The sequence below is a fragment of the Mesoplodon bidens genome (genome assembly GCF_964165515.1).
Source record: "Mesoplodon bidens genome assembly, chromosome: 18".
NCBI lineage: Eukaryota > Metazoa > Chordata > Mammalia > Artiodactyla > Ziphiidae > Mesoplodon > Mesoplodon bidens.
This window is the reverse complement of record NC_138175.1, coordinates 54,968,396-55,029,343: the sequence shown is the minus strand read 5'-3', so window position 1 is coordinate 55,029,343 and position 60,948 is coordinate 54,968,396. Positions and strand designations below refer to the sequence as shown.

Here is a 60,948-nt window from a genome sequence, read left to right as displayed (position 1 = left end):
GGTGGGCGGTTATCTCTTTAAATGGCCACTAGAAAGGGGGTTCTGGAACTCCTGCTACCTCACAAAGACCCAGTCTCCCTTCCCCCACCCTCTGGGCTCTGTCTGAGAAGCCCTGGGAGCTGTGGGTGAGTCATTTAGGTGGGTGTGTGGTGGGGAAGGCAAGGGACAGGCCAAAGCCATGTCCACTGGGGGATGGACATCTCTGGTAAGGCAGAGGTTCCTAAGCAGTGATGCCTGAGGGGGCAGGTGCTCTTGGGTCTGGGAGGGGCCTGAGGGGGGTGATCCCAGAAGCAGGGGCACCAGGCAGGGGTGCAGGGGTAGCCATCTGGGATATGGAGGGACATGCAGGAGGGGGTCTCAGGGACGTGGGGGTGGGAGGAGGGTTGGCCAGTCCTGCATTTGTGGTCCTTGGCAGCAGCCTCCCTGGCATGGGGGTGAAGCGGAGCCTTCAAAGTGGGGGCACCTTGCTGGGCTCCTTTGCCAACATCCTCACCATTCTGTCCATGGCCACCAACTACTGGATCCGCTACTCTGGGGGCCACACTGGCCTGTGGCAGGAGTGTAGCAGGGGCACCTGCTCCAACATCCCCTGCCAGAGTGAGGCCCGGCCGCCCAGCTGTCAGACCCTCCCCCCACCCTACTGGACAGACAGCCCCCCAGCCCTGACCACAGCTGGCCCCGTCTCCTGACACCACAGCCCGGCACATCCTGCGGTGCCCCCGCCCCCAGCCCTTCCACTTCAGCCTGAGATCCGGCTGCCCCTCTGTGACCAGGCCACCAGGAACCCCAACTCGGGGACCTGCCTCCCTGTTGCAACCTTAACCGCCGCTCACGACGTAACTTCCAGGTCCCCATGCAGAACCCTGACTGCTCCCAGCTCGGAGCCGGCGGATGGGGGGTGGTGGCCAGGAGCGGCGCCAGCGGGGCTGATGCGGCCCGCTCTCCCCAGCCATGCCAGCGGTGACCGGGGCGTGCATGGTGCTGGCGGCGGGCTGCAGCATCGTGGGCTTGGTGATGGGGCTGCGGATTCTGTGCCAGGAGGGCGACTCGCGGGGCCGGACCACGAGTGCCATCTTCCTCCTCTGCGGTGAGATGGCATAGGGTGGGCCTGGTAGCTGGAGGAGGTAGGGGCCAAGGGGTCGCGCGCGACTAGAGGCACCAGGAAAAGAGCCAGAGACCCGGGGCGGGCGGGGGGAGGTTCGTGGGGGGACCAGGCCTCGAGGGGGAGGAGCTAAAGAAGCGGGGTCAGGGGCGGGGCCAGGGAGATGGGGTAGAGCAGGGACGGGAGTGCGGGCAAGAAGGGCGTGGTCTGGTGCGGTGGGCGCGGTCAGGGTGGGGCCTGGGTGCAGCCCGCTGGCCACCCTCACCTGGCGGGTGGGCGGGGTCCAGGTCTGCTGCTGCTGATCGCCATGACAGGCTACACAGTGAAGAATGCACGGAAAAACGACGTCTTCTTCTCCTGGTCCTATTTTTCGGGGTGGCTGGCTTTACCCTTCTCTGTTCTCGCGGGTAACCTGGATAACGGAAGAGGGTGGAGAGGAGACTGCCCCGAGGACCCCCCCCTCCCTGCAGAGACTCCTCAGCTGTCCTCCCAGGCAACCCCCCAGTGACCTCCCAGGGACTCCCGAACACACTCCACTCTGGGCTCCCGCGGACCCAACAGAAACGCCCTTGGAGCCCCAAACCCCAGTCCCCGGGGCCCTCCCGGCCATCCGCCCTAGGACTCACCCTCCTCCACCCGCCCTCCGTTCCCTTCCCGCCAGGCTTCTGCTTTCTGCTGGCGGACATGATCATGCAGAGCACGGATGCCATCAGTGGATTCCCCGTGTGCTTATGACCGCAGCTGCCTGGGGCAGAATAAAGGAACTGCTTCCATTGCCGCGGCTCCACGTGCCTTTCTGGGGGACCTGAGGACGCGGACACGGGGGTACCTGGAGGCTCAGGGAGGAAGTAAGGACACGAACCTATAGGGAACGTGGAGACATGGGGGGACACGGGAACGGAGATTCGGACATGGACAGGACAAGGGTTTTGATGGGAACAGGGACAGGGGGTAGTGGGGTCCCTGCTCGTGGAGAGGATGTAGGGACACAGACATGGAGGAAAAGTGGAGACAGGGACGGAGGAGGACGGATATGGGGGAACGTAGAGGCACGATCATAGAAGGGATGAGGAACACGGGCATGGAGAGAATGGGGGGACTCGGACACATAGGCACCGCGACTCGGAGAGGCGAGTAAGAGGTGGGGAACTAGAGGAGCGGGCTAATCCTATGGCACTGGGAAAAGCTTAGGACGACTGGTTGCAACTCCCCCCTGGCAGCGCTTCCCTCCCCCGCAAGACCTTTCCCCTAGTTCTCGGCCACGCCCCCTTCACAGAGCAGTTTTCCCCTTCCCCTCCGGGTTCCGCCTCCCTCCCCAGGATCCTCTCCCCATTGGCCTGCATCCGCCTGCCGCACCGCCCTCCCCTCTGGTCTCCTGATTGGTCCTCTGTCGGGGCGGGGAGGCGGGCACCGAAGCGGTTGACTGGCTGGTAGCGCGGGGCGCCGGCGCAGAGAAGGACAGAGGGCGGGGCGTCCGGGCCGTGAGGCCGACGGTGAGGACTGACCCGGCGGGTCGCCGCGGAGGGAAGATGGCGGAGCTGCGCGCGCTTGTGGCTGTCAAGAGGGTCATCGACTTCGCCGTGAAGGTGACCGGGCCCCCCTCTCCCTCCTCCCTGAGCCCCGCGGCCGTATACTTCTGGGGTCAAGAGCGCACACTGTATGAGGGTCTTCTGGTACCTCTGATCGCTGCAGCTCTTCCCTCAAACGTCAAAGTCACACCTGAGGGCAAAGATCAAGAACTGAGAGGTTCTGACGCCCGATCCCTCTTCATTCAAACCCAGCCCTTCTGGGTCATGACCCCGTTCCCCTTCCGCCAGTTCTGTACTCACTCTCTTGAGAATTGTGTGCAGGGCGAGTGACCTTCTATTTCTTACCTGCTGGAGGAGCCATGCTTCCTGTTTAACACACGCAGAAACTGAGGCACAGAGGGGTCACTCAGCTGGGAAGGGGCACAGCCGGGATTCCTATCCAGGTCCCTCTGACTCCTCATCCCAACTAGCGCTTTGCACACAATCCAGGCTTTCACCCACTCGGCTGCTTTGCACACTCAATTGACTGTTCAGCACAGAAAAAGTGCTGTTATGGAGGTCCTATGGGAACCCAGACGCAATCACAGCCCCAGGGCAAGTGAGGAGACTCTAGCTGGGAAGGGAGAAGTGTGTTTGCTAGAGATGAAAACCACTCTGACAAGTTGGTGGTATAGCTTACAACCTCCATGAGAGGGGTGGAGGGCAGGGTCTCTGAGGGCCTGACTTGTCCCCAGACAGAAGCTGGTCCAGACAGAGGTAAATCAGACACAGTCCCTCAAGCCACTTTGTCTCAATAGTTGGCCTAAACCAGACTGAAGGCAGTGACTGTCCATCCATGTATGTCCCCACCCCGCAATGCGCATCAGACTAGGAGTCCACCTCTGTGTCCCCAGCATTGCCCAGTACAGGGCCTGGAGGCCTGACCCTAGCATGAAAACTTAAGCAGTCATTAACAACTCACATTTAGTGGGTCCTTACTATGCACTAGGCAGCGTTCTGGGTCCTTGATGGAGATGAACCTATTCAGTCCTTTCAGTACCGTCTAGATTTTTTTTTTTTTTTTTTTTTTGGCCATGCTGCTTGCCTTGTGGGATCTTAGTTCCCCAACTAGAGATTGAATCCTGGCCAGGGCAGTGAAAGTGCAGAGTCTTAACGACTGGGAAAAAAACAGCCAGGGAATTCCCCTGTTTAGATATGATTAATCCTATTGGACAGGTGAGGACACAGGCCTGTGGAGGTTCTGTTAGCTGCCGGATCACCCGGCTAGGCAGCCGCAGTCAGGTCAAAATGCAACCACAGCCACTTGGCCTAATGACAGCTCTGGCAGCGTGTGGCAGGGGGGTTGCTTGTTTGGGGGACAAGCTCGTCTTGGGGTCCTGGGACCCGGTTCTTCTGGTTTCCTTCCCACTCTGACTGTCCCTTTGGGCTCCCATAGCCTCCCTCTGCCCCAGCCCTGGGCCCTGGCCTGAGATGTCTGGGGTCATGTCTGTCTCCCCCGGCAGACAGGCTCACATTAGACTCAGCTCTGGGTCCCAGCATTGCCCAGCCCAGGACCTGGCCCACGGGTGCCTCTGGCGTTTGTACCAAATGGGGAAGTGTGAACTCGTCCTTTTTTGCAGTGTTGGCAGGGCCTGCCCCTTCCACAGTGCCCCAGGGCATCTCCCTGGATGTGTCTGAAACAAGTGATTCAAACGCTGCTAACTACCTAATCACCACCCCGGGCGCCACCCCAGCCCTCCTTCCCTCGTCTCCCGCAGCCGGTGGTTTCTCAGCCCCGCCCCCCGCCCCCCCAGCCCTCTCCATCTCTCTGCCCTGCTCCCTCTTCGGCAGCAGTTCAGCCTTCATCTTCTTCTACCTGAACCCTCACCGCTGTCTCCTCCTCTTTCCCCAGTCTCTCCCCTCCAGTCCATCCCCTCCCAGCCTGCGTGGGGGGGGGCTTCCTGCCCCCAGGGCTGACCATGCCCCTCCCCTCATCCCGCCACTCCCAGCACCCTGAGGACAAAGTCCCAGCCCCTCCGCCAGGTGCTCGAGCCCCTTCGTGGTCCAGCCCTGGCCCCCTGGCCCTCCGTCACCCCTTCATGGCGCAGCCCTGGCGCCCTGGCCCTCCGTCACCCCTTCGCGGTCCAGCCCTGGCCCCTGGCCCTCCGTCACCCCTCTGTGCCTCCCAGCGGCTCATACTTGACTGACAGACCCGGCTGCTGCTTGCCTTGGGCCTTTGCCCCCGCTGTGCCCTCTGCCTGGGTGCCCTTCCAGATCCCCCTCCCCCCTCTGCTTCTCATCTCCTTTGTCCTGCCTGACTCTGATCCCACTGATTGTAATAGGGTGCAGGGATTCTCTGGCATCACCACGTCCAGGAAGCGCCCCCCCCCCGCCCCGCCCCATCCCATCCCCTCAGGCTACCCTGATGTGTCCTTGGGCGCTCCTGCAGCCCCCTGGGCTTGCGTCTCAGCCCTTCCCACACTGGATTGAGATCCTCTGTTTGCCCAGTTGTCACCCCCTGACCCAGACTGGCAGCTCCTTTCGGGTGGGGGGTGTGTGTGCAAGGTCTGACCCAACTCTGTGTTCCCAGGATTGCTTCCTCACTCCCTTCCAGACTTTCCTCAAAAGTCACCTTGTCGGGCTTCCCTGGTGGTCCAGTGGTTGAGGGTCCGCCTGCCGATGCAGGGGACATGGGTTCGTGCCCCGGTCCGGGAAGATCCCACATGCCGCGGAGCGGCTGGGCCCGTGAGCCATGGCCGCTGAGCCTGTGCGTCCGGAGCCTGTGCTCCGCAACGGGAGAGGCCGCAACAGTGAGAGGCCCGCGTACCGCAAAAAAAAAAAAAAAAAAGTCACCTTGTCTATGAGGCCTTCCATGGTCACCTGCTTGGTCTCTCTGTGCCTGAGTTGACCCATCTAGCAAATGAGGATGGCGGAGGCAGTAACCAACGTCCTGGGCTGTCCGGACGGTTAAATGAGTTAACGCCTATAAAGCCCTTGGAGGTTGCCTGCCTGCCTGTTTCTTTCTTTTCTTCTTTCATTTTTTCTTTTGGCAGTGCTGTGTGGCATGTGGCCAACCAGGGGTTGAACCCATGCTCCTCCACCCCCCAGCAGTAGAAGCACGGGGTCTTAACCACCAGGGAAGTCCCCTCTGGCTGTTTCTGTTGAGAGTTAATTTGTTACACCTTACAGAGAAAGCCTGGAAGCTTCACTGAATCATCTCCCTCAATTTATAAAACATCATTATTTAAAAAAAAAAAAGGTTCGTCACTGATTTTTCAGGCCAACCATAGTTTCCCGACTTATGTAATTTAACTAAACCGTGTTTCTGAAGCTTGAAATCAACTCAGGCTTCAAAGGTCTTCCACGGAGAAGGTGAGCTGGCACGGGTCCCTGGTGCTGGAGAGCTCGCATCCCTTCCTCCTTGGGGGTCAGGGTTCTGGGGCTGAGAGTCCTGCCAGGGCCGGAGCAGGCTTGAGGCCCTCTCTTGGGCCCCCTGGCTTCCCAGTGAGGGCTTATACTCATGGGCTGCTTTCCTATTTATAAAGGGGAAACTCCTATCTTGGATTTTATTTTTTTCATGAAAGACAGGACTTTGGCCTGTTAGTTTCCATGCTGTTTAGTAAGTGTTCGATGAACGGACAGGTGCAGGTTTTAATGCATTACTCTTGTGAGCAAATTCTCATTCATTCATCCGACAAATATTTCCAGTGCATCCACCACATGCCAGGCACCGTTCTAGGCCTTGGGGATATGGTGGTCATGACCAAAATGCCCCTAAATCCCTGTCCTCATGGAGTTGACGTTCTGCTGGGGAGAAGACAGCTAATCAGTACAGCATACGTCATATGGCAGGCGTGCTCCAGAAAGAAACAGAGTAAGGGGGTGGGGAGAGTTAGGAGGGATGCAGTTTGAGGAAGATGACCACCACGGAAGGAGGTGAGGGGTGGAGCCAGGGGCGTTTCTGGGAAATTCTGGGGAAATCCTGGGTGACATGCGCAGCCCAGGTTCTAGTGAAAAAAAAAAACAAACATGGACTCAGTGCATGGTGTTTGCTCCATGGCTTTTTCTGTAAAGTGCATTTATTAAGTTCTGGGGTTTGAGTCTTACTGTTGGTGCTAAGGTGACTTTTTCAAAATGAAGTAACAGTGATAGAAAGTGACAGTTGTCCTTTTCCTTTTTCTCCTCCTCCTTTTAATGTTACCGGTCCCTGAGGTACAGCCAGACTGGGGGACCCCTGCCTGAATCCCACAGTCCCATCTCAGTTCTGTCCCGTGGATGGGAGGAACAGCCACATCCTTCAGCCCCAGAGAAACAGGCGCAGGGAGATAGTCCCAGAGAGAGAGAGTCCCTGCTGTCAGCCCAGGTCTGCTCCGGCCAAGGAGAAGAAGGAGGTCAGGTCCTGAGCCAGACTGTGCAGGCTCCCAAGCCAGGCTTCTCTGACAATCTCTCTCTCAGGCTAGAGCCAAATTCAGCATCCTCCCCCACTGTACTGATGTACCCACCAGAAACCCACGCGTCCTGCTAGACTCTTCCCTCTCCTCCCGCAGCACCCTGTCCGTTTCACCTCCACGGACCTCTCCAGTCCACCCACTTCCACATGTGGATGGACTGTCCGAGTCACTGTCATCTCTTACTTCGGTGACCAACAGCTGCCCAGCTGTTTCCCCACTTCCACTCTTGCCATTTTTCCAGTTTTCTACACCAAGATACAGAACGACCCTGTACAAACTTCAGTTGGATCCACTCACCTCTTTACCTTTCCTTGTTGTTCTTTGGATCAAGACCCAGCTCCCCGGCATGGCCTGCTGGGCCCTGCACAGTTGAATTCGTTTCCTATTGCTGCTGTAACTAGTTACCATAAACTTAGTGGCTCACAACAACAGATTTATTCTCTTACAGTTCTGGAGGTCAGAAGTCTGAAATGAGTCCACTGGGCTAAGATCAAGGTGTCAGCAGGGCTGCATGGCTTCCGGAGGCTCAAGAAGAGAATCCGTTTCCTGGCCTTTTCCAGCTTCTGGAGGCCACCTGCGTCCCTTGGCTTGTGGCCCCTTCTTATGTCTTCGATCAGCAGTCTAGCGTTTGCTCTCTTGGACCTTGATGCTCTCTCACCTCCCTCTTTCACTTGTAAGGACCCTTGTGATTACTTTGGGCCCACCTGGATAATCCAGGATAATCTCCCTCTCTCAAAATCCTAAACTTAATCACTTTTGCAAAGCCCCTTTTGCCATGTAGGTGACAGTCACAGGTTCCAGGGATTAGGATGTGGGCACCCTGAGGATCTGTTATTGTGCCTGTCACCCCGGTTCAGCCCCTGCCAGCTTCTCTGACAGCACACTGTGTTCCCCTGGCCACACCAGCCTCCTGGGACTCCTCAAACCTCAGGGCTTTTGCACATGCTCCCCCCCACCCCCAGCACTTTCCCTCACACTTCACCTACTCGATGCCCGTTCCTCTTTCAGGTTCAGCTCAAGTGCCACTGCGTCAGGGAAGCCTTCCCTGATAGCCTCCAACATTAGACTGGGTCGGGCCCCGATCATGCTGTCTCACAGCTCCTGGACTCCCCTTCAGGAATTGTCAGGTGGTACAGCAGGGGACTCGAGTGCTTGGGGCACAGAGCACTGCTGACTGGCCGTGTGACTTTGGGACAGGTACTTCCGTTCGGAGCATCAGTTTCCTCGTCTGCCCACAGGGACAGCGACAGCTCCTCTTTCACGGGGCCGTTGCCAGGATCGATGAGTTAGGATGCGTGTGATTGCTTAGAACAGGGCTCCTGCGAGATGCTTCTGCAGTGGCCAATACTGTCATCCCTGTTTGCTACCAAGAGGATCGTGGGGGGAACAGTGGCCCCCCTGGGCTATGAAGTTCCTCATCCATGGAACCTGTGACTCTTACCTTCTTTGGAGATAGGGTCTTTGCAGATGCGATTGAGTTAAGGTTTTTTTTTTTTTTTTTTTTTTGGCTGCACCTTGTGGGTTGTGGGATCTTAGTTACCCAACCAGGGACCAAACCCAGGGCCCTGGCAGTGGAAGCGCGGAGTCCTAACCACTGCACCGCCAGGGAAGTCCCGACTGAGTTCAGGATCTTGAGATGGGGAGGTTCTCCTGGATTCCCCAGGTGGGCCCTAGATGCCATCTCAAGAGTCCTTATAAGAGAGGAGTCGAGTTTCATCACACACACACACACACACACACACACACACACACACACACACACACACACACACACACACACACACACACACACACACACACACACACACACACACACACACACACACACACACACACACACACACACACACACACACACACACACACACACACACACACACACACACACACACACACCCCTCCTCTGCACGAAGATGGAGCACAGAGCTGAGGGTGAGGTGATGCCACCCCAAGCAAGGAATGCTGGCAGCCCCTCCAAGTTGAAGAAGCCAAGGAATAGATTCTCCCCTTGAGCCTCCCGAGGGACCGCAGCCCTGCCGACACCTTGATTTCACAGCGAAACCTATTTTGGCCTTCTGGCCTCCAGAAGTGTGAGACGGTAAGCCACCAAGCTTGTGGTCATTTGTCACAGCAGCCTTGGGAAACCAACAGAAGCAGTAGTTAGTTGTTCCTGCCATGCCCCACTGTGCCAGACCAGGAGCTCCCGGGCCAGCAGACCTGTCTGCCTTGCACACGGTGGTGCCTAGGAATCCAGCGCAGGGCCAGTGTTCAGTGAAGACTCACCATGTGAGGAAGGGAATAGACGAGGTTTCCTTGCCCTTGACCTTAGCCTGTTTGGCAGAGAGAGGCTTTCAATGCTAGTGTTTTTCAGACTAGATCTTAACCATGTGTCGGTCAGGAAAACCATGTGGCAGGCTGGCATTTAAAAAAAAAGAACAGAAAATGTCAGGGTATGGTGTATAATGGAAGGGTTAGAATCGATCAGCGAACCTTACATTGCCTTGGTATTTACGTTTATGTATAAATGTGTGTTGTGCATTCATAATACACTTGGGGATATTGTAACATGTACCTCTCGCAGTGGGTTATGGTAAAGAAAAATTTGAGAAACACTCTTTCGGGCCCGAGGAGCAGCCACAGAGCAGGACGAGCATGGCAGACGTCCCTGGTGCTCAGCGAATGTCTGAGTGAGAAGGTGACCTCCACCCGTCTGTGAATTCTAACGCTCCCTGTCCCTGGAGCTGTGGGACCCTGGACAAGGCCCTGCCCCTTTCCAGATCCCTGTGGTCCCCGTCCAGCCTGCGCGAGGCTTGGTGTCTCGGCCACCGCCCCCCTCCCGACCCCCACCTTCTCGCCCGCTTCCCCCTGACCGTGCCACCTCCCCTCCTGGCTGAGCAGATCCGGGTGAAGTCCGACGGGACGGGTGTGGTCACGGATGGCGTGAAGCACTCCATGAACCCCTTCTGCGAGATCGCCGTGGAGGAGGCCGTACGGCTCAAGGAGAAGAAGCTGGTGAAGGAAGTCATTGCTGTCAGCTGCGGGCCTACCCAGTGCCAGGTGCTCGGGGGACTGGGGAGGGGCTGGGACCCCAAGTCCCGGGTCTAAGGGAAGAGGGACTGGGGCCTGGACTCCTGGGTCTGAGGGAGGAGGGCTGGAGACTGGGCTCCTGGGTCCCCCTAGGGCTAGAAGCCAAGTCAAGCCCCTTCTCTGCTCCGCAGGAGACCATCCGCACTGCTCTGGCCATGGGTGCAGACCGAGGCATCCACGTGGAGGTGCCGGCTGCAGAGGTGGATCGCCTGGGTCCCCTGCAGGTGGCCCGGGTCCTGGCCAAGCTGGCAGAGAAGGAGAAGGTGGACCTGGTGCTGCTGGGGAAGCAGGTAGGCGACAGAATCGTGACTCAAACTGGCTGAAGCCAAAAAGCAATCATCAGGTTATGTAACGAGCTTCAGGCACAGCTTGATCCAGTCCCACGTGCTCTACACTCCTCTCCTCTGTCTTGGCTTCACTCTGTGTATCTCCAGGCTCACATCCCACCAGCCTAACAAACCCAAGAGAAAGATAAGAACCTCTTTCCCAAGGGCTCCAGCAAAGCTTCTATAGCTGGTACTTCACTGGTCCAGCTGGAGTCATGTGCCCATCCCTGAACCAATCACTGGGGTCAGGGATAAAGCATTCTCATTGGCCCAGATGCCATTCATCTAGTTCCCTAGTGTGACTGGCATAGGGTTTGGCTAGAGGGAGGCCTCTGGAGTATTTAGACAGCGGGCAAAGATTTGGCATCTGGGATGCCAGGTGCCCTCATGTACTCCTGGACGAGTGACTGCCTATCCCGGGGCCCAAGTGAGGGGATGGGATCATTCTAGACCAGGAGTCAGCAAACTGTGGTCCATGGCCACCACTGATTTTATAAATAAAGTTTTATTGAAACGCTACTGCGTTTGTTTACATAGACACTTATTGTCTACGGCTGCTCGTGCACTGTAGCAGCAGAGCTGAGTGACTGTGACAGAGACCTTATGATATTTACTACCTGGCCCATTAGAGAAAACATTTGCCACCCTGCATTCTAGAGAAAGGCCCAAATGGTACGTGAGAAGCTCCATCATTGTACAGTCTTCTCTCTTTCCCCACTCAGGCCATCGATGATGATTGTAACCAGACAGGGCAGATGACAGCCGGATTTCTGGACTGGCCACAGGTGAGGCCGGAGTGGGGAGCATCTGCTGCAGGCCAGGCCTGGGGGCTCAGAACACAGCCACCCTGTCCTTGCCCTTCTGGAGGGAGGCAGGTGTAAAGCAGGATGGCTACTCCAGTGGGCAGGAAGGAGGGGCGCACAGCCAGGACACCAGGCCACATCTGGGCCTTCACATGCCGCTTCCCCAGCCTGCTGCTCCTCAACCACACCACTCAGCCCTGCCTCAGGGCCTTTGCACTGACTGTTCCCTCAGCCTGGAACAGGGTTCTCTCAGATCTCCTCAGGGCTTTTCACTCCCCACCAGGTCTCTCCTCAGATATCACCTCTTCAGAGAGGCCTGCCTTGCCCACTGTCTATGAAAGTACTCACGCCCCCTCCCCAACCCCACAGTTCCCATTCCAGTCCAATAGAAATGCAAGCGACATGGGTCATTTAAAGCTTTTCATAGCTACATTAAAAAAGTTAAAAAGGCCAAATTCATTTTAATCCTATATTATTTCACATAATATATCGATAATACTATTTCAACATGTCATCAACAGAAAAAAATATTGAGCTGGGAATTCCCTGGCAGTCCAGTGGTTAAGACTGTGCTTTCACTACCGAGGGCCCAGGTTCAATCCTGGTTGGGGAAATAAGATCCCACAAGCCGCGTGGTGTGGCCGAAAAAGAAAAAACGAAAAAAAAAATTGAGTTATTTTACATTCTTTTGGCTTTTGGTACGAGGTCACGAAAACCAGTGTGTATTTTATATTTACAGCACATCTCAATTCACATGCTCAATTTCCATAAGAAATACTTAGATTCCTAATACTCACTGTTGAAAAAGTAGATTCACGCGTCCAACTTGTTCCAAACAGACTTAAAACGTTTTCCAATAACTGCATCAAGTATCCTTTTTTGTTTGTTTTTTTAACAGCTTTATTGAGATAAAACTGACCTGTACAATAAACTGCACACGTGTAAAGTGTACAGTTAGGTAAGCTTTGACATGTGTTACACACCTATGAAACCATCACCACGATCATGATAATGGATCTTGCTTATTGGTTTTAAAATGTAAATTAATGAAATAAAATGAAAAATTCCGTCCCTCCCTCGATGGAACTAACCACATTTCACATGCTCAGAAGCCACATGTGGCTGGTGGCCACTGTGAATTTACTTGGTTACCAGTGGTCTTCATTGCAGGATAAATGCCCCCAAAAGCTGGGTCCTTGTCACTTGTGTTCATGGTGCATCCCCAGAGCCGGGCTCATGGGACATTCCAACTAAGACCTGAAAGATTTGTCCAGTGAATAAGTGAACGGAGAGAACAGGTTGGTTAGACAGAGAGGGTGTAGGTCACCTCAGGAAATGGTGGTTCAGGACAGAAGGGCAGAGGAGCCTTGGGCCAGAGGGTGGGTGCTGAGGGGGCCCCAGAGGATGTTTCGAGGATCAAGGTACACAGGAGGCTCTGTTGTTGGCTCAACAGAGGGACCTCAAAGGAAGCTCTTAGGGACAGAAAGGTGGGTAAGTGCCACCATGACATGGAGCCTGGAAGCAGGCTGGACACATTTTTGAGCCTCTCTCTGCCTCAGTTTTCCTCATCTGTAAAACGGGGATAATAGCACTTACCTCATAGAGTTCCTGTGAGGATCTGATGACTTAAAACAGTCGCTTAGGGCTTCCCTGGTGGCGCAGTGGTTGAGAGTCCGCCTGCCGGTGCAGGGGACGCGGGTTCGTTCCCCGGTCCGGGAGGATCCCACATGCCGTGGAGCGGCTGGGCCCGTGAACCGTGGCTGCTGAGCCTGTGCTCCGCAAGGGGAGAGGCCACAACAGTGAGAGGACCGCGTACCGCAAAAAAAAAAAAAAAAAAAAAAACCAACAGTCGCTTAGAACAGTGCCCCAAACTCCATACATGTTCATTATCATTAAGGAAGGGAGATCCAACGGGCAGGTTCAGGACATTAGGACCTACACCCTGGGTCCCTACACCCTGGGTCCCCCTGGATATTTGAGTTCCCTTCTTGTGGCTTCCTCCTGTTTTTGAGCTTGATGTCTGTAGGTCACCTTGCGGAACTCTCCCACTTCTGTTCTCCTTCATTGGCTCATCCGTGTTCTGTGCACTCAGCAGTGGCCTGCTCTGTGCCCGCACTGGGTTTAACCTCACCTGTGCTCCCCCAACGCTGTCCCTCCCCAGGGCACATTTGCCTCCCAGGTGACGATGGAAGGAGACAAGGTGAAAGTGGAGCGGGAGATCGATGGGGGCCTGGAGACCCTGCGCCTGAAGCTGCCTGCCGTGGTGACCGCTGACCTGCGGCTCAACGAACCCCGCTACGCCACGTTACCCAACATCATGGTGAGTGCTTGGCAGATGGGCCACTGGGGGCCCGGGGGTGGGTGAGTGCTGCAGGCCCAGTGCCTCCCTGGTGGTCAGGTGGGAGGAGAGAGGACCCAAGGGACGTCTCCTCCAAAGGAAGGGGTCACCCGGTCAGTTTGACCAACGGAGCGGGTTCACTGAATCATTTCTGCCAATAGTGAGGCTTCGGGGTTGGGGGGTGCGGGTGGCTGTTTTGGCGAACAGGGAGGTTTTGCCGGTTACCTCAGCCAATAGAAAGGCTTCACTGGACTCTAGGAAGGGTTCCCCTGTCACTCCAACCAATGGGAAAAGTTCACTGTGTGCTCTTAGCCAAATAAGGAGGATTCATTAAGTCATCTTGGTTTGTCAGGGAAGGTTCCCCCCGGTAGGAGGGCATCATTGAGGCCATCATGGCTAACAGGAAGAGTTCACTGTTCATCATGGCTCTAGAATGGGTTCATTGGGTCATCTCAGCCAATAGGAAGGATTCAATGTACCATCTCAGGCAATACGGAGGGTTTAGTGTGTCATCTCAGCCAACAGCGTTTAATGTGTCATCTCAGCCAATAGGGTGAGTTCAGTGTGTCATCTCAGCCAAAATGGAGAGTTCGGTGTGTCATCTCAACTGACAGGGGGCGTTCAGTATGTCATTTCATCCAACAAGGAGGGTTCATTGAGTCATCTCAGCCAATAGGTGAGTTCAAGTGAGTCATCTCAGCCAGTAGCAAGGTTTCAGTGTGTCATCCTAGGCAGTAGGGAGGGTTCAGTGAGTCATCATCTCAGCCAACAGGGAGAGTACAATTGGTCATCTTGGCCAAAAGTCTATTGAGTTATTATTGCCAGAAGAATGACTTTGCCAGTCCGCTCCAGCCAGTGAAGGACTTCCCACGGCGGTTGACTAAAGGTGGGCTCCCGCGATAGGAGGGCTCCCCAGGGCATCCCAGCCAGCAGGAATTCTCCACACCAGGTGTGGCCCTGTAAGAGGTCACGTGTGCCCTGGCCGGTAGGCAGGTCCAGAAGGGTTCAGCCAAATGGGAGTGGTTCTGCAGACATGGCACCCATGGAAGGGGGCTGCAGGAGTGTGGGCAGGGGCTTGGGCAGCCCTGTGAACCGTGGGCCTCCCATGTGCAGAAAGCCAAGAAGAAGAAGATCGAAGTCATCAAGGCTGGGGACCTGGGCGTGGACCTGACCTCCAAGCTCTCCGTGATTAGCGTGGAAGACCCACCCCAGCGCACGGCCGGTGTCAAGGTGGAGACCACAGAGGACCTGGTGGCCAAGCTGAAGGAGATTGGGCGCATTTGAGCCCTTTCCCTGAAACCCGGCAATAAAACCTTGACTCTTGCGGCGTCTGTCTTTGTTAACTCATTCCCCAGAAACCCATTCTTTGATTCATTCAACAAACATTTACTTAAGTCTCCTGTGTGCCAGGTCCTGTGCTGGGTGAGGCTGGGGAGCCAGGGGAGTCACATCCGGCCCCTGCCTGTGAGGAGCTTCCATGGTGAAGGGGGCACAGAGAGTGGTGCCAGGCCCTTGTTGAGACTTGGGACCCAAGAGGGAATGAGGCCGGAAGGTCTGGTCCTGGTTGGGGAGACAGACAAGCAGCAGACAATCAAAACCTAGTGTGAGGATGAAGAGCGGGGTCCTGGAGTCAGACATAGTGATTTTAGACCCTCACTCTCACACTTACCAGCTGTGAGATCTTGAGCGAGTTACTTCCCGTCTCTGATCTTCAGTTTCCTCATGTGGACGATCGAAATAGTAAGAACTTGGCGTAGTGGTTGGGGGCCTGGGGTCTAGAGCCCAAGGCCCTGGGTTCATCTCCCAGCCTGGCCAGTCGCTGGCTCTGAGAGGACCTTTGGCAGGTTCCTATTCTCTGAGCCTGGGTTTCTTCCTCCATCGGGTGGAGTTAGTAATAATACCCATTTTCTGGTTGTCTGTCATGGCATGACAGACCTCTCCACAACTTGGTGGCTTAAACCAAAAATCATTTATTTTGCTTGTACATCTGAAATTTGGACAGGGCTTGGCGAGGACAGCTTGCCTCTCTTCCATGTAGCATCAGTCTGGGTGGCTCAAATGGCGTGTCCAGGATGCCTCCGTCATGTGCCTGGCAAGCTGGCTGGGGATGTTGACTTGAGCTGGCTGTTGGCCAGGGACCATGATTGCTCTCCACTGGGATGACTGAGCTTCCTCACATCATGGCAGCTGGGTCCCAGCAGGGGTATCCTATAATGCGGGAAGTGGAGTATGCCAGTCTGTCAAGGCCTAGATGCAGAAACTAGCACAGGGCCACTTGTGCTGTGCTCTCTTGGTCTGACAGTCACAGAGCCGACCTAGATCCAAGGGAGGGGGAGATAGACCCTATTTCTTAGTAGGAGGAGGGTTGAATTTGTAACCTTTTTTTTTTTTGCGGTACGCGGGCCTCTCACTGCTGTGGCCTCTCCCGTTGCGGAGCACAGGCTCCAGACACGCAGGCTCAGCGGCCATGGCTCACGGGCCCAGCCGCTCCGCGGCATGTGGGATCCTCCCGGACCGGGGCACGAACCCATGTCCCCTGCATCGGCAGGCGGACTCTCAACCACTGCGCCACCAGGGAAGCCCTGTAACCATTTTTAAGCTATAAAGCCTACCCCATGGTTTTTTTTTTTTTTTTTTTTTAAATCTATTTATTTCTTTATTTGGCTGCGCCAGGTCTTAGTTGTGGCACACGGGATCTAGTTCCCTGACCAGGGATCGAACCTGGGCCCCCTGCACTGGGGGCACGGAGTCAACCACTGGACCACCAGGGAAGTCCTCCCATGGGGTTCTGAAGGGTAATTAATGTAGCATCTTCAGAACCATATCTGACATGCAGAAAATGCTTACTCTGTATTATAACCATTACTAGCATAGGGTGGTAGGGAAAGCTTTCAGGAGGAGTGAGCAGCCTGACCATTGTGGACCAAGCTCTTCCCTCTGGCTATGCAACCTCCAGCAGGTCCCTTGATGTCTCTGAGCTGTAGTATCCTTGTTTGTAAACACCCAGCTCAGAGCATTTGGAAGTGTTCAGCCTAATGCCCGGGAAGAATTTCGCACAGTTCCTGGACCACAGCAAATGGGTAATTATTATTTTGGTTCTTGATAAGGTGAGACTTGAAGGACAAGTTGTGGTTAAGCCAGGTTGGAGGTGGTGGGGGAGTGAGCCAGAGCTCTCAGGCAAAGGAGACTGTCCTGGCCAAGGCTGGGAGGGGAGAGATGGCCTAAGAATGGCAGGGTGTTCAAAGAGGAAGTGCTGGAGGGGGAAAGGAGTGGGTGGGTCTAGGCCATGCAGGGCCTGGAAGTTCTGATGAGGAACTTGGTTGTCTTCCAAGGCCAGGTGCTGGGGAGCCACGGGAGGGCTGTGAGGGATGAGGGGGCCGCTCTGGGGGTAGAAAGACTCAAGGACCATCTGGGGGGCCATGGACTGGAGGGAGGAGGCTAGGCAAGTGGACAGAGGAAGTCAAGGCCTGTGCTGGGGTCTGGCTGGTAGAAAGAGAAAGGCATGGAGCAGAGAGATTCAGGGGGCAGGAGGGGTGGGATCCAGAGACTGACAGCAGTGAGGGGAAGGAACAAGGGAGGAAGGCTCCCAGCATCCCTCTAGATGGCAGAGCCGCACTGGAGATGGAGAATGCAGGAGGGTGGGGTTAGAGGGAGGACTCTAAGTTTAGTGGGACATGGGGCATGTTAAGACCTGGGGGTTGAGGAGACACAGTTCTGGCTCTCAGGAGAGAGAACTGGGTGGAAGATAACCACTTGAGACTTGGCCCTGAGGGCAACAGGGGACCGTGGAGAGCAGAGGAGGAGCAGGGTCAGACATGGGTATTTGAAGATGTAGGCAGGACAGAGTGGACCAGATGCCAGGAGGCTGGCTGCGGGGCGGGGGTGGGGGGTGCTCACCTGACCCTCCTCCAGGAAGTCTTCCTGACTTCACCTCCCCACCCCGCTCCACAAGTTTGTTACTAAGTTTCCAGCTGGGACTCCAGTCTCACCATCTGCCCCCAGGGGGTGGGGAGCGCAGGGGTTAATGCTGGGCCTCCCCTCAGACGGGACTAGCTGATGAGGACAAGTGGGGTGGGTGGGGTGGGCGTCTCAGCCATACTATCTGGGTGGGGGAATCCTGGCACCTCCCACTGGATCTGGCTCCCTTCCCCGCCCAGGAAGCTATCCGTCCTGTTGGACTCGTCTAGCCCGGGAGGAACGGGTGCAGGCCCTGGGTCTTGCCCCGGTTTCCTCGCGGGTGCAGCTGGCACCATGGGCACCTCACGGGCTCTGCTGCTCTTCCTGCTGCTGGGTAAGCCCCCCACCCAGCCCCTTGCCCACCATTTCCCTTTTCTGCAGCCCAGCAACTCCCTCCCTTCCTTTTCCTCTGCAGCCTCGGGGGTACGGGTCCTCGCCTTCAAAGCCTCTTCTGGAATTCAGAGAACCAATCTCTCCTCCGACTCAGAAAGCTCTTCCCAGGGCCCGGGTTTGAAAGTTCCCTCCATCAAACCCCCCAGCTGGAAATTTCCAGATCAGTCTTCAGGTTCAAAAGCTGATATCCCTCATTCTGAATGGTCTCCTGAGGTGCTGAATTTGAAGGATGTGCCCGGGTCCTTCCGGTCCAGTGTTTCTGCTGAAAGCAAAAGGCTGAACCCCTTCTCTGGAATCCCTGGTTCCAAAGTAGTTCCTCATAACTCGGGTCCTCAAGTTCCTGCCCCAAACCTGAAGCCTTCCTCCTCTGTTAAGACCCCAGCTTCCAACAGGCAAGTCCCCAATACTAACGTCTCTGTGAAGACCCCAGTTTCAAAATTCTCCCCTGAGGATCAGGATCTTAAATTCTCTGCCCAGAGCCTGGATTCCAAAGTTCCCTCAGGGGCCCGGCCAAGCTTATCCCCGCAAGTGGGGAGCCCTCTTGAGGTGCTGGTGGGGACCAAAATCCAGCTCCCTCTGCTTCCAGTTCCTGGTCTTGGTCCCCCTTCCCCTCTGGTGGTTTGGCGCCAAGGTTCCAAGGTGCTGGCAACTGGGGGCCTGGGGCCAGGGGCCCCTCTGACCAGTCTGGACCCCTCGTACGGAGACCGCCTACGATTTGACCAGACCCGAGGGAGTCTGGAACTCTCCTCTGCCCAGCTACAGGATGCTGGGGTCTACACAGCTGAGGTCATCCGGGCCGGGATCTCCCAGCCGATTTGGGAGTTCATGGTGCGTGTATATGGTAAGTGGGCCCTGAGGTCCAGAGTGCTGGCTGCAGGGGCTGCTGTGGGCAGGTTACTGCTGTTCTGAGGATGTGTTTCCTGCCCCAGAGGAAAGGGTTCCTAGACAGGGGAGAGAGGACTTCTGGGCTGGAGGGAGGGAGAAGAGCTGGGGGGTCAAGACAGGTGCTTGAGGGAAATTGGACCTGGGGAGCCAAACTCCTGGGAGCCCGGACTCCCGAGCCCCAGAGAGGGGAGAGCTGGGGACTCGGACTCCTGGGGCTGTGAGAAGAAGAGGACTCTTGGGGCTAAGAGGGGGCCTCGGCTGGGGCGAAGTCCTGGGTGTAAGAGGTGGAGGGGGCTGGGGCTCCCTGGACCTAAGGGACGAGGGGGCTGAGAACCGAGTCCTGCGTCCGTTCCCCCTCTCCCAGAGCCCGTGTCCAAGCTGTCGGTGAAGCCTGAGGCCCCGGAGATCGAGGAGGGGGCGGCGGAGCTCCGGCTGCGCTGTGTGGGGTGGAGGCCGGGTCGCGGGGAGCTGAACTGGACCCGGGACGGACGCGCCCTGGAGGCAGCGGACCCTGCGGGAGTGGAGCCAACCCGGATCCGCGTAGAGGGCGACCAGCTGCTCATCAAGCGCCCTACGCGCAGCGACCACGCCCGGTATACCTGCAGCGTCCACAGCCCCTTCGGCCACGCGGAGGCCGCGACCAACGTCACTGTTTTCTGTGAGTACAGGGGTGTCTCCGATCGGTGACAAGGATCTGAGGGCTCAGGCTCCTGGAGTCCCTGGGGAGGAGAGGGCTGGAGGTCCAGTCTCCGGAAATCCTGGAGGAGTCCCAGTTGACCCCGACTCTCGCGGTTCCGACCCCCTTCCTCCGCCTAGACGGCCCGGATCTGCCGGTCATCACTGTCTCCTCGGACCGCGACGCCGACCCCACCCACTTTGTCAGCGCGGGCAGCAACGTGACCCTGCGCTGCACCGCCGCCTCGCGGCCACCGGCCGACATCACATGGAGCCTGGCCGACCCGGCCGAGGCCGCGGTGCCTGCCGGCCCGCGCCTCCTGCTGCCCGCGGTCCGGCCCGGCCACGGCGGCGCCTACGCCTGTCTCTCAGCGAACCCGCGCACCGGCCACCGCCGCCGCTCGCTGCTCAAACTCCTGGTGGCGGGTGAGAGCGGCGGGGTGGGATGGAAGGCGGGGGGTCAGCAAGGAAGGGCGGAGATGCCCGGGAGAAGGGGCGGAACCAGCAAGGGGCTGGGATACCCGTGGGCGGGTATGGGCGCGGGGGAAAGAGCGTGGTGGGGCGCGGCCGGCAGGGAGGGGCGGAGATCCCAGTAGAAGGAACGGGGGGGATGCACAAGAGAAGGGGAGGAGCGAGGAGAGGGGGCAGGGCCAGCACTGAGGGGGCGGAGCTTCCTGGGGATGAAGGAGCAGTCAAGGAAAGGGACTAAGTTGCTTGGGCCAGTAAGTGGGATCAGCAAGAGAAAGAAGTTACCTGGGAAAGGGGTTTGAGTCACGAGAGAAAGGGGTGGAATCATTCTAGAAAGGGGCAGAGTCGTCTTAGAAAGGGGGCAGGGCCCACTAGGAAGGGCAGGGATGTCCAGAAAAGGGGAGGGTTCAGTAGGAAGAGGCGACTCGTGGAGTAATCAAAGAGGCGGGGGGGGGGGGCAGGGGCAGGGCTTCCCTGGTGGCGCAATGGTTGAGAGTCCGCCTGCCGATGCAGGGGACACGGGTTCGTGCCCCGGTCCGGGAAGATCCCACATGCCGCGGAGCGGCTGGGCCCGTGAGCCATGGCCGCTGAGCCTGCGCGTCCGGAGCCTGTGCTCCGCAACGGGAGAGGCCACAACAGTGAGAAGCCCGCGTACCGCTAAAAAAAAAAAAAAAAAAAAAAACAAAAAACCAAGAGGGAGGCCAAAGTTACCTGGTAGAAGGGGTGGAGCTAGAAAAAAGGGTGGGAAGGACAGGGATCAGTGTGGGAGGATGAAGTTTCCTTCGGAAAGGGGGGCAGTCAGTGGGGCTGCGACTGCCCACTTAGCCCAGGAGTTGCCGGGGAAAGGGAGCGGGGTCTGCAAGAGAACGGGGCGGGGTCAGTGCCTACAGGGCGGGACCAGGTGAAGAAGGGGTGGAGTGAACGCGCAAGAGGCGGGGCTAGAGGGGAGCTGGGAGAGAGCTGACTGACCCCTTAAGCTCTCCCTCCCCTCCACAGAACTGCCCCCCGGGTCCCCACAGTGCTCAGTCGAAGGGGGTCCTGGGGATCGCATCCTCCGCTTCCGCTGCTCGTGGCCCGGCGGGGTCCCTGCCGCCTCCCTGCAGTTCCAGGGTCTCCCCAAAGGCTTCCAGGCGCAAGTGGTGTCCTCTGTGCTCCTGGAGGCTGTCCCCGCCCACCCCCGGCTCAGCGGCGTCCCCGTCACCTGCCTTGCTCGCCACCTGATGACCACGCGCACCTGCACTATCACGCCGGGTGAGAGCTTCTTTCCTGTTTCCCGAGGAGGAGGGGCTATTTCTTTGCTCCTTTAGAACTTGAGAAAAGGGGACTTCCTAACTACAGGAAGAGAGATTTCCTCTATCTTTAACCCTACAGAAGGTCGGAGGTTTTCCCTATACCTCAAGCAGGGGCGGGGCCAAAATTTCTTTCCTGGACCCAGGAAGCGGGCTGACACTTTCCCACGTGTTCAGAACAATACATGGTTGAGAATAATATGAGTTTCCCAGGCCAGGACCTGGCCTGTCTTACGTACTTCCTAAGTTCTTGTTAAGGAAATCAGATGAATGAATGAGGGAGTGAGTGAAAGGGCAGATCTTCCTCTTTTGGCTAAGGTGCCCTATTAGATTCACCGAAGGGCACGGGACTTGTTCTCTTTCTTGATTGGGTTTCTTCCACCCACAGAGGCCCCTCGAGAGGTGCTGTTGCATCCGATAGTCGAGGAGACACGGTCAGGGAAGGTGGAGGTGGCGCTGCAGGCCTCTGGCTGTACCCCCCCTTCTCGAGCATCTTGGGCCCGGGAAAGGCAGCCCCTGGCCTTTGGAGGCCAGGGGCGCCTGCGGCTCAGCCAGGATGGGCAGAGGCTCCTCATCCACGACTTCAGCCTGGACTTGGACCTGGGAAATTACTCCGTGCTGTGCAGTGGGGCGCTGGGTGCTGGGGCCGACGAGATCACCCTCACGGGTGAGCCCCATCCTTTCCTGGAACCCAGGGCCTCCAGCCCTCTCTTCTCTCAAACCCAGGAGACTGGGATTCCAGCCTGTTCCTCCCTCAGACCAAGGAGTCCAGGCCCTCAGTTCCCTCCTCCCTCGGACACAGAAATCTTGATCCCCGGCCTCCGCCGACCCCAGACCCTAGAACTCCCACCCCCAGATCCCTGACCCATCAGGGAATCCTGGACCCTAGTCACTTTTTCCATGAAGCCCTCAGACCCAAGAGTTTGGGCCCCCAGTTCCTTCCTTTCTTAGACCCAGGAGTTGGGGTCTCCAGACCCTCTGCCCCTGGGACCTAGGAGTCCAGGCCCGTGGCCCCCTTTCCTCTTCCTGCTAGGACCCATGAATCCAACCCCCACCTTGATTCCACCCCCGCCCCCTCCCCAGGACCTTCTATCTCCTCATGGAGGCTGCAGAGAACCTGGGATGCAGCAGTGCTGACTTGGGACTTGGAGCGAGGGGCCCTGATTAGCAGTTTCCAGATCCAGGCACAGGTAGAGAGCCCTGACCTGAGCAGAGCCACCGCGTCCAAGGACTGGATCTCCCTGCTCACCCTCGGACCTCAGGATCGCTCAGCTGTGGTGCCCCTCCTTCCTCAGAAGCCCCAGGTCTGGGTCTTTCGTATCCTGCCCTTTCTGGGGCTCCAGCCAGGGACCCCATCCCAAAGCCAGGTCTACCGCGCCGGTGAGTTGGAGCTGCTGGGCTTCCTCCTGGGCTGAGAAGCCCTTCTCCTGGGCTTCCTCCTGTCACTCTGTTTTGTTGGATCTTCCTTCTTTCTCTGTGTTAGTTTCCTGGGGTTGCTGTAATAAGGTACCATGAACTGTGTGGCTGGAAACAACAGAAGTGTATTCTCTCCTAACTCTGGAGGCCAGGAGTCTGAAATCAGGGTGTCTGCAGGGCCATGCTTTCTCCGAGACTCTGCGTAGACTTCTTACTTGCCTCCTTCTAGCTTCTGATGGTGAGGGTCAATCCTTGGCACCTCTCCAATCTCTGCCTTCAGCTTCCCGCAGCCTCCTCCTCCTGTCCGTGTGTGCCTCTGTCTTTTTTTTTATATATAAATTTATTTATTTATTTGTTTTTATTTTTGGCTGTATTGGGTCTTCATCGCGGTGCACGGGCTTCTCATTGTGGTGGCTTCTCTTGTTGTGGAGCACGGGCTCTAGGCACCAGGGCTTCAGTAGTTGTGGCGCACGGGCTTAGTTGCTCCGCGGCATGTGGCATCCTCCTGGCCCAGGGCTTGAACTCGTGTCCCCTGCATTGGCAGGAGGATTCTTAACCACTGTGCCACTAGGGAAGCCCCGCCTCTGTCTTCTTGTAAGGACACAAGTCATATCAGATTAGGGCCCACCCTCCTGATCTCATCTCGACTTGATTGGTTGAATTGTGTCTCCCCCCAAAGATACTGTAGTTCCCTTTTATCCTCGGTTTTGATTTCTGAGGTTTCAGTTACCAGGGGTCAACCGTGGTCTGAAAATATTAAATGGAAAATTTCAGAAATAGGCGATTCATAAGTTTTAAACTGCGTGCCTGAGTAGCGTGATGAAACCTCGCGCTGGCCCCCTCCATCCCACCTGGGATGAGAGTCACACCTTTGTCCGGAGTATCCTGCCTGTTTGAAACTGTCTCAGTTATCAGCTCAACTGTCATGTTATGTCACTGCTTTCGTTCAGGTAACCCTTATTTTAGTAATGGCCCCAAAGCGCAAGAGTAGTGACGCTGGAAAAAGCATACAATACATAGGGTTTTGTACTTCCGTGTTTTCAGGCATCCACGAGGGTCTTGGAATGTATCCCCTGAAGATAAGGGCGGGGGAACTACTGTATACTGACGGCCTGACCCTCAGTACCCGTGAATGTGGCCTTCGGGAAAGAAGTCTCTGCACATTTTCTTGACTTGATCACATCTGCAAAGGCTCTATGTCCAAAGAAGGTCACATTCACGGGCACTGAGGGTTAGGATATCACTGTATCTTTTTTGGGGAGACACAGTTCAACCAGCAACACTGCCCAACTTCTAAGTATTGGATGTGTCAGTCCTCAGCCCTCTTCTCCACCTATATTTCTCCCCAGCGTGGCCTGTCCACTCTCATCACCTTAAATATCATGAAGACTCAGATGACTCTCAACTGTCTGATCTCCAGCCCAGACCTCTGAACTCTAGACTTGAAAAGCCACCTCCCTACTTGACATCTTCACTTTGGATGTCCAGCTGGCATTTCAGACTTTACATGTCCAGAATAGATCTCTTGAGGTTTTTTCTCCCAAACTACACCCTCCCCCCGACCCCCCACCAACTCTCCAGTCTTCCCATCCTGGGACACGGCACCACCCAAGTGCTGACGTCACCTCCAACATCCCAAAGACCAGCAGGGTCCCATCACTTCCTTCGGAAACGCCTTCCCAATCCATTACACTCTGCTCAGACACCACCATCCTCTCTTGCCTGGACTGCAGCAGCCATTTACCTGGTCTCTATATGCCCCCTCTCGCCCTCTTACTATCCATTCTCCAGGTAGAAGCCGAAGTTATGCAGATCCCATCACACTGTTGCTGCCTTGCTTAAAAGCCTTTCATGCCTAGGCTCTGGCCCCTGTGAATCCCTGTAACGTCATCTTTTACCTCTTCCACCTTCATTCCGTGTCCTCCACCCACAGTTTTCATTGAATGCAGAAAACTCTTTCCTACCTCTGAGTCTTTGCATGTTCTGTTCCCTCTGCTTGGAACACCCTTCCCCCTGTTTAGCATGCCCGGCTCCTCATTCCCCAGGTCTCTGCTCAAACGTTCCTCAAGGACCTTCCTTCACCAACTTTTCTAAATGTCACCCCCCCCTTCCATTATTTCTATCATAGCCCATTTATTTTTTTCTTCTGAGCACAGTCGGAAATTATGTGATTTATTTGCAATTTATTCGTTTCTGCTTTCCCTCCTAAAATTAACCCTCACGATAGCAGGTATCTTGGTTCGCTCACCAATGGATCTTCACCACCTGGCAGAATGCCAGGCACGCCCGCCACATTCACTAAGGAAATGTTAAATGAATTGAGAGTGCTGGGGTCCCAGATTCCTGGATTCTGAGGGGCGGGGCGCTGCTCAGGCAACAGGTGCAGATTTGTCTCCGGCTCTCCTTATCCTCCTCTTGGTCTCTTCCAGGCCACACCCTGAGCCCCGGGGCCATCGCTGGCATCGTCCTGGGCTCCCTACTGGGCATGGCGCTCCTGGCGGCACTTCTCACCCTGTGCATCTACTATCTGTGCCACTTTAAAGGTGAGTGAGTGACCAAGTGGTAGGTTCCCTACAAAGAGTCCCATTGGTTCAGCATCTGAACCAGTCAGCAGCAGCTACCTCATCCAACCTGCCTTCCTACCTCCATATCAGCCAATCAGAGTAAGGCTCCACCTCTCAGCCCAGCTTCCCCTGCCATTGACTGGGTGGGCATGTCAGAGCAGCCAATCAACTGTTTCTATTTCTCTTCCTCCTCCCTTTCCCAGGAGAGACTCGTAAGAGAAAGGAGCATACTCCCAGGTTGACCCCTGTATTCACCGTAGCGGAAAAGAAGATGCACAGCGTGACCCCAGAGCAGACCCCACAGCCTCTGCCCCTCGAAGTTCCTCTGGAGGACCCTAGCCCAACCAGGGCCCACCGAGTGAGTGTGGGTGGTACTTTTTGTGTTTTAGTCAGGCAGAGGAGATGGTTTGAATTCTCTTCCTCCAGCTTTTCTTACTGGTTTACAAAGTTGGTAGATTTTCCCTGTCTTTTTTTTTTTTTTCTAAATATATAAAAGCTGGCCAGGACTTCCCATCCAATTTTTATATATATTAAAAGAGGTGCGAAATTCCAATTCCCCCCCAAATGAAGGAAAACACCTTCATTCTTTTACATAAAAATTGGCAAAACTTCCATTTTCTCTCCGAAGTGGGATAGAACGTCTTCTTCCCCATAAAATTTGGGTTGTTGCATGTCTTATCTCTCCCCAGGGTGGCTAGACACTTTTTCCTCCTTGCAAACGGAGGGAACTCTGCTAATTTTGGAATGGTGCAAGCTAGCTCTAGAAAAGGGTGAGGTATGTCACATCCAGGGTAACCCCTGAATGTGTCTCCCATCCCTCCCTTCTCTTCCAGGCTTCTGGTCCCAGGACAGTCAGCTTTCCACGTGGGGACCCCAAGATTGCTCGGGTAGCCACGCAGTTGTGACCAGGGCTAGTGGCCTGCTCTGCGCAGGACTTTTGGGGGGGGGGGACTTCCTGTTTCACCCCAGCAGCAGTAGGGGACCTCCTGTCCTGCTGTGATTGAAGGTCGGACCCATAAAGTGGGACTTCCTGTCTCCCTCTCTCAGCGCAGAAGACTCGCCTTGTATTTGTGCAACTAAGGAGATGGGACTCCTGGGCTAGGAGAGACTCCTGCTGACCTAACAAGGTAGCTTGCACAACCTTCAAGCAGTCCAGGATCTGTGGCCGACTGGCAGGGCTTGCTGTGCTGCCCTGAGCTGGAGAGGGCACCCTGCCTCCATTCTCTAGAAAGGTCTTCCTATATCAACGTTTGCCTGCTTCAGGCCACGCTCCATCCAGCTCCCAGGGTCTTCATCTTAGATCAGATCGCGTTCCTCTTCTCTTTAAGCCCTTCTATGGCTGCCCGTTGCCCTTCAGCTATTGTCCAAACTCCTTATCATGACCTTCAAAGTCTTGTGGTTTGGCCTCTGTCAGCCTCTCTGACCTTCCCTTCCAGAAGTTTCACCCCTGCTTCTCTCCACCATACTTAAGTTTGCCTCCAGGCCTTTGCTCCCCGAGTGTACTGTGCCTGGAGCAGCATTCTTTGCTCTATGTCATTCATTTCTTTTGTGGTACGCGGGCCTCTCACTGTTGTGGCCTCTCCCGTTGCGGAGCACAGGCTCCGGACGCGCAGGCTCAGCGGCCATGGCTCACGGGCCCAGCCGCTCCGCGGCATGTGGGATCTTCCCGGACCGGGGCACGAACCCATGTCCCCTGCATTGGCAGACAGATTCTCAACCACTGAGCCACCAGGGAAGCCCTATGTCATTCATTTTTCAAGTGTAAAAGTAACCGTTACCATCTTAGAGGACCCTTCCCTAACCCATGACCCTAACGTGCCTCAGTCATGGGTTTAGGTCCCAGAGGCCCTGAACCACCTCGTAGTGCTCCTGGTACTTAAATACATAACTATTTGTTTAGCCTCCGACCCCCTCTTACCTGGGAGCTCCACGAAGGTGGAGACCGTGTCCTTATCCTCAGCACTTAACACAGAGTTTGGTACACAGCAGGCCGTCCCTATTGGTTGACTGACCCAATATTTGGGGCCAGTGAAGGACTGGGCTTGCTGCTACCACCCCCAGCAGGATGGCTGCCTTTTCCACCTGGGTTTCTCATTGGAAGTTTAAGGAGTGCATCAGTGAAGATTCTTTTGGCTGTAAGTAACAAAATAAATGATGGCAAGAGATGGAGGTAGGTGGTTTCAGGCTGACTCAGCAGCTTAGTGACCCCGTCAAGTACCTGGGCTCTTTGTGTCCTGCGCTGCCACCCTCAGTGGGCCAGCATATGGTCTCACGTAGCAAGATGGCTGCTGCAGCTCACATCTTCACACAACTGTATCTGACGACAAAAGGAAGGGAGCAGCGTTCCTCTCCTCTCATGAGTGGGGGAAAAATTTCCTGGAAGCCTAGCAATAAACTTCTGTTGTCTCATTGAACAAAAACTGGCCACATCACTGCAAGGGAGGCTGGGAAACCAAATATCTCAGGCTGTATCGTGGGAGGTGGGCAAAGAGGAAAGTGGAAACAACTAAAGTATAGGCAACCAGCATCCGTCTCAAGGAAGGAAAGGATTCTGGTTGAAGATTGGGGTGAAAGAGGTCTTTAGGAAATACAGTCCTTGGATCTTTTTAAAAAGGTGGTGGCTGGGGTACTGGATACCGGGACTCTCTACATCTATATCAGCTAGAATTTTCATTTCCTTTTTAATCACTAGAAATAGAAAACCTAACATGAGTTGGCTTAAACATACATGGGACTTTATTGCTTATGTAAGTGAATGTGGGCATCAGGTAAGTTTTGATCCACTTGCTCAAGTGATGTCATCATATGGACTCAGTCTCTGTAGACCTTCCACTCTGCATTCCGTAGTGTTTCTATCATTCTCAGGCTCCACGTGTTGTCTTCCCCACCATGGCTATCCCCATAGACCCATGATCTCTCCATGCGATGGAGAAAAGGAACCCTGCAGATCTAGACTTACGCCATTGAGCCACATGATCCAGCAGAAGAGCCTCTCTTCTTAGGAAATGCACACAGCTCTGGTGTCCACTCTCCCATTAGTCTGGCTGGGTCACGTGCCCACCTCTGAACCAGTCACAGTGGGAAACGGGCTATGCTGAGTGGCTTAAGCCAATCGTGCCACCTCTGCAAATGGGTCAATTCCAAATCTACCAGAGAGAAAAGGGAGGGCAGAAATGATGCTGGGGAGGCACCACCCATGACCACAACTCTCTGCCCTCCACTCACCCGTATCCTAAATGACAGTGACACCTGCAGGCGGAGACTTTGGAAAAAGGCGTTTATTGGTGTGGTGGTCTCAACACTCCCCATGACTTGGAACACACGGCCCCCAGGGCCCCCCGCCCCCCTCCCTTGCATCCCTCCCCCTGCCCTCCCTGTCCCCCGGACCCTGGGAATGGAAGACAATGTGGGATGGGGCCCACGCCCCCGTCTGAGGTACAGTCACTGCCCCTGCTCTGCCCTCTCTCCCCCTCCCAAGCTCTGGGTGGTGTAGTTCAGGGTGGGTGTTTATATAGAGGGTCTCCCGGGAGTTGGAGCTGGTGACTTGGCGTCTTGGTCTGGGCTCAGGATGTCTGTGTGATGCCTCTCTCCCCCACTTTGTGTGATGTGGTGTGCCAGGGCGGGGTGTTCCTACAATCAGAGCTGAAGTTACAGCCTCAGAGCCCCTTCCTGATAACAGTTGCCCATCCTGGGGGAACTACAGCTGGTCACCAGCTACAGGACAGCTGGAGCCGGGAGGCTATTGCTGGTCACAGCCGCTGGTGTGTGTGTGTGTGTGTGTGTGTGTCTGAGCGTGTGTGAGGGTGGCCAGGTCAGCCTTTAGGAGGTTCAGCCGCTGGAGAGGCCAGGGGGTGGTAGCCCAGCAAGCCCACACCTGTGGGCCGGCTGCAGGGGGCAGGAGGCAGCTGGTTGGCGCTGCAGGTGGTCGAGGGGAGTGGGGGCAGGGTGGGGCAAAGCACTGAGACAGACAGGTGACAACGGGCACCAGCCTGACATTTGGATGGAAGCACCGATTGGCCCGGGAGGGGGCCAGAAAGTCCAGGGTGGGGAGGGACAGGAAAAGTGGGAAGGTCTCAGGCCACTGAGCCAGTGATGGGGCCTCTGGCTCCAGGCAGCCGGCCGGCTGACAACAGGGAGGCCCAGAGCCAAGATGGAGATCCTGCACCTGCTCACAGAGGCTGAGTGACAGCTTGACAGACAAGCGTGATGCCCCTGCCCACTCCCAACCTGCCCAGGAGACAGCCTTTCAACAGGGTGGGGAGCAGGTGGTGTGAATGCATATATTGGGAAAGCAGGGAGCCTGGAAAACCTCTCCTCACAGCTACCGGCACGAAGCCCCCATACCTACCTCTAGCCAGAGGTGAGAGACAGCAAGGTTGGGGGCAGTGGATGTGCGGGGTGTCGAGGAGGGAAGAGTGCTGAGCTCCCTTCCCCACCCATTCACACACACACACACACACACACACACGCACGCGCGTGCGTGCAGGCTCACGCTCACACCCACTACACACACGCGATCCAGTTGACAGCCTGAGCTAAGAGAGGGGTGTGGGGTGGCCGGGGATGGGTCACAATCGGAAAGGTGAACGGTGGCGAGAATGGCTGTAGAAAGATGCATAACTTCGCGTTATCCCTCACAGTGATGGGTTCTGTAAAGATCTTTCCTCCTTCTCTTCCTTTTCTTCTTCCTCGGCGGCCGAGAACTCTGCCCCTCGAGACCCGCGGCGCTTGTTCCCCCTTCTCCTCTTGCTCTCGGCCTCAGACCCCCCGCGCGGGGACTCCAGGGCACTGGGTTCTTCCTACATCCTCCACCACAGCCAGCCCAGGGCGGAGAGGAGGGCCAGAGGCCCTGGGGGCCTCGGGGCCGAGTTCTCCAGGGATCCCGGGCCTGGGGAAAGAGAGCGGGTCAGGGGAGGAGGCCCAGAGTGGGGAGACCCCATGTGTGTCTCTCCCGGGCGTCTTGTCCCTGCTCTGAGGGTGTTGTCTGAGGATACCTCCTGGGGACCTTTCTGGGCTTTCACTCAGTGCGCCTGTTCTGACTCTGGTTTAGTCTAAGCATCTGGCTGATCACTGTCCTCTCCACCTACAAAGCTCTTCCCACAGATCTTGGCAGGGCTGGCTTCTCTCGACCATTCAGGTCTCAGTTCAAATGTTACCCCCTCCAGGAAGCTTTCTCTGATGAACTTATCCAATGCTACCATCCCCAATTCTATTATTTGTTTTCTTCATAGCCCTTATTGATATGCAAAATTATTTTTTTGCTTATTTATGTGTGTATGTATTTGTTGGCTTTTCATTTTACTTATGTGTCTACTTGTTTATTGCTTTTCTACTACTGCTAGACCGGAAGCTGTGCAAATCCCTAGACCTTGGCTCTTTTGTGCATTGCTGTGTCCCGAGCACCCAATGCCTGGCCCTTAGTGGGCTCCCAATGAATATGTCTGTAGAAGGGATCGGTTTCTTGCTCAGTCGAGGGTGCGTCTCTTTCCTAAGTTAGGGGACAGTCTGGGGGCGGCCCGGCATCTCCACCCCTCTGGCCCCGCCCATTCAGCCCCGGCCCCACCCACGCCGCTCCGGCCCCGCCCCTCCTGCCGCTCAGGGACGCACGCAGGAGCCGCATGGAGGCGCTGGACATTCCCAGCCGGTTGGCTGCGCGACACGTGTAGTTGCCGTAATGCCGGGCGCTCACGTTGGCGAAGAGAAGCATCGAGCGGGTGCGCTCCGTCTGCACCTTCAGGCCCTCGGCCGTGCCACTGCTCAGCCTGCCGGGGATCCGGGTCAGGGACCAGGCCGCAGGACCCCGGCCCGGGGCCCTCTCCAGGTGGAAAGCCCAGCCCCCTGACTGTCAGGCTCCCCGATTCCCTGGAGACCCTACATTCTGTCCCCTACCCCAGCGACCCCTAGCCTTGGGTTCTAGCGCCCCATGGATCTCGGGCCACTCCCACCGACGCCCCTCTCCAGGCAGCCTAGCCCCTCAGGGACACTGGACTCTCTCAGTGTGTACCTCTGACCACTAGGAGCACCCAGGCCCCGCTGGACCCCAGATCCAATGGTCCCCTAACCCTAAAACTTATCTGCCAGATCCTCAGTGTCGACCCCCACCCCAGACCTTCTTCCTGAAGAGCCGGAGGAGACCAGGCTCCAGCATTCATCATCCTGGGACCCAAACTTCCAGTGAGCCACCACAGTTTCCCTGGGGCTCCGAGGACCCCAACACCTAGACGCCGGACCCTCAAGTTCTCAGGAGCCAGTCCTGTGCTCCCTCTGCCCCCCTCCCCGCGGTCCAAAGGACCAAGGACCCCGCCACCACCACCATCACCACCACGGCCGGCCCTGGTGCCGTCCTCACAGTCTGTCATCCTTGTACCACTGGAAATCCGCGGGGGGCACCGCCATAGCTTCGCAGCGCAGGAGGGCGGCCCGGCCCACGGCTGTGCGGGCGCTGGTCACGTCCGTGATGGTCGGAGGATCTGGCAAGGGACCAGGGTCAGCGCATTCTCCTAGCCGGGTGGGGACGAAGGGGTCCGACCCCCAGCCCGCTCCTCTCTCCTTACCAGGAGTCCAGGTCTCCAGCATCCCCCCCACCCAAGACTCCTTCCTCGCGCAGACTCACCCCCTTCCTCCTCCCTCACACCCTTCATCCCCAGGGACCCAGGACCCGCCCCGCTTTCGTGCCCAGTGCCAGGGAGGCTCACAGTTGACTGTGACCAGCACGCGGCGGCTGTCAGGTGCAGAGTTAACCCCGTTGTGAGTCACGCACTCGTATTCCCCGGCCTGGCCCCGCTGGATGTCGTAAATCTCAAGGATCTCGCCTTCCGAGGTGAAGCCATCTGTGGGGGGAGGGGAGGGGAGGGGGCGGGGCCAGACACAAACACTTAACACGGGACAACACGGGCACAACACGGACACACATCAGCGGGGCGGACAGCGCAGGGCCTGGAGTGCCCGGGTCAGTGGGAATGGGGAGGGGCTTGCCGGGCCTGGGATCTCCTGCTAGGGGTGTGGCAGAGAATGAGAATCTGGGGCTTAGTAACTAGAACCCAGTGGGGAGGGTCCTAGAATTGGGGGCGTTCAGGGGATACAGTGATCTGGGAATTCATAACTCAGATCATGTGGCTCACAGGACCCAGTGGGGAGGATCCTAGAATCTTGGGGCTCAGAAAGATCCAGAAAATACAGGCCCAGTGGGGGAGGATCCAGAGTTCTGGGATCTAGCCCTTGGGGCCCAAGGAATCAGGATCTGGTGACTGGGATCAGCAATCCAGATACCTGGGGTCTTACGACAGCGCGCTGGCTCAGAAGAGCCTTTGGGACTCAGAGCATCCAGGGATCCAGAAACTCGAGACCAGAACTGTGGGGCTCAGATGAACCAGGAGGGGAGGATCCAAGGATCTGAGACCTAGTTATTGGGTTCTGGGGTCCCGAGGGATCTACTGATTGGCACAGTTGGTCTCCAAAGACCCAGTGAGTGAGGATCTAGGGATCTGGGAAATGGTAGTAGGGATCTAGGTAAAAGGGGAGTGGGTGACGTCTGGGGTCTGGACTGTCCCTTTCAGGGCCCTTGGCACTCTGTCTGGGGGCAGCCGTGGTTCTTAGCCCTACCACTGGAATCACTTGAAGGACTTGTTCAGACAGATTGTGGTGGTGATGTGGGGAGGGGTGGTTCTGACTCATTAACTCTGGGGTGGGCCCAAGAATGTGCATTTCTGGCAAGTTTCCAGGTGATGCCAATGCTGCCAGTCTGAGGACCACACTCCCGAGAACCACTGGCCTAAGGCATCTGGCAGAGATGTAGTGATGTGAGCAGGCGACGGGAACGTGGGCCAGGGCCGTGGCTGTAACCTGGCTCTGGCCATCTAGTGGTAGGGGTCTGAGTCCAGGAGAATCCTGTGAGCTGCGGGGGGAAAGAGACTGAGGCTACTGGGGTCGGGCATGTGGGGCAAGTTGGGATCTAGGAGGTGATCTGGAGGAAACAGCCCAGGCCTGGGATGGCAAGTGGGGAAGGCTCTAAGGCTCTGGGGTCTTCCAGTGAAATAACAGGACCAGGGTAGGAGGGGGAAATCCAGTCATCACAAGGGTTCCGGGGGGATCAAAGGAGGGGGGTACGGGAGATTCTGGGTATCTAGCTAGGGATATGGGGAATTGAGGGGCCCAGACTGCGGAGTGGGGGAAGGGGCTTTCGGCCAGGGGTGGGGTCCTCACCTCGGAGCTGCCTCCAGGTGACCGTGGGCTCCGGCCGCCCCACGGCCAGGCAGAGCAGGTTCACGTTGCTCCCCTCGTTCACGGTCACAGGCGAAGAGATATTCACGATGCGGGCGGGGACTGCAGGCCAGAGGGAAGCTCAGTGAGAGGCCAGATGTGGGCTCCCAAGACCCAGGATCCAGGCCCCCGGCCCCTCCTCCCTCAGACCCAGGATCCAGGCCCCCGGCCCCTCCTCCCTCAGACCCAGGGGTCCAGGCCCCCGGCCCCTCCTCCCTCAGACCCAGGATCCAGGCCCCCAGCCCTTCCTCCCTCAGACCCAGGGGTCCAGGTCCCCGGCCCTTCCTCCCTCAGGCCCAGGAGTCCAGCTGACATTCCTGTTTCAGTAAGAAATCCTCTGTGTTTTCCATTCTCTCTGGGTCTGGCTTCTTGTCCAGCTGTTGGTCTTGTCTTCCTCACTCTTTCTCAGTCTCTCTCCACCTTCCTCCTAACTAGGTTTCTATTTTCTATCTTCTGGTCTGAATTCCTCCTTCCCCATCTCTATTTTTATTGATTAGTATTATTATTTAAAAAAATTATTTAACGAATGCTCGTATGGTGCTTACTGTGTGTAAGCTTACAGTGTTCTAAATGTTTGACAAGAATTAACCCATTAAACCCTCACTACTCCCTTCTGGGGTAGATGTTGCTATATTCATCAATTCTAACACACAGGGGCATTTCCCACCTCGTCCCCACCAGTTTGCACATTTCTCCTATCAGGATGGCTTCATGATGTAGGACGCCAGTGTTTCACTGGGAGGGTTTTTTTGTTTTGTTTATTTTTCCGTTTCTAGCAAGGCATAAAATAAAGGTGTCCCTTCCAACTGACGACGTTTTGGACTTGATACATGACAGCGTCATCCCTGTTTTGCAGATGAGGAGTCTGAGACCGCCTGGCTCGCTCTGGGTCCCTCAGCCACTGGGTGGTGGCGGTGAGGTTGGAACCTGGGGGAATCTGGCTTCAAGTCGGGGCTTGGCAACGGCCCCGCTGGGCTGTCCCTGTGGTCCTGTCTCTCCAAGTGCTCCCTGCCCTCCAGACCACCTCTGATGCCATGTGAGGCAGCCTCCTGCCCTCTCCGTGGATCTCTCCAGCCCCACCTCTCCCACTCTTCGCATCCAGCCCCCGCACGTGCCGTTCTTTTTCCGGGACCAGCCCTGCATCCACCTGAAGGTCTCAGCTCAGACGTTATGTCTGGGAAGCTGCCTCTCCTTGGAAAGTCACCTCCAAAGGGGCAGGGACAGCCTGCCTGGCTCCTTCTCTGTCCCCAGCCCGTGGAGCAATGCTTGCAGGTAGTAGGTGCTCCATAAACAGGGCTGAGTGAATGAATGCGGTCTTCCTCCGAGTCCACCCTCGGCCCTGTAGCTCTCCTGCCCTAGAAGTTGCCTGTGATTTTCCCTCTCTCAGCTTGGCTGGAACCCGTGAGGGCAGGGTGTGTGTCTGCCTTCCCATGGCTGTGTCCCAGGGATCGGCGAGGACATGAGGGTCCCCTGTCCCCTGCGCCCGCCACCCGGGCCCACCCCGCCCACCCCCAGCCAGGGCCTTGGCTGAGGGCTTACCGTGGACGATAAGGTAGACCTGAGTGGTGTACGGCTGGTGGCGGGTCTGGAAGGAGCAGGTGTAAAGGCCCTCGTCGCCCAGCCCCACCTGGCTGATGAGGATGGAGAACTCCTCGGGCGTGTTGGTGAGCAGCCGCACCCTCGGGTCACTGGTCCAGCGGTCGTTGCCCGCGTACAGGATGTTGGAGCGGTTCAGCCAGGCCACTCGGGTCACATGCTCGTCGATGAAGCAGCTGGCGGGGAGGACGAGGGCAGGGTGGTTTTCTTCTCTCCCACACCCCCGCCTGGCCCTCCAGGGTCCCCCGTCGCGGGGGCTTGGTGGTCGGGGGAGGAAGGCCCACTGCATCTCCAGTTCCCACTGCACTCCTTGGAGGCAGGTGTGACTGCACCCACTTTACAGGTGGGCAAACTGAGCCTCAGTGAGAGCTGTGAGCCCAAGTGCAGAACAGAATGACAGCTGATGGTTATTGAGTGATTGTTCTGTGTCAGAGACCCAAAAAGAGGGGGGAAAGACACACTGGGGGAGAGGGACAAAGGTGCAGAATGATGAGGGGCCCAGAGATAGAAGGACAGAGACTCAGAGAGAGGGGGACAGGGATCCACAGACCCAGACTGGGGAGGCAGAGAGCTGGGGGAGCATAACCCTGGCTCTCACTGAGCAGGCACGGTGTGCCAGGCTCTCTAACTCAGGGCGTGTGTACAGACTCTCGAATCCTCACGACAACCCAGGTGGTGGTCACCATTCCTCCGCCCATTTGACAGATGGGGACACTGAGGCCCAGGGGTGGACCTGGGCCCAGAGTCTGGGCCCCAGTGACCTCTCTCTTGACAGGGGAGGTGTGGGCTGTGCCTGGGGATCAGGACCATTTCCCCCCAAGGAAGGTGAAGGGGCGGCACCCTCCGGGTCTCCCTACCTTAGCGTGGCGTTGTCACCTTCGCACACTGTGTAGTTGTCCGCAGGGGAGCTGAACTCCAGGCTCTGGGACAGCAGCCCTGTGGAAGGGAGGGCAGCTCAGCTCGGCGGGGCTGCACACATCTGTACACACACACACACACACACACCCCTGCAGATACAGACACTTCCCACACCCACCGGCATACATGTTCACTGTTGTTTTCAGAGACACACATGGCAGACACACTCGGAGCAGACACACGCAACACCTTCCCACAAGCCCACACTGACCCAGACAGACTGGGACACACAAACCTATGCACCTCCAGAGACACTGAGCACACAATCACAGCACACAAACACACATGTATGTGCACACAGACACACATACACCAATACATATATACACTCAGATGCTGTGTACAGACGTGCACACACACAGACATAGGCACAGATTCACAATTACAGAACTGCATATGTGCAGATAGAGATATGCACAGATGTGCACACAGGTACGTATACAAGCACAGATACACATGTACACAGACACACACGCAGACATGGCACACAAGGCACACACATACATGTTCACAGTGTACAGACACACATACACACAGATTCAAGAATACACACATGCATACAAAGATATCCGTGTACACAGGCACACATACACATATTCACAGACTCACGAGTACATAGATACACATATACACAGATACATATACAGATGTAACAGACACATGCACACAGATACACACAGTTACACACATTAATTCAGAAACACGTGGAAAGACATGCTTCAGGGAGATCCTCAATACCCACATAAGTGCACACAGACATCCAGACATGCAAATGCACACATGCACACAAACGCGGATGGACACGAATATCCACGCGGACACACGTCTATCACAGATGCCCAGGATGCACTGAGGCGTGCTACAGAGAGCCTCGCGTCTACACAGACTCCCCCGTGTGCCCGCGCCCGGTGGGGCACGCTCTTGAGGGCGCATGCCCACGCCCGCCTGCGCACTGCAGCGCCCCCCACCCCCGCCATTCATCTCTCTGTGGACCGTGGCCAGCGGCTGGACCGGGGCCAGGGAGTGGGAGCTGGGCACGCGGAGGCGGCGGATGGAGACAGCACGAGGAGGGGAAAGCAGGCGGCCGGATGACCTTGGACGCCTGGGCGGCACAGGCCTCCACAGGGCTGCCCTGGCCCCCGCCCCGGGATGAGGAGCCAATTAATCTAAGGAGTTAATTGCCCGTGCCCCGCCAACGACTCCCCCGGGAGGCCCTCTCCATCAGCAGCCCCTCTGGACGGGGCTGGGCCAGAGCCCGCACAGCGGGCTCGCCAGGCCCTGGGGGTTTGCAGCCCCTCACGCTGGGCTCACTGGGGCCAGGGTCGCTCCTGTAATCTGAAGGGCCCTGGAGGGAGGGAAGGGACTTGCCCGTCCTGAGCTGTGCAGAGAGGATGCTGCCACGCAGAACCCTAGTAACAGGAGGGGGCGGCCAGGGGACAGACAGACACACACACAGTCACCAGGGTCCAGGAAAGATGCGCAGAGCCAGCCCCGGGGCCAGGAGATAGTCCCACGCATGGCAATGGGTCCCGCTCAGAGGGACAGAGACCTACATACTCATGCTGACGCACACAGCCCAGGACACACACTCAGCAGAAGGTCAGTTAGAAAAGACAACTCTCTCCCAGAAGCATGCCTCTCAGCCGCCGGAGGGACAGCTCCAGGCCAAGCAGCCATGGCACCCGGATCCGCCCCGCCATATACAACCGGACCCACACAGTTACACTGACACCAGCGGGCCCTCACACGCAGGTGCAAAGTCTACACACGGTTACAGCCCTACCTGGAGGGCTGTCTCTCTCTCTCTCTCTCTCTCACACACACACACACTGGCTGAATCGGTCACAGTGACACTACCAGCCGGAGGGCTGTGCTCATCCCCACGCCCTACCCTGGAAAGTCGTGCATGAAGATACGGCCTGTGCAGTGAAACAGCGACACAGTTGTAGCCTCTCAAGTACAAAGGGGCTGCCCTGGGCCAAGAATCGGGCGCATGCAGTCATGCTGACACCTCTGATCAGATCACACACAGCCCTATCCGCACACCCCCCCCCCCACAGGATTTGTCATACCCCTGGGCACACACATCCTGCACCAAGGTTTCTCCATCACGGCACCACTGACATTGGGGCCTGGATGATTCTTCATTGTGGGGCCGTCCTGTGCAGTGTGGGATGTTCCGCAGCTCCCCTGGCCTCGACCCCCTAGATGCCAGTAGCTCCCCTACCCCAACCAAAATTGCATTGCCAGATACCTCCCAGGGGGCAAAATCACCCCACCTGCCCCCCTCCCCCCAGCCCTGTGACAGCCACTGTCCAGGATTCAAGGAGAACTACCCCAGTCTGGGGGCTGAAGAGGAAGCTGTCCAAGGTGCCCCACTTCAGGGAAGAACCCAGGGCTCCTGAGCTCAGGCTAGGGCCCTGGGGTGGGGTGTGGACCTCACAGAGGTGGGCAGGATCTTAATCATACGTCCAGCAGACAGAAGGACAGACAGACACACACTCCTAGCCAGAGGGATCTTTCCAACACTCGGAGTGGCCCCCAGGACGAAGTCCCAGCGCCTCAGCCTGGAGTCCGGGGCCCCAGCGTCACTCTCCTGCTTCCTCCCCCCTAGTGTAGCCCAGCTCTGTGTTTCCCACTTTTCTCCCCTCTCCCTCCTTCCCACTGTTTCCCATCAAAACGCTTCTCCTTCTCCAGGGACCGAGTATATGGGGGCCTCTCCTAGGAGAGATGGCCCATCCGAGCCCATGTGAGCTCCCACTCTGCTCCCAGGGCTCCGTGGATCAGAGTTCTCTGCCTCCCGCAGCTGCTCCTCCAGGGCAGGGCCTGGCTCAGACCATCTGTTTCCCCAGCATGCCCAGCTGGGCCCTGGCTGTGGGCAGTCTTGGGAGATGAGTGATGAAGTTATCTCAAGTGGGTCTTCGATTCCTGGTCTGTGTGTCTATAAATTTGGATGTTGTGGGTCTGCATGTCTGTCTCATACAGTTCCCAGACTCCAGGCTCAGGAGGACCCTCCATGCTGTGTGACCTTGGGTAAGTCCCTTCCCCTCTCTGGGCTTTGGTAAATGGGCGTTAGCCATTCCACCACCCTGTCTGTCACCGGGCCCGGCCCCTCCCTCTGTCTCAGTCCCAGTCACCCTGCACTGTTTTCAGGTCTGCTTTCCTCACCAGACGGGAGCCTCTTAGGGCAGGGCCTGGGTCTCCCCACCTCCAGCATCACCCAGCTCAGGGCCTGGTCCACAGGAGGCCTCAAGAGATGTTTAATATAAAAACAAACAAGCTAGTGCACATGCGGTCCCCTCTGCAGGAATTCTGCTTGGGAAACTCCGACTCCCTACTCCCTCCAGCCCTAGTTTGTGTTCCCACAATGCCTGGACTACCTCCCTTACAGCTGTGGTATCTGTCTCCCCCAGCAGACTATAAGTTTCTTTTCTTTTTTTTTTTTTTTGACCATACCACACGGCATGTGGGATCTTTGTTCCCTGACCAGGGATTGAACCAGTGCCCCCTGCAGTGGAAGTGCGGAGTCCTAACCCCTGGACCGCCAGGGAAGTCCCAGCTATAAGTTTCTTGAGGGCAGAGCCTGGGTCTGACTCAGGTCTGTATCCCTAACATCTTCCAGCACAGGGCCTGGCCTGGAAAGCCTTGGGAAATATTTGTTGAATGAGTGAATGTAAATGGATTCCTACAACATGCTTTGCCACCTCTTGGACTCTTACACATTCTTCAAAACCCCAACTCAAACGCCCCCTCCTCCAGAAGGACCTCCCTGACTGTTCAAGGCAGAGAGTCTCCACTCTCTCTACTGCGTACCCTCTAACTCAGCTGGGACAGTGTCCAGGGGTGTCTTCCCTACCTGGCCAGGAGTTCCCTGAGGTTAGCTCCGAGCAGGGAACTGTTTGTAGAGGGGATGGATGGTCTCTAGAGACTCGCTAAGAAAGCCCTAAGGAGTCTGGGCTGATAGATCAAATGTCTGTCCCCCCGTTTCCTGGCTGGGTGACCCCCGGCCAGTCTGAGCCTCAGTTTCCCCAACTGTAGAAAGGAGAAAAACAGTAGTTCTTCCCTCGGAGGGATTTTTGTCAGGGATTCCATGAGAACGTGCAAGCAAAATGTTTAGCTCAGCACTTAGCAGGCAAAAAGGGCCCAAGAATTGCTAGTTATTCCTAACAGCACCTTCTTTTTAAAGAAACATCTATTGTTCTCCCCCGGTTCGGTGTCGGTCCCCTGGGAGTGGAGGGAGGAGGGCAGAGCAGGTCTGGCCTGTACGTGGCTCTGTGCCCAGCACCCACCCGCGTCGGTGACGCATGTACAGATGCGCTGTCAGCAACTGCTCTGCTACGACCATGCCAGCATGACCAGGCTGCTAAAAGAACGGACCGGGGAGCCAGGCTGCCAGGGTTGAAATTCCAGCTGTGCCACTGGGTTGCACAAGTTACTTCCCCTCCCTGAGACTCAGTTTCCCCACCTGTAAGTGGGGACGATCATCGTGCCTCCCTCATTGGGTTGTGGGGGAGAGGATGAAAGGAGGTCACCCAAGCAACGGGCTCAATACACTGCCTGCTAGTTAAGTGCTTGCAAACTGCTCTATGTGTGTTGGCTGATGGAATGCTTACGGGGCAGGTGCCAGCCTGGCGGGAGACCCAGAGGTGATGGGACGGACCACACAGGTCTCTGCCAGTCCAGACCAGTGGCTCTCATACCCGTTTGATAAACCAAGGGATGAAGGTTGCAGCGGGTGAATTCCCTTCTCTTGAGAGAAGGGGATTTCTGGGACTTCCCTGGTGGCGCAGTGGTTAAGAATCCGCCTGCCAATGCAGGGGATACGGCTTCGAGCCCTGGTCCGGGAAGATCCCACATGCTGCGGAGCAACTAAGCCCATGTGCCACAACTACTGAGCCTGCGCTCTAGAGCCCTCGAGCCACAAATACTGAGCCCGCGGGCCACAACTGCGGAAGCCCGTATGCCTAGAGCCTGTGCTCCGCAACAAGAGAAGCCACCGCAGTGAGAAGCCTGCGCACCACAATGAAGATGAGCCCCTGCTCGCCGCAACTAGAGAAAGTCTGCGTGCAGCAATGAAGACCCAACGCAGCCAAACAAAAAAAAACAAAAAAAAACAAAAAAAGAGAGAAGGGGATTTCTAACAAGCTGAGTGACCTTGAGTTGGAGATAAGAACAGCCTGCCGCCCCTCAAAGGAACTTAGGTGGAAATGGGACCCTCCAATGCGGGGGATGCTTAGATTCCACCATCCCAGAACTCACAGATGGGGAACCCGAGGCCCAGGAGTGTGTGTGAACTTGTGGCGGGCGTCTGGGGAGCTGGTGGCAGAAGCCCGGCTGGAGGGAGGGGTGGGGGCCACGTGAGTGCGGGTCCGTGTGGCTTTGGCAGGGAAGAGCCGTGAGAAGGGGCTGGGCCTGGTCTGACGGCCACTGAGGAGCCCCCAGAGCCCTCTTCCTCTTTGCTCATCTCCCGCGTCCTTCTTATCACTGATGCCCGGAGTCTGGTTCCAGAACCAAGAGCCCGGGAACCTTCCACGTGCTGGATGTTCCTTTCTGCTTCACCGCAGGGCCTTTGCCTCTGCCGTTCCCTCGGGATCTTTCCAAGGCTGGTTTCTCCCCTCCTTTCAGTCTGAACTCCCCTCAGCTGCTCAGACACCACCTGAGGTCACAAGGCCAACTTGTCTGCCGAGTCATTCTTATTTTCTCTACGTGACTCATCACATTCTGAAATTACCTGTTTACTTCTGAGGGTTTTTTTTAGTTTGTGGATCTCTCTCCATCCCACTAGGATGTAAGCTCTGCGAGGGCAGGGACTTCACTGCTGTGTTTATAGATTCCCAGTGCTTAGAACGGTGACTATGTGCTCAGTAAATACCTGTTAGATGAGCTGATGAGGCGGTGCCCACAGTCCAGACAAACCGGGGGGCCTGGGGGGTCACCCACGCCCAGGTTCACCCTGTCCCCACTCCGGGTAATATGGCAAAGGAATTGCCCCCAAGTCTCCTGCAGCATCTACTTTTGTGAGTGGATGTATGTGTGTGTTGGCATAAAGAATTTAGGGGGAGAAAAAAAAGGAACGATAGAATAATATCTACAGATGCTGGGGAGGTAGAGTTAAGTGGGGAAAAAAAGCCAGTTTTGTAGAGAAATGGCTTTATTTTGTTTCTGTCTGGGGAAAAACATCAACAAACTAACCAGTCCCTTACAGATGCTGAACTGCGTGTCTGACTGTGTCGGTGGGAGAAGGCTGGGGACGCTGTGCCAGGGCTGTGGACCCCGCCTCCCCCTCGAGAGTGGGTTTGGGGAGGGTAGGGGAGCGGGACACAGTGGGGTTTGCTCTTATGCATATTTGTAGTGGATGGTTCACTTGTATGCTTTCCTCCCGTAATCTGGAAACCATCCAATGAATAAAAGAGAGGAGGAGATGCAATTTGGTGTAACTTCCACCGGCTTTTGCTCAGCCCCAACGGTCAGAGGGTGGTGGGTGAGGGGGGCTCTCTTTCTGTCTCCCCAATCCCGTCTCAGCTCATCCCCCACCCCGCCCTGTCCCCCCTTGCTCGTAGTTCTCTGACGGGGGACAAAAGGCTCAGAGATGGGACTGGACTTGACCTAGGTCACAGACCACCTCCTGGCTCCACTAAGATCCCAGCCCAGCACCTGTGAACAGCAGTGATTTCTAGGGTTCTGAAGAGTAAAAGTAGAAGGAAATGGGAAGTTACTTGAGAGTGAAGGGAGAGAGAGAGAGACAGCTAACGGGAGACAGCCAGAGACAGCGAGCGGACAAGGACAGGAGCGGGCGAGATGAGACGTGAGCTCCCAGAAGTGAATGAGGACCAAGGCACATCTCAGGGGCCAGAGAGAGGCTGAGACACACACGTGCTGTGACAGGGAGAAGCAGATCCAGAGGCAGGGAGGGACAGATGGGAAAGTGTGCTGAGCCCGGCCGGGATGGAGAGAAGGGGACCCTGAGACAGAGACAAACGGCATGTCACCCAGAGCCAGGGAGCCTCCGGAAATGGCTGAGACGTCAGAGAGACCTAAGGAGACAAGTGACAGAGACACAGACAGGCAGGGATTCAGACGGCTCAAGTGGGAGGGGCACTCAGACGGTCTGCACCAGGGAGGGAGTGACCCTCCAGCTCAGCATCTTGTGTCCTGTGTGTGCAGGGCCGGGTTCGTGTGACCGTGGGTGTCTGCAGGTGCGGCTCCGGGTCAGACCAGGGGGATGGGTGTTTATGTGGCTGTGCGAGATCGGTGTGTGTGGGCGGGTGGCTGAGAGCCGCTGTCGCTGTCTCGCTGAGACTGTTGGGGGTTCTAGGGTGTCCCCGATTGTGTGTCCCTGACTCTGTGATCCTGGCTTGGGGCAGGGCCTGGGGGAATCCTCTGGAAGCACAGAATTAACCCTGTCCCCTGCCCCCTGCCTTCTTGCTCTCCTCTCCTCTCCTTAGGGGGTATCTCCTGGACCTTCCCCAGGTTGCTAGCCCCCTGGGGAGACACAAGATCCAGCTACACGTCCTCTAAAGAGAGACTGCCAAGTTCACTCCCCAGCCCCCCCCCCCGACTTTCCATTCTCCCCTTCCTGCTCTACAAAAGACCAGCCCCAGTCCCCCTCCCCCACTGGGAGGGCGAGTTTAACCCTTTGACCCCGTGTTAACCCTTCCTTTCCCTCCCTCCTCAATCTGCCCGTCTCTTAGGCTCCGTCCTGCCCCGAACCCAAATATTCAGCCAGAGCTTTCCACATCTGAGTCCCCAGCCCAGCACCCCAACTTCTTGGATCTCCAGCTCCATTGCCCCCCACATAACTGCAACCCTCCAAGCACTAATACTTTCTCCCAACCTAGACCACCCAGCTGGGGCACTTCAGCCCCTTCCCAGCTGGGAGACCAGACCCCACCCCCTTCTTTTCCCGGCCCTGGGACGGAGGTCTATGGACACCCCTGCCCCCTCCTCTTAATGACCCTGGGAAGACACCATCCCCCCAACCTTTCCCCAGAAAGGCCTACCCCAGCCCTCAGGCAGGGACCCCTTGCGGGACCCTCTCCACGCAGAGATGAAGACCCCCGACGGGGCATCTCCCTTCCTACCCTCCTCCCACCCCCCACCAACTCAGTTCAGAGGTCCTGCCCGGGGACCCTTACTTAGCTTCTGATCTCCCTCCCCGATCCGGAGCCGCAGACTCCCGCCCCCAGGCCGGGACCAGGTGTCCGAGACCCTCTCGCCGGCCCGGAGAAGCAGACCTCCGCCCCTAGGCCCAGACTCGGGCCCCAGGACGCGGACCCCCGTCCCCGGGCATGGATCCAGACGTCCGAGGACCCCTTTCCCAGCCAGAGGATGCAGCCCCCGCCCCCGGGCCCAGACCTCTGCGTCCGGGGGCCTCCTCTTCCCTGCTCAGGGTTGCACCCTCCCCCGTCCCCAATCCCCGCCCAGGACCCTGGAGTCCCGGCCGAGCCCCCCGCCCCCGGCGCTGCGGTACCTCGACTGATGACGGCCAGGCCGGCCAGGGCGGCGGCGGCGAGAAGCCGGAGCCGGGCCCCGGGCGCAGGGGGGGGCATCGCGGCAGCGGCGGCGCGAAGGGGGAGGGGAAAGGGGGGGCCGGTCCGGGGCGCGCGAGACCTGGGGGGAGAGGGGGAGGGGGAGGGGGACCCCGCCTGCGGCTGCACCGGCCCGGGGGGCGGCGGGGGCGGGGGGAGGGGGCTGGGGGGGCGCGACGAGGCGGCCGGAGCTGCTGCAGACCCGGGGAGGGGGCGGTGCTGACGGGCAGGAAGGCCGACCAGTCAGGGGAGGCGGGGGGCCATGGAGGCGGGGCCTAGGAGGGCTGCTCGTTGGAGGGAGAGGCCTTTGTTACTGCGGCCCGGCCCCTACCCCCTCCCGCCCCCTCGATCCACACGGCTTCCCACCTCGGATCCCTAGAGCCCCGGGTCTAGGACACTCTTCCTGGAGCGCACCTCCCTCCTGCTTCAGGTCCCAATCTCATCCTCCCTCAGACCCAGAAATTCCGTCCCCCCAAGCCCAGGAGTCCGGGCCCCCAGCCCCCTGAGGCCCAGGAGTCTGCTGCCCAAGTCCCCACCTCCCCCTGACCCAGGAATCAGAACTCCCAGCCCCCTCTTCCTGTGGGACATAGTTCCGCTTCTCCACCTACTTTCATGAATAACACTGACTTTGGGGTGAAATTTCCTTCTTCCGTCCATCCCAACCCTCATCCCCAGGATAATAGGGGAATGGGGAGAGGCTGGGGGACCTGACCTTGGGAGATGGTCATCCAGGGTTCAGGTACGAAGAATCCCCACTGCTCATTCTTTCAGTCACTTGGCTGCAGCGGCACCTTGGACAAGTCACTTCTTTCCCCAGAATCTCCGTGTCTTCCCTGCAAGATGGAATCATCTCTATTTCTCAAGGTTATTGAGAAGAATAACGGCGATCCTGGGGAGGGGGCTAGCTCAGCCCAGTGCCCTAACAACCTGAAGTCAGTTCTTCCTCCTGGTCCCACTATGCATCCATTTACCGGGTATAGTCCTCCCTCCTGGCCCACCAGGTGAGGCATCCCTGTCCCCTGTGCCCCCATCTAGCCTCTGAGGCAAGAGAACAATCCCTGAGCCTACTCCATGTCTGGGGCACTTGGAGGCAGAAGTTTTTGAAGTCACCCCCTAGGGGCTGTTTAACTGCAAAAGCACATCCGTCCTCTATTCCTGCCCCCCACCCCCAAATCCAATGTGTCTGAGAGAGAGGCTAGCTCGGCCTCCACCTTCAAAACAGATCTCTACTCTGTCCGCTTCTTCCCACTCCACCCTTCTCTGAGCTGTCCCGTCTCCCCTGGATGACTGCTCTGAAGGCAGCAGCCAGTGCCCTGGTCTGCAGGCCTCCACCTTCAGATCAACAAGCGCTGAACTCATAAACCAGCTGATGCTACTGCACTGCCTCACTCACTCAACTCCAGCTGCTGTGGCCTTCCTTGGGCTCCTTCAACCAGCCCAACTTGTTCCAACCTCAGGGCCTTTGCACTTGCCGTTCCCTCTGCCGGAATGCTCTTCTCGCCAGATTGGCACAAGACTCTTTCTTATCATTCAGGTCTCACCTTTCAGAAGCCTTTGTTGGGACTTCCCTGGTGGTCCAGTGGTAAAGAATCTGCCTTACAGTGCAGGGGATGTGGGTTCGATCCCTGGTCAGGGAACGAAGATCCCACGTGCCGCGGGGCAAGCCCACATGCCACAGCTTCCGAGCTCGCATACCTCAACTAGAGAGCCTTTGAGCCACAACTGCAGAGCCCACATGCCCTGGAGCCCACGCGCCACAACTAGAGAAGAGAAAATCCACCACCACAACCAGAGAGAAGCCCACGTGCCACAGGGAAGAGACAGCGTGCCGCAACTAAGACCTGACACAGCCAAAAAGAAAGAAAGAAAGAAAGAGAATAAATAAATAATAAATCTTAAGAAAATAAGCCTTTGTTGATCATGCTATCCAAAGTAACCCCCACTCCCAATGCAACAGCTCTCTGACATGGGTTTTGTTTTCTCCATAGCCGTTACCATTCCCTTATTTCATGTGTTCACTTGTTTGTTTCCAGTCACTTCCCTTCCCCTCCATCTCCCACTTCCAGAATGTAAGCTTTGCTAAGGCAGGGTTTTGTGTTTTTGTTTGTTTGTTTAATTGAGGTATAGTTGATTTGCAATATTGTATTAGTTTCAGGTGTACACTATAGTGATTCAAAATTTTTATAGATTATACTCCATTTAAAGTTATAAAATATTGGTTATATTCCCTGTGCTATACAATATAATCTTATAGGTTCTTTCTTTTTTTTTTTTTTTTTGCGGTACGCGGGCCTCTCACTGTTGTGGCCTCTCCCGTTGCGGAGCACAGGCTCCGGACACACAGGCTCACCGGCCATGGTTCACGGGCCCAGCCGCTCCGCGTCACCAGGGAAGCCCCAGTTTATTTCTTTTATACATAGTAGTTTGTACCTCTTAATCCTCCACCCCATCTTGCCCCTCTCCCCTTCCCTCTCCCCACTGGTAACCACTAGTTTGTTCTCTACATCTGTGAGTCTGTTTCTGTTTTGTTATATTCATCCGTTTGTTTTATTTTTTAGATTCCACATATAAGTGATAACATACAGTATTTGTCTCTCTGACTTATTTTACTAAGCATAGTACCCTCCGGGTTCATACATGCTGTTGCAAAAGGCAAAATTTCATTCTTTTTCCTTTTGACCGAGTAGTATTCATATATATACATATATGAATATTTTTCCATTTATCTGTTGATGGACACTTAGGCTGCTACCATGTCTTGGCTATTGCAAATAACGCTGCTATGAACACTGGGGTGCAGGTATCTTTTCAAATTAGTGTTTTTCATTTTCTTTGGATATATGCCCAGGAGTAGAATTGCTGGATCATATGGTTGCTCTATTTTACTTTTCCGAGGAACCTCCATACTGTCTTCCACAGTGGCTGCACCCGTTTACATTCCCCCCAACAGTGTAGAAGAGTTCTCTTTTCTCCACGTCCTCACCAGCATTTGTTATTTGTGCTCCTTTGGCTGATGGCCATTCTGACGGGCGTGAGGTGATACTTGATTGTGGTTTTGATTTTCTTTCTCTGGTGATTAGCCATGTTGAGCATCTAGGGCAGGTCTTTTGTTTGTTTGTTTTTGTCTGCTTTCGCTCAAGGCTTATCTCCAGAGCTCAGCCCAGTGACGGACACCTAGTAGGTACTCAACAAATACGTACTCTATGCATGGGTTGGATGAGTTACTAGCCCTATTTGGATAGATGGAGAGAACGAAGATCCAGAGAGGGAGAGGGACCCACCTACGTTAACACAGCCAGGTGGCATAAGAGCTGGTGGTGTGCCGCTGCTTGTTCACACTGACTTGTGAGAACCGATGGTTAAATTTTCGGGAATTTTCAAAATGGATGTTAAACCAGTGTTGGCCTGAAATTGGACATGATGGAAGTATCTACACTGTGGCCACTGGCGAACACTACAAATCAGGACTTTTTGTTTGAGAGCCATTGTACCAACACACCCTTGTACAAAATCCACTGGGATCCTGGCAAAAGGTCATTTATTGCTTCCCTGTGATGAGGCTTAGGATGAGCACAGGGTTCTCTCTTCCTGGAATGACCCATCCCAGGCCTGATGACAATATGAGCACTTCCTACATGCAGGCATCTTTCCGAGCACACTTTACATTCTCCTTGAAGCCTTATGATGTCCCTGTGGGTGTGTCTTATCTTTACCTCTGTCTCACAGATGAGGAAACAGACATAGAGAAGTAAAAGCAGAGAAGTAAAAAAGTAAAGGAATTCCCCAAAGCTGTAAACACAGCTGAAGACATTTGCCATATGTGTATCTGATAACGAACTTATAGCCAGACGATATCAATATAAAGAGCTCCCACAAATCAACAAAAAAAGAGACAACTCAATTTTTAAATGGACAAAAGACTTGCACAAATACTTCACAGAAAGAGGATTTCTAATAAGCATCTGAAAAAAATACCCAACACCATTAGTCATCAGGGAAATCAAATCAAGACCACAGTGAGATACTCCTATTCGCCCACTAGAATGGCTAAAAGGATTGATAGTAGCAAGTGTTGGCAAGGATGTGGAGCACCTGGAACTCTCAAACCCTGCAAGCTTACTTGCCCTTTGACCTCAAGGGGGGTCTGGCCAAAGGGAGGCACAGGCAGAACACTGAAGGGTGGCTGGAGAATGCTCTGGTCCTTGCCCGCTGCCCTACATTGGGGCCTGTCAGGTGGCCCCTTGGCCACGGCTCCGGTTCTCAATAAGGCCTCAGAGACACCATTTCTCTCTCTAGTTCCTCAAGGACACAGCAGAATTTGGAAGGAATCTTTTCCTTCTGTTGCTCGTTCCTGGGAGCCTTACCATCCCTGTATCCCTAACCCTGCTCGCACCTCTGTGAAAGGCACCTTTATCACAAAGTCTGTTTAGGAATCCCACTGGAGGTGGCTGTCTCTTTCCGGCCAGGACCACTGCTGTCCTAACACTATTAGGGTTTCACAGTCGAGGCCCAAAGCCTCCTGAAGATGATGCTTAGAAGGCTCAGGAGTGTGGAAGACGCTCCATTTCACACCTAACAAGTGAAATAAAGATTCTGATGGCCACAGATACTATTTTTTCATACACTGGATAGGCAAAGTTCAAAGGACCCAGAAACACACCAGGTTGGCGATGGCCGGTGTTGACAAGAGTGAAATTGGTTCCCTTTCTATGAAGGGCAAGTTGGCATATCCCCGGAAACTATGTACCTCACCCTTAACCTTGAAAGTCCGTATCCAGAATTTTCTCCTGCAGGTGTATCTCGTTCATGCCCAACGGCTGAGGGACCAGATCATTAATGTAGCATTGTCTGCAGTGCTCAGAGGACAAACTACCTAAATACTCAACAAGGGACTGGTTTGATACATTATATGCATTGATAGGCAGCTGTTGAAGAGTGAGGTTAGGGCTTCCCTGGTGGCGCAGTGGTTGAGAGTCCGCCTGCTGATGCAGGGAACACGGGTTCGTGCCCTGGTCCGGGAAGATCCCACATGCGGCGGAGTGGCTGGGCCCGTGAGCCATGGCCGCTGAGCCTGCGCGTCCGGAGCCTGTGCTCTGCAATGAGAGAGGCCACAACAGTGAGAGGCCTGCGTACCACACACACACATACACACAAAAAGAGTGAGGTTAATGATACAGACTGTGTGGTGGTCTGTAAGTGAAAGGAAGCAAAGTACATAACGCAAATGTGTAATACGCACATATGCTTGTATGTCCATCTTATTCCTCTAGAATAGGCTTTCTCAGTCTTGGCATCGCTGACATTTGGGGCTGGGTGATTCTTTATGGTGGGGGCTGCCCTATGTGTTGAAGGGTGTTAAGCAGCATCCCAGGACTCCACCCACTAGATGTCATGACAACCCAGACTGTTCCCTGGGAGGGGCAACATGGATCCTGGTTGAGACCCACCTCTCTGGGAGGAAACCCCAGGCACCAGAGCAGTGTTTGTCTCTGGGCAGGAGGACTGTGCTCCAGCCTGTCTCGGAGATGCGGAGAAGTGATCCTAATGGGCCCAGTTCCTAGGAGCAGCCAGGAGAGAGCAGGTGCACCCGGATGGATTTGGCTTTGCCTCTCAGGCTGTGAGCCCCTGGGAAGGACCCTCCCCTTTCTGAATCTCAGCGTCCTCATCCTCGAGGGTAGGGGTGGGGGCCTAACTCCTATCTATCTCACAGGGTTGCAGTGTGACCATAGGGAGGCTTCTGAGCCTCTCTGGGCCTCAGTTTCCTCCTCCGTGAAAGGGTCACAATGACCAGACCACAGGGCTGCTGGGTTAAGTGAATAAGGGCTGAGGGCTTGGGTCACTCAGTCCTGGCCAGTGCCATTATCACGGTTGTTGCCATCACCTCCTGAGGGGATGGAGGAGGTTTATGCAAGGCTGTCGTCCCGTGGTTTCCTCTTTCCCTCCCTCTGTGCATCTCCCCTTCATCCTCCTTTCTCTCCGGTTTATGTCCCTGTCTCCGCCTCCTTGTCATTCTCCACCTCGGTTGCCATCTGTCTCTTTCCGTCTCTGTCCCCACCTTTCTGTCTCTCCCTCACTGTTTCTCATTCCTTCCTTCTGTTGCTCATCTAGCAAATGTTTCCCCGAGCCCCCCGGGTGCCACACTCCGTGCTGAGCACTGCACGGATGCAGAGATGAGACAGGCTTCCCCCTGTCCAGACTGGGACCCAGGTCAACCCAGGGGGGTGGGAGGGGCAGGGAAGGGCTCTGTGAGTGGGAAATGCCAAGGCGCAGAGGTGGGCACGAAACAGCCTAAACCACCGAGTCCCATTACCTCTCAGAGGAGGACGCTCTTGTCCTCATCTAGGCTGACTCACCTGCAGCTCCTGCACTTCCAGCTGGCCTCAGACAGGTGTGCAGTGAAGGGTTAACTCAGCAGGCCTGGGTTGTCCAAACCCTGCCCATTTTAAACAGAGGACTGGCTCCTGGGTGGGAACCTCTAAGCCCTTGGAATGTCCTGATAAGAGTGTCTTTTTTTATCTGGGGACCTTGGGCCACACCAGATAGTCTATGCTAACAGTGTGATTTACAGGGGATGCCTTGGGTCATGTGGTATCAGCTTGACCTCCTGGTGGGTGGTGGCCCTGGAAACTAAGAGCTACATAACCAGCCTCCAATAAAACCCTGGACACTGAGGCTCAGGTGAGCATCCCTTGTCGACAACACTCTATGCGTCTTGTCACACGTTGTTGCTGGGAGATCACACAGACTCCCCACTCCACTGGGACAGGACCACTGGAGGCTCCTGGCCTCTCTGGGACTCTGCCCTGTGTGCTCTTCCCATGGCTAGTTTTTTTTTCAAAATACATTTTATTTATTTATTTATTTATTTATTTTTGGCTGCCTTGGGTCTTCATTGCTGCATGCCGGCTTTCTCTAGCTGTGGTGAGCGGGGGCTACTCTTCGTTGCGGTGCGCGGGCTTCTCACTGCGGTGGCTTCCCTTGTTGCGGAGCACAGGCTCTAGGCGTGTGGGCTTCAGTAGTTGTGCAGCAGGCAGGCTTCGTTGCTCTGTGGCATGTGGGATCTTCCTGGGCCAGGGCTTGAACCCGTGTCCCCCGCATTGGCAGGCGGATTCTTATAACCACTGCACCACCAGGGAAGCCCCCATGGCTAATTTTAATCTCTATCCTTTTTTTTTTTTTTTTTTTTTTGCGTTACATGGGCCTCTCACTGTTGTGGCCTCTCCCGTTGCGGAGCACAGGCTCCGGACGCACAGGCTCAACAGCCATGGCTCACGGGCCCAGCTGCTCCGCGGCATGTGGGATCTTCCCAGACCGGGGCACGAACCCGTGTCCCCTGCATCGGCAGGCGGACTCTCAACCACTGCGCCACCAGGGAAGCCCAATCTCTATCCTTTTGCTGCAATAAACCGTGAGTATGAGAGCTTTGCAGAGTTCTGCGGGTCCTTCCCGTGAATCGCTGAAACACAGTGGACATCAGCAAATGTCTGCTCAGAAGGGGGTGAGCTGTAGGTTCCTGGGGTCTCTCTGCGTGGAGGCCCCCCGTGCACGACTACATTTCAAGCATTTGATTCTTATCCTGGTGCAGCGAGTCTGCGCCGGGCCCGATGTCACACAGCCTGGGGTTGGAGCCGTGCCTGACCCCTTAGCGCCCTCTAGTGTCTCTCTCTTGACTCTGGAGGAAAAGGTCAGCCCTGTAACCGCTTCTAGGAAGATGATCCACTTTCCAACCTCATCTTTATTCATGGAGCTGCTGCCGGCTCCCTGCCGTCTCCACCCTGCCGCCCACCCAGGAGGAAAATGAAAAATTCATTTTTCCTGAATTCCGTCTCCGTGCCTCCACGAGCCCCTAACTGATGGAGTGTGGGGTCTTTGAAGTTGAACTCAAGGATGTTGCCACGTGTGTTCTTACAACGAGAAAAACAACTTTTGAGGAAAATGCCTCTGTTTTTCCCACTTGTGTCCAGGTGTTTTGTAGTGTGATAATTCTGCTCACACCCGGAGTCTGAACATAGATAAGGACTTGAGTGTAGGATGCTCGCCATAAGTTCACGCTTTGTTTTTCCCAAGACACCTTTTAAAATAACCACTTGGGGGCTTCCCTGGTGGCACAGTGGTTAAGAATCCGCCTGCCAATGCAGGGGACACGGGTTCGAGCCCTGGTCTGGGAAGATCCTACATGCCGCGGAGCAACTAAGCCCATGCGCCATAACTATTGAGCCGGCGCTCTAGAGCCCTCAAGCCACAACTACTGAGCCCGCGTGCTGCAACTCCTGAAGCCCGCATGCCTAGAGTCCATGCTCCACAACAAGAGAAGCCACCACAACGAGAAGCCCGCGCACCTCAACAAAGAGTAGCCCCCGCTCACCGCAACTAGAGAAAAGCCCACGCGCAGCAACGAAGACCCAACGCAGCCAAATATAATAAATAAATAAATTTATTAAAAAAAAATAATAACCACTTAGAGTTAAGCCCGAGAACAGTGACGTGGCCCCAACCACCTTACAAGTAATTGGGCTGCTACCCTGCGATCTCGGGCCTGCCAGTTCCCCGGGGACGGAGGACTGCCCTTCCCCGGCTCAACCGCGCCCCCTTGCGTCTAGCATCTGTAAGTCACCAAAATCCTGTGAGGCTGCTCAGCATTGTGCGGGTGCTGTTGAAACTGCACCTTCCCCAAAGTGGGAGTTGGACGCTGAGGGAGCCATATGCCAGTCCCGTACAGGTGGCTTCTGCCTCCCCAGTTAGCAGGTCATAAGCTCATAAGCTGCACATATATATATATATATATATATATATATATATATATATATATATATATAATTTTTTAATGCAATACCCCAGCTCTGGCTTCTCCACCCAGTTCGTTCTGGAGGGTGGGGGGAGCCGGCCAGGCACAACTCCTCTTGATTCACCTGAGAGTGGATTGGGTGAAAACTGAGGCCTGTTTGCAGGGAGCTTCATCCAGGCCCAGCCAGTGGCACCTTGCCTGGCTTGTTTCTCCCTGTCGTCTGCCCCCTGCCAAGACACTCTGCTTGCCCTGCCCTGGCTGGAGCACTCCAAGCCCCCTGGGTGCCCCCTGGTTTTGATCCTGTGGCTTACTGTGCCTGGACTGCCATCACCCCTCCCAGCTCAGGTGGCAACGCTCCAGCTCCCCAGGTGAGGTCAAGCCCCCCTTCCCCAGTGCCGGCCCCCCACCCTCCCAGAGGCTCCCGGTACACAGCCCCTGGCCACGCAGGCTGTGACAACCTAGATTCCTTGCGGGCAGGACCTGGATCCGACGCAGCTCCGTGCCCTCACTCCGGGGCCTGGCACACGGGAGGCCTCCGGGGACGTTTGTGGCAGCACGAGTGAGTGACTTCCTGGATCTTCCGGCTCCACCAGGGATTCGTTCTCATCCTCGCAGCCCTGAGCCCGGGGCTCCGTTTGCGCTTGGCCTGAGGTGTTTGAATTCTGAAGAAGGACACCTCCTGTTGGCAGGCGTTGGGTTTAGAGAAAGGGAGGCCCCTCCACGTCTGTGCTTCTGACGAGATTTGCAAATGAGAGGCCCACATATGGCTTTTCCTGGGCCCATGCTGTTTTTTAAAAAACATAGTCTCGATTACCAACATGTTTGAATCCAGAAATTTCCCACGGAAATCTGGATCTCCGGGGAAAAACCCCCCGCAGATCCGGCTATAGAGATCCTATTACTGCTCGGGGCGGGTGGGTGGTGGAAGGCGTGGGAGTGGAGATGGCGGCTGCGGGGCGGCCCCTTCAGGTGGGGCACCTGCTCTCAAGGTGGATGCGGTCCCGCCAGGCACTTGTTTTGCTACCTGCCTGGCTCCTGTGGGCTTGAGTTTGCAGCCTCTGCACTGGAGGCTTATAAGGTCAGGAGAAAATGATCAGGGACCCGGACAGCTGCTCCAGGGACCCAGGGGTCCTGAGCAGGGCAAGGTCTTGCTGTGTGGCCTGGGGCGCTGTGAGTCTCAGTTTCCCTGATTGCCGTGTGGGGATGGGGAGTATCCCCAGAGTCCCGGCAGAGGGACCTATAGGGTCTCATTTCCCTTCTACGGGTCTCAGTTTCTCTCCCTGTAGAATGCTGGGGCTGGACTTGGTTGGTGGTCACTGTGACTCTGGTTCACAGGGCCCCATGTGGCCTCTGCCATGGTAACAGTCCATACCCTAGTACTGTCCCCTACAGGGTTCTTGTATTTCACCTGTGCTCCTGGGTGACTGAGGCCGGTCCAGACCTCGCTCCTCCAGGGCAGGGGGCAGGTGTGTGGGCTGACAGGTGGCCTAGCGGGTGTCTGCCCGGTGAATGGGTGAGTGCTGAGCAGGGCCTCTGGTCTTAGCTTCTGAATTGTAGCCGCCGCTCCTGCCCTGCGGGTCTGCGCAGGTCTGCCCGGACCGCTGGATCTAGGCGGCTGTGAGCCACGCGCTGGGCTTGACCTGTCCTGGAGTCCACGTGTCTGCGGTCTTCTTTCGCTCTCAAGAGCCCTAGACTGTGGGAGAAACAGATCCTGGCGTCTCTCTGCCGTGGGCACGCCCCTTCCCCTTTAAGGGTCTCCCACAACCAGAAGGATCCAATTAGCTCCCTGAAGCCTCTGTTATGGGCTGAATTGTGTCCCTTCCCCGCCTCACCCCATCCATACGTCGAAGCCCTAGTCCTCAGCACCTCAGAATGTGACTTTGTTTGGAGACAGGGCCTTTAAAGAGATGAGGTAAAATGAGGTCTCATGGGTGGGCCCTAATCCAATAGGACTGGTGCCCTCATAAGGAGGAGATTAGGACACAGATGGATGACCACGTGAGGACACAAGAGGAAGATGACTGTCTACGAGCCAAGGGGAGAGGCCTCAGAAGGAATTAACCCTGCCCACACCTTGATCTTGGACTTGCAGTTTCCAGAATAGTGAAAAAATAAATTTCTGTTGTTTAAGCCCCCAAGTCTGTGGTGCTTTCTTATGGCAGCACAAGCGGACTCATAAGCCCCCTTCTAGACTTTGCTCTCCTTTCCTGGTGGGGCAAGGGCTGCCTGTGGCGGGGCAGCAGGTGGGGCTGAGACCCCTCAGGGTCATCACCATCTGGGGCACAGGGGGCTTGGCTGCTGGAATGGGGCCTCAGCTTGAAGAAGCAGACAGATGCTCTGCTAAGGCTGAGCCCTGGCTCTCCCGGCCAGTTGCCAGGTACCCGGGGGCTCTGGGAATCTTTGTGTCTAACGCGTGCCCTCTGGTGGCCTCAGCTGTGCAGCAGCCCAGCCCAGGGACTTACCTGTAACAGAAGCAGGTGAGGTTTCAGCTTCAGACTCCTTGGGTGTTTCTGGCTCCTCCAGCAGCTCTGGTTTCTTGAGGATCAGGGCCTCATTGGCCACGGGAATGTGACTCTCCCCCCACCACTTACGCATCTTCATTCTAAGGCAATGAGCCCCAATGGTTAATGCTGTGCTCTTTACCCCCTGGTTCCCAGAAGGAGCCCTGGGCTGGGGGTCAGAAGACCAAATTTCCCTCCGTTTGCTGGTTCTGTGACCAACATCGACTCCCCTCATCAAATGGGGATACAGTTCCTACTCTCTTGGCCTGGACCCTCTTCCCAGCCTCCTGCTCACAGCCCTCCCATGGCTCCCCCACATCCCCCGGGACAAAGTCCCAGCCCTCCAACCTGGTGGCCCTTCATGACTGTGCCTTTCCTCTGCTTCTCTCCTGGCCCCCTAAAGTCTCGATATGTATGCAATTTTTTTAAATAGACAAACCTTTTTTTTTAATTAAAAAAAATTTTTTTTGGCTGTGCTGCTCAGCTTGTGGGATATTAGTTCCCCGACCAGGGATCGAACCCACACCCTTGGCAGTGAAAGCGCGGGGTCCTAACCACTGGACGGCCAGGCCATTCCCTAGAGAAATCTCTTCTGCATCTCTTTTCTTTCTCAATACTCCTGGCATATTTGTGCATATCAGTGTACTGAGAGTTCCCTTAGTCTTTTCACAGTTGTAAGTTTTTGGCACTCCACCCATGGAGAGGTGGGGTTTATTTCCTCTCCCCTTGAATCTTGACTAGCTGACGACTTTTTGTAAAAGAATATGGCAGAAATGACAGTGTCAATTCCAGGTCTAGCCCTAAACTTATGCCTTGGAAGAGACCACGATGAAAGGCCCTGAGACGACATGGAAAGGGGGAGGGGCCCAGCAATCTTCTGACTGTCCCCATCAAAATGCCACAGCCCAGCCCAGCTGCTAGCTAACTACCACCACGTGACCTCAGTAGATGCCGCAGGAGGGCGGAAGAATCATCCAGTTGGGTCCTACCACATTCCTGATCCATGAAATTGTAAGATCCATTAAAACGATCATGGCTTAAAATCATGGCGTAAGTAATGGGGCTGGGGGAGTATGACAACAAGCAACCAGAGCTGCTGTCAAGTTCTCTTGAACTTGTTGAGTTCGGCTCTTGTCACCCACAACTGGAAGGGTTCTGACGAATGCGACTTATCTCCCTTAGTAACCACCAAGGTTCCATTATCCTCCAAAGTTTTCCACCTGTGAAAATATGAACCCCAATGCCCCAGGCTCTGCCTGGTTCTACTCTATCAGCTTTCCTGTGCTCTCATTCCAATCTCGTGTTCCCCTTCTTTGATCCCACGGGTGGAAACTTCAAGGCCAAGACACCATGTTCTCTGGCACCTGTGAAGACCCTCTTGGTTTCCCTTCCTTCCCAACCCCACAGGGTACAACTGGTTGCCCACTTGAAGTGCTTGCTCCCTCCAGCCTCCCTGCCTCCCTTTCCCCGACCCCACCCTTCCATGGGACCCTGCCTGCAAAGACCCAAACCTAGGTCAATGCCACCATCTACTGTATCTTTCCAATGACCACTGGTGGGAGGAAACATCCCAGGGCAATGACGCTTGGTGCCATTAACAATGAATAATCTCCAAAAAAATTTAATAATCTCCAGTCACTGCTGGGCCTTTGCGGCTGCTTACCAAGTGTTTTCCTTGTCCTTGTACAGATCCCAATTTTTCTCCTCAGTGGCTATTCTAACCACACCTAACACTGTCCCTCTTCTTCATTCTCTACCCCTCACCCCTGCTCCCACCCACAGCACTTTCAGCAGATGGCTTTGCCATATTTCTTCTCTCCGGAAAGGAGCCACTGGGTAGGATCCAATCACAAATGGCCACCCAGTGATAAATGTCACTTAAAGGTGAACCAGAAAAAGAACATCTGCGATTGGATTTTTGAGAATAAGGATGACTGGTTGGTTTAGACAATGTCATTTCAGTGGCATGGTGCTGGAGAGCATATTGAAGTGGACTGAAGAATGTAAGGGTGATGAGAATCAGAAAGTGGATGTAAGCTCTTCTCTCTCTCTCTCTCTCTCTCTCTCAAAAAAAACCCCAAAACACTGGATGGTACATAGAAGGAGTTTGTGGGGCTGAGGTGGGAGAGATTTGGACATGCTTATATAATTCAGAGAAAGAGCCAGTGAAGAAAGAGTGATTGATAATTTAAGAGACAGGAGGAATGATGAATGAAGCGTGGAGGACATGGATTCCCAAGCAAAGGAGGTCGGGCTAGCCTTGGACGGGAAGAGGGATGCCTCTTTCTCTGAAAAAGGCAAGGAGTAAATCGTCAGTGCCAGTGGTAAATAACGTTGTAGGTTTGGGGAGCTGCTTTTTTCCTGCAAAGCAGGGAAACCTTATGGCTAAGAGTGAGAGGGGAGGAGATGAGAGAGTTGGGGGAAAAAGGAAAACATTTGTAGTACTGACAGAGTGCTATGTTGGAAAGGGCTGACTAGAGGCAGGCTGAGGGATTTCTGGGCAGTATTGATGCTCACTCCCAAGGGATAAGGAGATACTGAAGGGTAAGTTTCCCTTAGTATCTTCCTTGTGCAGGCCTCTAATACAGCACTTGTTTACTTGTCTATATCCTTGGAAAATACAGGAGACAAGGTTTGAGGGAAAAAAAAGAGAAAGGAGGTTTGAAAAATATTAAATGAGAATCCCATAGTGAAAGGAAAGGGCAGAGGCATATATGAAAGAATGTCTGAGACTTTTCCAGGACTGATAAAAGACACCAAAGCAGAGATTAAAGAGGCCAAACAAATATAACAGCAAACAAACAAAGATATCCACACTTAGTCACATCAGAGTGAAACCTTTAGTGCTAATACCCCCAAAGTCCGGATGGCTATGGGGGCCCTGAAAAGGCACCCAGCCCAGGTACCAGGGAAGGTTTCCTGGAGCACATGATGGAAGGGCTGTGAGCTGAGTCCTAAACAATGAGTAAGTGTCAGCCAGGTAAGAGAGGGGTTCAGGGATGGGAGATGAAGTGTAGGGAGGGGCACCAGGCAGAAGTCACAGTACAGCTCGAGAAGATTTAAACAACATGACTAATAAAGTTGGTTTAAAGGATATATATATATATATATATATATATACACACACATATATACATGTACATATATATAATATTTATATAAAAGACTGCATTCAACAAGTGTAGAATGCATATTCTTTTCAAGACCACATTGGAATATTTATTTATATAAACTAAACAAAAATTTTGTCACAAAGAAATAAAGAACTGAAATCATGCATAGCATATTCTTTGACCTTACTGGATTTAAATAGAAATAAAGAAAAGAGGATTATTAGAAAATATTGATGCCTCTAAAGAAACCTCTATGGGTCAAAAACGAATAATGGAAATTAGAGATATTTTAGCCAAAAGATAATAAAAGACTTTATATTAAAACTTGTGAGATTCAGCTACAGTCATGCTTACAGGGAAATTTATAGCCTTAAATGGAAAACTGGAAAAGAAGAATGGCTGAAATTTAATGATGGAAGCGTCTGTGTCAAGAAAACTGACAGAGCTGAACTAACTGGAAGAACCGTAAGGAAGGAAATAAAGAATGTACATAAACGTGGTAGGCTTTGGGGAAGGCTTGCTGTTGAATTTTAACTTGCTATTCATGCAAGGAGGACAAGGAAGAAGAAGAATAGTGCTGATGCAACGGATCCATACACAATGCCCTGGATCAGCCCTTTCACGGATGCGTTGGAAACTGAATTCTTATCTGGAATCAGAGGGAAGTGAGGGTAGTTTTTCTCCTGAGGCTGCAAATTCGGAGCCACTGGGCTTCCCTGGTGGCGCAGTGGTTGGGAGTCCGCCTGCCGATGCAGGGGACGCGGGTTCGTGCCCCGGTCCCGGAAGATCCCACATGCCGCGCAGCGGCTGGGCCCGCGAGCCATGGCCGCGGAGCCTGTGTGTCCGGAGCCTGTGCTCCGCAACGAGGAGAGGCCACAGCAGTGAGAGGCCCGCGTACAGCAAAAAAAAAAAAAAAAAAAAGAAAAAAAAAAATTCGGAGCCACTACTCTTTCCTCTGGCTCTGTACCCAACCTCATCCTGATCCCTAGGTGTTGTCGTTCTAGCCCAGCAACTAGACCCCTGTATACTTACCTGGTATGAAGAAGATGCTTGAAGTATGGATTCCATATTGGTTCTTCCCCTCACAGTGGAGGCCCATGATTATTTCAGGCTCCCCGAGGAGGCTGATGGTGCTGTTGGCCCAAGGGGCAACTATGCTAAAAGTCACCTGGAGGATATATATCATGTTGTTCAGACCCACGGGAACACCTCCCATCAACCACTGCACGGAGGGCGTGGGGATCCCATGGAAGGAACAGCTGCACTGCAGAGTCTTCTCCAAGGAACAAGAAGAATAAAGCAGCCTGGTGGGGGCTGTAGGGAAGCAGGGTCAAGAGTCAGCAAGCATCCTGACTTCCCTTCTCTGCTTCCTCCAGGACCCTGCCTTCTCCTCATTTGTGATTCACACGGGGCTTCAGAAAGACTTTCTGGAAGCCCAGAGGGGCTGGGACTCAGACTAGTTCCCCCTCATCTTCTCTCCTCATCTGCCTCAGACTCAGCAGAGTCTGAGTCTGGCTCTTACCCCTGGCCTTTCAGCCCAGAACTTAGGGGAAGATGAGACGGCTCCCCAGACTGCTTCTGTCTCCCAACCCAGGACTTAGGTCTTTCTCTGGAGCCCACCATTCCTCACAGACTCTGGATTTTCCCTTGCCCACCAGCACTCACAGGCCTCCTGGAGCCTGACCATGCTACTCCCGGTCAAGTTAGCTGGGGAGAAGTTCAGATGACATCCAAGGGTGGTGCCGTGGTCCTCAGGCTCCAGGGTGAAATGCAGCACCAACCACGAGGAGTTGCTGGAGCCGTCTGTGTTAGAGGACACATTGGGTCTTTTCCAGGACAGGAAGAGGGCTTTGGTTTCTCTGCAGGTGCCTCTGAAGGCACAGGCCAAGGACCTACGCCCCCCAGCTGCAAGAATCCCTGGGATGTGGTGCTCTGGTTTCTGGGTCAGGTCTGGAGGAGAGAGACAGATTGGATCCCAAAACTTGG

The 60,948-nt window shown here is 55.4% G+C and overlaps 5 protein-coding genes across 5 annotated transcripts; 3 read left to right on the top strand and 2 right to left on the bottom strand.

Moving 5' to 3' along the window:
• Window positions 1–428: 428 nt before the first annotated feature.
• On the top strand, window positions 429–1,837 carry CLDND2 (claudin domain containing 2; the record flags this gene model as incomplete). The annotated part of the gene is made up of 4 exons (XM_081216366.1): window positions 429–597; window positions 950–1,087; window positions 1,390–1,509; window positions 1,764–1,837. The coding sequence occupies 4 exons, from the start codon at window positions 429–431 to the stop codon at window positions 1,835–1,837; spliced, it is 501 nt and encodes a 166-aa protein (XP_081072492.1).
• Window positions 1,838–2,562: 725 nt separating this feature from the next.
• On the top strand, window positions 2,563–14,939 carry ETFB (electron transfer flavoprotein subunit beta). The gene is made up of 6 exons (XM_081215898.1): window positions 2,563–2,688; window positions 9,960–10,118; window positions 10,280–10,438; window positions 11,197–11,259; window positions 13,439–13,597; window positions 14,729–14,939. The coding sequence occupies exons 1-6, from the start codon at window positions 2,632–2,634 to the stop codon at window positions 14,897–14,899; spliced, it is 768 nt and encodes a 255-aa protein (XP_081072024.1). The 5' UTR covers window positions 2,563–2,631; the 3' UTR covers window positions 14,900–14,939.
• Window positions 14,940–17,664: 2,725 nt separating this feature from the next.
• Window positions 17,665–26,282, top strand: VSIG10L (V-set and immunoglobulin domain containing 10 like). The gene is made up of 9 exons (XM_081215899.1): window positions 17,665–18,806; window positions 19,215–19,508; window positions 19,667–19,951; window positions 20,990–21,244; window positions 21,671–21,949; window positions 22,366–22,662; window positions 25,128–25,241; window positions 25,466–25,620; window positions 26,096–26,282. Exons 1-9 carry the CDS (start codon window positions 17,672–17,674, stop codon window positions 26,165–26,167), a joined length of 2,886 nt encoding a protein of 961 aa, XP_081072025.1. The 5' UTR covers window positions 17,665–17,671; the 3' UTR covers window positions 26,168–26,282.
• Window positions 26,283–30,061: 3,779 nt separating this feature from the next.
• On the bottom strand, window positions 30,062–44,584 carry IGLON5 (IgLON family member 5; the record flags this gene model as incomplete). Its single annotated transcript, XM_081216852.1, has 8 exons — window positions 30,062–30,150; window positions 30,870–31,024; window positions 31,612–31,732; window positions 31,958–32,092; window positions 33,465–33,584; window positions 35,061–35,293; window positions 35,975–36,053; window positions 44,506–44,584. 8 exons carry the CDS (start codon window positions 44,582–44,584, stop codon window positions 30,062–30,064), a joined length of 1,011 nt encoding a protein of 336 aa, XP_081072978.1.
• A 10,251-nt stretch (window positions 44,585–54,835) lies between these two features.
• On the bottom strand, window positions 54,836–60,649 carry SIGLECL1 (SIGLEC family like 1; the record flags this gene model as incomplete). Its single annotated transcript, XM_081216075.1, has 5 exons — window positions 54,836–54,846; window positions 55,811–55,950; window positions 59,509–59,611; window positions 59,995–60,276; window positions 60,628–60,649. The coding sequence occupies 5 exons, from the start codon at window positions 60,647–60,649 to the stop codon at window positions 54,836–54,838; spliced, it is 558 nt and encodes a 185-aa protein (XP_081072201.1).
• Window positions 60,650–60,948: the final 299 nt, after the last annotated feature.

Coding starts and splice junctions, on each gene's coding strand:
- ETFB (XM_081215898.1), top strand. CDS start 2,632: ATGGCGGAGCTGCGCGCGCTTGTGGCTGTCAAGAGGGTCATCGACTTC. Junction 10,119..10,279: donor GCGGGCCTACCCAGTGCCAG/GTGCTCGGGGGA, acceptor TCTGCTCCGCAG/GAGACCATCCGCACTGCTCT. Junction 10,439..11,196: donor TGGTGCTGCTGGGGAAGCAG/GTAGGCGACAGA, acceptor TTCCCCACTCAG/GCCATCGATGATGATTGTAA.
- VSIG10L (XM_081215899.1), top strand. CDS start 17,672: ATGAGGACAAGTGGGGTGGGTGGGGTGGGCGTCTCAGCCATACTATCT. Junction 19,509..19,666: donor GACCAACGTCACTGTTTTCT/GTGAGTACAGGG, acceptor TCCTCCGCCTAG/ACGGCCCGGATCTGCCGGTC. Junction 22,663..25,127: donor AAGCCAGGTCTACCGCGCCG/GTGAGTTGGAGC, acceptor GGTCTCTTCCAG/GCCACACCCTGAGCCCCGGG.